Source organism: Haemaphysalis longicornis, unplaced genomic scaffold (assembly GCF_048455015.1).
Source record: "Haemaphysalis longicornis isolate Haplotype H1 unplaced genomic scaffold, Haemaphysalis longicornis Haplotype H1 scaffold_3, whole genome shotgun sequence".
Lineage (NCBI taxonomy): Eukaryota > Metazoa > Arthropoda > Arachnida > Ixodida > Ixodidae > Haemaphysalis > Haemaphysalis longicornis.
In genome coordinates this window covers 78997372-79068725 of record NW_027526335.1, presented here as the reverse complement: position 1 = coordinate 79068725, position 71354 = coordinate 78997372, and the positions used below count along the sequence as shown (strand labels likewise).

The window sequence follows — 71354 nt, the reverse complement described above, 5'->3', positions numbered from 1 at the left end:
AGTGAAACTTCCGTTGTAAACAAAACGGTGATGGTGATGGCATAGAGTAACATAGGGCTATCTAGTGGTGACGAATCGCACCCGCGTGCGGCTTCATGCAGTCAGTTCCGTAGCCAAGCCTGGCCAAGGCTCGTCAAACGTCAAAATGGCAATCCGCGCATGTTTCCCGGCGAGTTCGAAGTGTCAGATTGCGACGAATGATCCCGGAACGTACTCCGAGCCACGACGTAACAGTGAGGATTTTAATACATGGGACTCTATGTGGGCTGCGCCGGGACTAGAGAGAAACAACGTAGCAGCCGGGAAAACGCAGCACTGAGGAACGTTAGAGCGGGGTTCTACTGTATAAACAAAACACAGGTTAAACATGCTTCAGCGAGTAACACGAGCGTGACCGCGAAAGTATTGCAATCGATCTTGGTGTGATGATGACTCCGGGTAGTGAACCCATTTTCCGAGTGGGTTGACGGATGGAACGCTCAGGAAGGAAGCAGAGCGCTGTGTCTCGTGCATGAATACTAGTTCTGTGTTAAGATGCTGTATCTCTCTCTCTCTCTCTCTCTCTCTCTCTCTCTCTCTCTCTCTCTCTCTCTCTCTCTCTCTCTCTCTCTCTCTCTCTCTCTCTCTCTCTCTCTCTCTCTCTCTCTCTCTCTCTCTCTCTCTCTCTCCTCCCACATCATCTGCATACTATCCCGCATTTGTTGCCATGCTTAATCTAGCAAGGCAGCCGTATCTATAAATTTAATGCGCCTACTCTTAGTTAAACAAAATGAATCCAAGCTTGTCGTTAGAGATGTTCCTTTCGAGTATGGCCTTAGTCACAGTTTGAAAACGAGATTTTCTTTCATGGATACGTTTTGCGGATGTGCTCATACTTGGCACGGGGCCTCGGGAGGCCCAAGGTAATGCTAAACTACTGCTGGTCGGGCCATAATACAGTCACTCCTCGTTATAACGAACTCCTCGGGACGAAAAGCTGGCTTTGTTGTAAGCCACGGGGTGATTCGGTGTGAAGCGGGAGTGGTTTGCTGTCTGTGCGCTGCGGTGGTCGCCACAAACAATTCGAACAAAGCGAAATTTAAAATAAAACGAGTTCGCTTTAATGATTTGGTTTACTCTATGTCGTCCTTGACTCAAAGCGAGTCCAAATAACAACCCCATCCGCTGGCAGGGATCAGCCTCATTATAGTTGCGGGGCTATGCACGAAACATGCTGTTACCCATTGCCTCTGCCACGACAGTGTCCGAAAGGGGCAGCGTTGCGGAAGAATAGAAGGAAAATGAGCGGAGGCACCAAAGAATACCCATCATTAGCTAGAGGAACTGATTGAAAATATCTTTATTTGAAAGAACAAAAGCACTGGCCATTACTATACTCCCCAATGCGAAATCTGTACGCAGTGCGAACTGAAGCCTTCTCAGCCACGGCGAATAGCTGCTGCGTCTCAGGATGTGATCGCGTGATCAGCGAACGCACGGCGGCTCTGCCGTTATTTCCCAGTGCGCTGCCGAGCATGTTGTTGCAAATCGTGTTTGAACGTCGCGTGCAAATGTCACATGGTTCGGATGAGCCAAGAACGGAGGGGGAGCGGCTGGCGAAAGTGTGAGAGGGAGGCAGTGAGAGAGCTCACGCCGTAGCAGCGCGTACCGTTTTCCCCTCACACTTTCGCGAGACGCTTCGACGAGCGTCTCGTGCGAGCTCAGCATAAACTGCCCTCCCCCTCAGCCTTTCGCCACACTTTTCTCCTCTGTTTTCTTTCTGTCTTCGCTCGCTCGGTTACAGCGCCGTCGCCACCGCCAAACCACAGTAGCGGCCACCAAAGCGCTGCGCACTGAGAGGGATGAAAGAAGACGGCTGTCCTAACTCCAGGGTCCTACTGGCCTCCACCGCCGCTGTCGCTCTCTCTATACCTTGATTTTGATTGTAGAGTTTTAACGCGCCCACGCAACGCAGGCGATGAGGCGCGCCGTAGTGGAGGGCTCCGGATTAATTTTGACCCCTTGGGATCTTTAACGTGCGCCGAAATCTATCTCGTACACATGGGCGTTTTTGCTTATCGCCTCCATCTGAAAAGGGGCCGCCGCGGCCGGGAATCGAAACAACGACCTTGTGCTCAGCAGCGCAACGCCTTAGCCACTGAGCCACCGCGGCGGGCCTCTCTCTATACCAGCCATGCTGGCAGGCAGGGTCATCGCCACGCAGGGTGGCCTCCCACTGCTCCCTTGACGTGTTTGTGATTGTATGTATAGTTGGTGTGTACTGGCATACCCATACCGTGTGGTTATCGTCCCCCATCTTCCGGCAGCGCGGGCTAAAAGGAGAATATAACGTGGGGGTACCAGGTGTGTAGTTTAGCCAGTGTGGGTATAGGGTGTCTTTCTGTAGTCTTTTGGGCATGTGCTCTTCTTCTTTAGTGAGGCTTTTATCCTTTGGTGGATAAAAATGTTCGAATAAAGACCGTTCTCAGCATAGCCGCGCCTCAGGATCTGGTCTTCAAATTTTGGAGCCATAAAACCCGAGAGAAGTTTCCCATTGGGCTCTACATGACGAAGTGCGACTTCGGGATTCTCAAGGCCTGGGAAACCCCATGATCCTGCTATCTCAGAGGCCTTGCCCTTGAGAACCCCGCCAGCTGCGCCTGGCTGCTCAACGCATCGAACCGTCGCCATGGAAGTAGGAGGCGCCCAACAGCAGCGAGGTTTTTGCTGCTTGGAGAGTTTGCTCTCTAATCCAAGACGTTCGTTTCCTATTTCTAAGCGTTATTCCTAACACTTTCCTTTCCGCGGCTTGTTTCGCCCACCTAAGTTTTTTTTTTCCCGAGGTTTTTGAGTGACGCCTGGCAAGCTTCAAGTTCTGCTAACCAGCACGTAACCCTATTTAGTAGAAGAAAAAAAACGTAAGCAACATATAGGGTGTGACGAGAAAGAACTCGTGATACAGCAACAATAAAACTACCGTGAATTCAGAGGACTTCCACGATGCGTATGGTGTGGGTAATGGATATAATAACAGTCTGAGAAAGCGAAGGACGCCTCTTGTTGGCGGATTTGCTTGAACGGCTCTGCGCATTTCCGGATCAACCCTGCGGGGCTATCAAGTTTTAGAACTCTCGTATGAACTGGCAGTGGGCCAACATGCACGCCAAATTAAACCGTATAACTGCTTCCTGTGATACGAACGTCAGAGCACTCTAATTTGCTGTAGTCTACGCTGTGCGTTTGGTCGACCTTCGCTTTGGCAACGACCGCTACGGACCAAAATCACTCGCGGTCAAAGGGCAGCTGCGTTATCCCACGTGGTTTGTAATTGTTGTCGTAGGCACGTAGCTTCGTAGGCACGTAGGCACGTACGCTCGTAGGCACGTAGGCTCGTAGGCTCGTAGCTTGGAAGCCTTTTAAGAGAATTCTCATGGGCTCAAAGTACGTTCGAAACCGCAAAAGTCGCGCTTTATGCCATGAACACTCGTAAAGCGAAATTTTAGGCTGCGCTTTGTGTGTGTCCGCCCCCTCCCCCCCCCCCCCCCCCCCCCCCCCCTACAAAAATGCATTTTTGTATTTTTTTTCTTAAACGGTATAGTCGGCACCGAATAAACATTGTCCTACCCGTATCGTTTTCAAGATACTTGGTAATTCTCTAATGAATCAATTCTTGGGGCTTGATTTATCCGGTTCTGCCTTTAGGACAATTTCCTCGCAATGTAAGCAGCTCCTCCTCCCCACATTACAAGCAGCTCTATAGGTCATGAGGAAGCCATCTTGCTTGTAGGTGTTTAACTTGTTTTTATCTGGATTACGTACATGTTTTTACGTATGTTTGAGTGCAGCAAGGTACTGGGGAGAAAAACAAACGCCCGAAATTCGTGGGCACCTACAAGAATTTGCTCAGGGAGGTAACAACTTGACTTAAATAAACTTTTATTGAAGACCTTACCAGCCTTCTTGAGCGTTGGTTACAAAGGAGGACGGGGCAAATTGTTCCTGTGGGCAGCCAGTAAGAATGGAGGGACCTGTGCGGACTCGCCGAAAGTAAATAACTCAAAAGCAAATAATTCACACTAAGCGAATGACTCTAAAATAATAAAACAAAGTCTTCTGGATACACCAAGCGTACCCTACGTAACTTTCCGATTTTTCTTCATATTTTTTCTTCTTCAGGGGCACTGCAAAACAGCTAATCGTCGCGGTGAGAGAGAGAGAGAGAGGGATAGATAGATAGATAGATAGACGAACAGACAAATATATATATATATATATATATATATATATATATCTATATATATATATATATATATATATATATATATATATATATATATATATATATATATATATATATATATATATATATATATATATACAGAAAGATAGGTCGGCAGTCTACAACGCCAAAGGAGGCATAGGGGTGTGGTTAGGCTCATTTTTTACTGCGGTTAATGACGTTAACACTTTTTTTAAGTATACGGAAGAAAGAAAGAAAGAAAAACACGCACCCAGAGTGGGGACCGAACCCACGCCTTTCGATTAGATCTCGAATGCCTTACCAATTCGGCTATCTGGGCGACTGTGTTCTCCTTCGCTTTCTGGGCTATTTATATTTACTAGAAGTGTATCTGACGCTTGAGGGTGGTAGCCAGCGCCACTCTGACTACACGGGGAGAAGGGGACCTTCTTTTCAACCCCCGGGGCGTGACTCGGACGTCTACAGCCTGTCATGAGCGGGTAACTGGCGGGAAGCCCTCTTATGCTACCTAGGCATCAAGGCTGCCAGAACCGAGACCCTCGCTAGGCTTTCGCAGAATAATATAGTAAGGGAATGAGGGGCTCGTTGAGGAAATACAGAAAGATAGGTCGGCAGTCTACAACGCCATAGGAGGCATAGGGGTGTGGTTAGGCTCATTTTTTACTACGGTTAATGACGTTAACACTTTTTTTTTAATATATGGAAGAAAGAAAGAAAGAAAAACACGCGCCCAGAGTGGGGACCGAACCCACGCCTTTCGATTAGATCTCGAATGCCTTACCAATTCGGCTATCTGGGCGACTGTGGTAAGGCATTCGAGATCTAATCGAAAGGCGTGGGTTCGGTCCCCACTCTGGGCGCGTGTTTTTCTTTCTTTCTTTCTTCCGTATATTTAAAAAAAAGTGTTAACGTCATTAACCGTAGTAAAAAATGAGCCTAACAACACCCCTATGCCTCCTTTGGCGTTGTAGACTGCCGACCTATCTTTCTGTATTTCCTCAACGAGCCCCTCATTCCCTTACTATATTATTCTGCGAAAGCCTAGCGAGGGTCTCGGTTCTGACAGCTAGCCTTGATGCCTAGGTAGCATAAGAGGGCTTCCCGCCAGTTACCCGCTCATGACAGGCTGTAGACGCCCGAGTCACGCCCCGGGGGTTGAAAAGAAGGTCCCCTTCTCCCCGTGTAGTCAGAGTGGCGCTGGCTACCACCCTCAAGCGTCAGATACACTTCTAGTAAATATAAATAGCCCAGAAAGCGAAGGAGAACACAGTCGCCCAGATAGCCGAATTGGTAAGGCATTCGAGATCTAATCGAAAGGCGTGGGTTCGGTCCCCACTCTGGGCGCGTGTTTTTCTTTCTTTCTTTCTTCCGTATATTTAAAAAAAAAAGTGTTAACATCATTAACCGTAGTAAAAAATGAGCCTAACCACACCCCTATGCCTCCTTTGGCGTTGTAGACTGCCGACCTATCTTTCTGTATTTCCTCAACGAGCCCCTCATTCCCTTACTATATATATATATATATATATATATATATATATATATATATATATATATATATATATATATATATATATAGAGAGAGAGAGAGAGAGAGAGAGAGAACGTTTATTATCAGCAGAGTATTTATGGTGTTCCAGGAGTGGTTCCTTGTTGATGAGAATCCATGAGCTGCCTTAGCACCGGCTGCCCTCTCGGTGAGCAGGAGCATGGTCCGAGAGGCAGGGGCAGGATTTGGGATGAGGAAAAGGGGTGATGGGTGCTTGTTTTTTCTACACTCAAGGATAATATGTCTGAGTGTACCAGGTTCTTGGCAGTATTTGCATTCTGCTGTGTATTTGGTTGGTGGATATCCGGTGTAGCGTAGTTGGATGCGGGAAGGCGTTGGTGTGTAGGAGTCCAAGTGTTTTTTCTTGAGGTTTCGGGAGGTTCGGGGAGGTATAGCGGGAAGGTTCGTCGATTAAGCTTGTAATGTTGTGTTATTTCGTGGTATGTTACAAGAGGAATAGGTTTCTCCAAATCCTCCGAGGCCTGGTGGGCAAATTCGTGGCCCTCCATGGAAGCATGTGCAGGCGTCCAAACAATCCTTGAAGTAGTCTTCGACGCCGCGTAAGCTTGTTGTATTTTCACGTGCAGTTAAAAGTGTGCTGCCGCACGGCTCACTGCCATGGTTGCAATTGAGCCTTCCTTTTGGCGGGACACGTGTGGCTGGTAGACCTAAAAATTCCGATTTCAAGAGTTCTAGGGCACCACAAGAAAAACCGTTTCAGATCAAGGTGTTTTAAGTGATGCGATACGGAATAAAGATAATATACCGACAAAGAACGGTTGTCTGTCCCTCTGACGTATGATTCAACAACTAAAATCCCCCTGTCACACGGGCACTTTCAATCCGGATTGAAGCGAAGCGCGATTGACTTTTCGAGCGCGCTAGACGCACTGCCGCTGCATCACGGCACGTTTCAACCCCGAGTGAGAAGTTGCACCGGTTGCACTCCCGTACGTTATACGGCGCCAAAAATATACTTCGCGGCCGGCGTCTGGTAACTTTGCCCGGTCGTAGGTATACGTAACTATATAAATGTTACCACACGCTTATTTTGGTCAAGTTATTCGACACGATTTTAGGCGTCAGATTAAGTTGTCAACATCTGTGCCATTAGTCAGCGGGGATGAGAGTACCACCTCTTTCGTGTGATCACGCTTGGAAACCTCAATCGCGCTTGAGAAACCAGGATTGAGTTCGATCCGGATCGGGCTCGATCGCGATTGAAACTGCCGTGTAGCAGCGCCCGATCCGGATTGAGTTCGATCCGGATCGACTCAATCGCGATTGAAAGTGCCCGTGTGACAGGGGTGTAAGATTGTCAGTTTTTTATCTACCCAATCAAAAGCCTGCGTGGCAGCTATCGAGGACACCATGATATTCTAAAAAGTGGATAAGTCGTCTATTGATCATCTTTTCAAAGAGCTTGCTCAAGCAGCTCGTCAAAGCAATTCGGCGGTAGCTTGTCGCAGAAGAGGCATCTTTTCCCTCTTTCAGTATTGCCAACACAGTTGAGTTTTTCCAAAAGCACGAGGAAAGTGCCCCGCACACCACATCTATAGAGGAGAGTATTGAGAGTGTCCACGTGGAGTCATTGTGTATGTCATTTCATCGGCCCCTAGCACTGAAACGCCGCATGCACTCAGGGCTATACCATAAGTTCCTGCAGAGAAAAAGGAGGTTTACACCCGCCATTAAATTTTTTGTTGTTATGGGCAGGCTTTCTTTCGGCAGACTGTTTGTATTGCAAACATGTCTTGGCGTAGTGGGAGGAGCTGGAAACGTATTCAAAGTGTTGTGTCAGGGTGTTTGCGCGGTCTTCAACTGTATCACCTGTGGTGCTGACAAGAGGTGTGACATGTGGTTGTTCACAGATGGCAGATTTCATTACGTTAGTGGCACAGTTATCACAGTGCTCATGTCCTGCGCACTTGGCTGGCGCATGTCGGTTTTCCGCGGCAGTTAGTAAAACCAGAGTCTTGAAGGACACTGGTACTGTTAAACCTGGATGTAACGAACCTCCATGTAACGAATTCCTGGATTTAACGAAGTTTTTCAATTCGCCATTGCCAACCCCATTGAAGCCCATGTGTTTGCGACCTCTATGTAACGAATTCGCCACGCTGATAAGTCCCTTTTTTTTTTTTGCACTTTTTCAGAAGAATCACCCGGAGAGATGCACCAATTTAGCAAATTTGACCCTCACCACAAACTACCGTGCGTTTTCACGTATGAGTGCGGGGTGCCGGTTTGGTGCTAGGCCTGCTTGTCAGCGGGTAGCCATGCGTCTCCCCCGCTATCTTTGGTGTCGGTTAGTCGGTTATGAGTTGTACTGCCAGATAACTTTTTTTTTTTTTGCCTTTTCAAGATAGGCTCGCAATTTTAAGCGCCGTCTCCACAGGCGAGAAAGAAGAACGTCGCTTGCCGGTGCAGTATCCCAGCTAGCTTACTCTCACCGATTTGAGTGCAGAAAAGAGCATCAAGTTCGCGCAAAGGCGCCCTTTTCAGATAAGTTCGGTCCTTGAAGGAAATTGAGGCAACGAAAAGTGCTAAAAGGCAAAAGTGATACTTAAGTTACGTTTTTAAATACGGGGGTGAGTGAGCTTGCTTATTTGAAAAGCCATGTGGTGGGAAAACAGCGGGCGCGAATCAGGCAGCTTTTCGCTGCGAACTAAATCCTTTGAGGGTGAGTTCACCGAGGTCACTGATGCCTAGTATTTTGGTTTCGTTTCTGCTGCATTCACGTGAGCCTTAACTCAAAACCTGCATGTAACGGAAACCTGAATGTAATGACAAATAGGGATTTTTGGTCAACTTCGTTACATCCAGGTTTAACTGTAGCACTGTGCCCATACCGCTGGAACTTGAAGCAGTGGCGTGAATCCGGTATGTAAGGTTGGACACTGCCTGCAGTGACAGACTCCGGTAGGACACTTCGGCCAAAAGTGAGAATCACATGTTTGGTTTTTACCTCCCCGCCATCGCGTTTGATAGTTATTCTTCTTACGGCAGTAATCCCCGGTCCCGCATGCCCTCGAGGAGGTCGGAGTCAGTTTCACTAAGCAGGTTCATCTCGAAAATAACGCCCTGCGAGCTGTTAGGGCTGCGATGTGTAGTTACAGTTATTTGAAGGCCATGTAATTTGGCTCAAGAGGCTGTCAGACTGTTGCTTAGTAAATAATTCAACGAGCACGTCCCCTGATGTGAACTTCTTTGCCTTGTAGTTTGGAGCAACTACACACTCAATGAACTTTTTAGCAATTAAGAAAACTGAATTTCATGTTATTGGGGATTCCTTGTTTTTTGATTATATCACCAAGAAACGAGGAAAGTCGCCCGGCGTGTTAAACTTCATGTTGGGCAGAGTTTTGAATATTACATCGGTGCCGGCCCTTTTTGGGTGCCGATAGTTTTGAAGAGAGTGTTTTGACAATACCCTGCGCCATAGTATAAAGAATAACACTGGGGTACTTTCTTCTTTGACGTTACCCTAATGGCCAAAGAGGTCCCGGAGCTCCCTGCCTGGTAGACAGACAGGGAGCGTGCACCGGCCAGGGCTTGACCAGGGCTACGACGGGCACCGTTTGAAGCTTCTGTCCCTCCGCCTTTCGGCTCATTGCCACGGTTGGCCACGGCGTGAGTGTGGGAGCTCGGGGTCCGCGGTGTCACCAATATCTTTACCTTGAATACACATGGTGCCCCGTGCTTGGCCAGCCGCACATCATTTTAAGACAATAGCCTTAAGTGGCCAATTGTGCGAAAAACTGGCATTCTTGTTGCCCGGCACAGACAATGGCCACCGCTGTAATGAGTAAATAAAAACACATTTGAGTTCGCACGGGAATTGAACCCGGGTCTTCACAGTATAAAACCAAGTGCCCCCCCCCACGCTACCTCATCACGTCGCCAGCGGCTGAACAGCGGCTAAGTCTAATGCGTGCCGTGCGACAGGTGAACACGAGGGCGCGTGAGTAGAACAGTAGTAGAGGGCACGCCATTCACGGAGAACTCTGATTATAGCGAAGCTGTGGCCTGAAGAGTTGCCAGTCTGTCTGTTGAAGTAATTCGCGCCACAAGACGAAAAAACGAAGGTGGACAAAGAGAAGCATATATAGTGTACCACTAAAGAAATCTGCTAAGTATCGCCGAGGGAAGCCATAATACTTTCGGTTTGAAAGCATGTAAGCAGACTTCGTGCCGCGAGGAATTTTCAGGGTCAATGGTTTTAGCCACCTGAAACCACTTGAAAACTTATGACGTTGCCTGGAAGCATAAGCCCTGACGTGCTGCTCGATCGACAGCTGTGAAAGAGCCGAACAAGATAGGTGAATTCACTGGCAGAAATTTCCATTCGCTTTGTGCGAAAACTCATAAAAAAGGGGTCTGTAAATGACGGGCTGATTGTGGTTTCCGGCATGTCCTGTGCCGTTCACTGCCCTCGACTTCCCTGCGGGAGGGATCAACCACCTATCAGCACGAAGCATTAGCCGCATAAGTTCATTACCATAGGCACAATAACTTCATTGCGACATTATCGTCATGCCATTAGCGCGGGCAGTTGCCTTTTTTTACTCAATTCCCTGAAACAGGACGCGAATAACTTCAGTTTGTTTTCCCTTTCTATTTCTGCGGCCTTTTTTCGCTCTCCCGCTTTCGCCGTAGAGTAACATGTCGGCGAGCGCATGGCGGCAAGCCGCTACGTTTTTCTCTGTAATAAATACCATCTCTCTCTCTTTCTCTCTCTCTCCAAACCACCATAGTGCCTGTAACAATACTGAACAAAAACTTTCATCTCATCCCCGCTGACGTAGGACATTCAACGGCAGTGAGCGTCGCGCCTTTTTGTCTGTGATCGCCTTTTTAGCATTGTTTTATTGCCGGGCTACGCGGGCGGTAGAAAATTTAGCGTAGAAAACAGTGGGGAGGGGAGAGGGGCACTAACCTGCCCGGCGCTGAAGCCCCACCGCCATCGCTGATGAATTTCAAATGATTGACGACGCCGAAATTAGGCGATACCCACGCAGACGCCTTTCGGTGCTGCGTTCGCGGCAACGGCCCACGTGGTGACGACTCCGGTGCGGGCTGCTGTTGTGGACACATTTACTAAGTCTCGCCCTGTCCCTCGCCTCGATCTTCGACTCCTCGGCATCGAGCTGATATATCACGCGAGCGTGCGTTCCCCATTTGCGTTCGCATGTGCCGGAACACCTGTGCGCGGAGTTAGTCCTCCGTCCACGCCGACCTGGGCTATGGTGGGGCCCCCCAAAGCTCCAGTTCGGCTGGTGCTCGCAAGCCGGCCAACCTGGAAATCAACGGGAAGATCGTAAGTGCGTGCAATTTCTAAGCTTCTCTGCTTGGGTACACGGCTCGGCAATAAAAGGAGAACTGTACGTCGTATTGCTTTTATTTAAGCATGCACTTGCAACGTCACTTTTTTTTCTACTAGTGACTTCGTAGCTCTGCAGACAGCGCTTTTATAATAGACCTTTGTAAAAAAAAAACGAGTATGTCGAGGAATCTATGTGGCTTATGGCGAATGTAATTGAAAGTGACTGAAAGCCTCCGCGCGAACGGATGTCTTGTGTTTACGGTTCAAAGCAGGTGTATGAATTTTTTAAATTAAATACCCTATACGTGCTCACTATATATATATATATATATATATATATATATATATATATATATATATATATATATCAAGAAACAGCATCTCAGCAATCAAGAAACTTGAGTCCCGTGACAGCATAGTCATTAAGCCTGCAGATAAGGGGGGCGCAGTCGTAGTGCTTAATAAAACAGACTATCTTAAAGAAGCGATGAGGCAACTTAACGATCAGTCATTTTATAAACGTTTAGATGAAGACCCAACTGAACATTTTAAGTCTGTCATAACAAGTGCGCTAACCGCGCTCACATCCGAAAAAAAGTTGGATAGCTCATTAATTAGGTCGCTTATTCCTCTAAGCCCCGTCGCAGGCCGTTTTTACCTCCTACCGAAGATACATAAACATGGAAATCCTGGCCGTCCAATCGTCTCGGGAATAGGAACTGTAACTGAATATATCTCCCGTTTTGTCGATACGGAAATCAACCACATTCCTGCAACGTTTGATTCATACGTTAAAGACACCAATCATTTCTTAACTGATATCACTTCTGTTGAGGTCCCCGAAGGCGCCCTCTTGGTTACCTTAGACGTGGCGTCTCTGTATACTAACATACCGCATACCGACGGCATCCGATCTGTACTACTAGCATACGAGATATCAGATATCAATAAGACCTTGGACAGCCAAACTTTAGCTACTCTTTTGCGCCTGATATTAGAGCTAAACAATTTTGAATTCAATGGAATCCATTACGTTCAGGTTAGTGGCACATCAATGGGCACCGCCATTGGTCCTAACTACGCTAATATCTTCATGGGCTTGCTTGAGAACGAATTTCTAGCCAGTTGTGCTCTTAAACCTCTGTACTATAAACGCTTCATTGACGACATCTTCCTAATTTGGACACACGGCGAGGCCGCTCTTTTGTCTTTCATTAATGATTTTAATCAGGCTCACCCTTCTATTTCATTTTCCCATTCTTTTTCCCAGTCAACCATCAATTTTCTTGACGTTACTTTGACTGTAGATAACGGTGAAATCGGGACTAAAATTTACCGCAAGCCAACCGACAGGCAACAGTACCTCCATTTTGACAGTAGCCACCCTAAGCATTGCAAAACTAGTATCCCGTATAGTCAAGCCATCCGTTTCAAAAGAGTTTGTTCTAAGCAATCTGACTTCGAGTCCAACTGCCTACAACTTCGCGACGCCCTCACTAAACAAAAGTACCCTGCCGAAATTCTTGACGATGCATTTAGGCGCGCCGATGCTCTTGACCGCAATGACCTCCTCGATATTCAAGCCCGGCCTTCACCCCCCGAAAAAACGAACCTCGTGGTTACGTACAACGCGTCAATGCCTAACATTAGGAACATTTTAAGTAAACACTACAATATTCTCAAGCAGAGTGATCGGCTGCAAGAAATTTTTCCCGAACCGCCACGAGTAGTATACCGCAGAGCTAGAAACCTTCGTGATATTTTAACTTCATCAAAAACCGCACATGTGGCTCCATCTGGGTGCCATCCTTGCAACAAGCCCCGTTGCAAGGTTTGCGCACACATGACTACTACCCGATCGGTTACCAGTTCAGCCTCGAAGTACTGCCTAAAAATAAATAGCGATCTTTGCTGTGACAGTGAAAACGTAATCTATATGTTAGAATGTTCTCTTTGCAACCTGCAATACATTGGTCAAACGGCGCTATCGTTTAGACTGCGTTTCAATAACCACAGGGCACATGTAACCTCCCTTCCGCATCTTCCGCTATCCAAACACGTGAACGTTACAGGCCATTCCTTTGATCATATAAAAGCCACCATCCTTCAATCTGGTTTTCGTACCCACCATGATAGAGAAGTGCGCGAGTCATTCCTAATTTACAAATTTAACACCTTAGTATCTGGTTTAAACGAAAGTCCGGGGAAATTAAGCTGCCTGAACACGCAGTAATGTTATAACACTGAGTTCAGCTGTTGAACTGAATATTCATAGGCAATTGTTCATGTTATCGCTGTTAAGGGTCGTTGCTCTGTTCTTGGTGTTTATAGAGACAACCTTGTAAAGATAGCCTTGCTTTTGTATAAGCACACACATCGTGCAGAAAACCTTTATTGATAATTCTGGGCACCATAGCGTCTATGTAATGCTTTAGACAAGCGCCTGTATCTCGTGTTTGCCTCTTTCCTTTTCTTCCCTTTCCTCATTCGACTGCTGTAGCTGATTTGTAGTTTTGAAACATATATAAGCTGTACGACAATGCCATCACTGTATCTGACGAAGGCCGGTCCCTCGGCCGAAACGTTATTAAATCTGTTCTCTTTTTTTACCGTGGTCGAAACCATTTTTTTGTGTATATTCTACCGGCGTCCAGGAAAACTTTGTTCCTGTATATATATATATATATATATATATATATATATATATATATATATATATATATATATATATATATATATATATATATATATATATATATATATATATATATATATATATATATATATATATATATATATATATATATATATATATATATATATATATATATATATATATATATATATATATATTTATTTATTTATTTATTTATTTATTTCTGTGCGCAAAGTCAATAATTAAAAAAACGCACCTTAAACGTAAATTTTCCCCGTACAACACCGATAACATGGCCGAAGCTGAAAGTTGGTAGCCACAACACTGGATAAACAAGCTACGCCCTCTGTAAAACATGCGGGAAGCGCTTATTAATTTTTGCTTTAGTAATTGTTTCCCATCGCCATATTTAGGTCACGCCTGCTAAAATTTGCTCCCGCATATGTCATCTTATGCCAGCTCTCCATCAAAATTGAACTGTTTGGAGCAGTTAAGCGCTTTCAAGAGAGAAGGCAAACGTGGCGTGCGCTTCGTACCAGATGATAAGGGGGGATAGTTGGTATGTGTTCATTGTGGCTTTTGCAAATGAAAATTGTACCGAAGCAACTTTCACTGCCTTGTGTAAATTGCTCTGTTGAACACAGAATGAACCCATACCGATTCGCCGAACTTGTTATCCTCTTGAACAAGGTGCCCCAGTTTAGTGGCTCCCACACTCGTTTATGTCAAGAGAAAAACCAACGCCGCCTGTATAAACATTGCCTAACGCGTGAGCGAAAAATGGCCAAACAGCCACTCTCCTGTTGCTCTCTCCTACCCTTCCCCGCTCCGTAGCCTTCCAGCGTGCTTTCGTGTCCGCCAGCCAGCGCCGCTTCTCGGAAACTATGCAAAATAGTGGAAAGTTCGTTTAGCGTTCCCGAGGCGGCGTTCCTACGCCTTCTTGTTTTTCACCATGCCTGTCTGTCTTGGTCTGTCACTGACAAAACTTCCTTTGTCACGAAGCAAAATCCCTTGCGCTGCCGCAGGCTGATGCCGGCTTTGCGCGCTTATCTACTCGGATCACAGGCCCTGAAATTTTCTGAGTGGGGCATCCCACCTCTATCCCCTCCGCATTTAGGTATTGTTTTGACCCTGCTGTTCGCACTCCGCATCGGTACGCACTTCTAAAATTGAGGACTGTACTGTAGAAGTGCCCGGACAGCGTGGAGGGATCCCAGCTGCTTATCCTTTTGTTTCCTATAATTTTCTGAAGTTTACAAGCACGTGATATTATTGGAAAGTAATGGTAGAAGTGAGCGCCTGAACCAAAAACGTGCACGCAATTTTTCTTCTCTAAATACTCCAGAAAGAAAAATATCAGTAGAATAATGGCTACCCCATCCGAAAATATCGTTTTTCTGTTAGCTATGTGTCTACCCGGCAATCAGTATGTTCTTACACTATTTCAGTCCGCCTCCGTCTTTATCTTTGGAAAAATGCAGCAAGTATGAAGCGAGCGACAGGTTGAACGAGATCCCCAGTGCGCCACAGAACTAGCGCCCCGTCGCGGCTAAGATGTAAGCGAAACGGCCCTTGAAGCGCAACAGGCAAGCTGACAGACACACGTCGTAGAAGTGGGTGCAGCGTTCGCGACTCGCGAGCAGTGACGGCAGGCGAGATGTCCGCCGGCACGCGCCACATAGCGGATCAGAGCCTGAACTAAGCGTCCCTACCCTTCCCATTGAAAAGCGCGCGACGCGTCAGGCAATATGTTAATACAGGCGGCGTTGGAAAAACTGACGTAACCTTTAAAAAACTAGCTCTATTTGCACGGAGAAAACTAACAAAGCTATTAAACAAACTGCGTGCGCGTCATACAAGTTACTCAGCTGCGTAGTTACAAAGTAGTTATATTATTGAGCACCTCTTCGAAAATACATTTTCCGTATATTGTAGAATGCTAGTATACTTTAAATGTAGTAAATTGCTTTCTAAATTACTTTCACTTGTAGTGTTGTTCATCGCATCTCCATGCAAACCTTTAATAAGTGGATGAATAAATGAATAAATGAATTTAGGAAAGGCGAGGTCAGCGGCTTCGTGTTAATAGAAAAGGGTGAGGACGAGATGATGCGAGGTCGTTTTGCGGAATACGTCGAGTCCTTTGGGTTGAAAAAATAATATTATTGGTTGGGTTAAAATAAAGTGTGAAAGTCTTTATTGGGACAGGAGGCCAGCGGCCCTGGCTGGGGTAACAGAAAACAAAGCAAGGATTTTTTAAAAAAAAGGTCACACTGCATTGGAGTTCGAACAGAGACTTCAAGCATGGAAGGGTCAGTGGAATGTCGTCAGTATAGTGCACGAAACACAATTCAAACAAGCAAGGTCACTGTAATGTGCGTATAGTAAAAGAGCACAGTGAATAATGTTGTGCGAAAAAAATCGGAGTTATGCAGACACGTTTGATTGATTGATTGATTGTAGGGTTTAACGCGCCGACGCAACGTGGGCGATGAGGCGCGCCGTAGTAGAAGGCTCCGGATTATATTTGACCACCTTGGGATCTTTAACGTGCGCCGAAACCTCGTACACACGGGCGTTTCCGCTTTTCGCCTCCATTTTCGCTATACAGGCACGTTTACTCACAGTAAAGCCGCTCATGCGTGTTAGAACTCCGTAACGACTGTTTGTGATGGCCTAAGAGACAGCGTTTTCGCAAAAGCAGTAGTCACCCGTTGAATTGTTGTAAGTGGCCGGATTTATTTTCCGTATAACATCGGTGTTGCCAGCACTGGGGGAAGGGTGAACATGACCATATTAAATGACGAAGTGCCGAGTGGTATTGTGGATATCTAGACTTGTGTGTGTGTGTGTGTGTGTGTGTGTGTGTGTGTGTGTGTGTGTGTGTGTGTGTGTGTGTGTGTGTGTGCGTGTGCGTGTGCGTGTGCGTGTGCGTGTGCGTGTGCGTGTGCGTGTGCGTGTGTGTGTGTGTGTGTGTGTGTGTGTGTGTGTGTGTGTGTGTGTGTGTGTGTGTGTGTGTGTGTGTGTGTGTGTGTGTAGGGGGTATGTTAATTTTGCGTGTTAAAGGGACACTGAAGTGATATGTAAACATTGCGGGATTACTACCGCAAATTGTAGTCCGGAGTCCCCAGGCCATGTTTCGACCACTCTAGGCGCGTTTACGCGATTTTATTTAGTAGAAAAACTAATTCGAAAATGCTGTCCTCCTCTCTTTACGCTCGCCCATTTTCTGTGGCGTTTTCGTGTGACGTCAGGAGGGGATGAGCTGGCAATTGGTTGCGCCACGGCTGCGCTACTGCACGGCTCCCCGGCCGACAGAGTCAGTCGGCCCAGCGTTTCGTCCGCTGGCTGCCGGCGGGTCGTCGCAATCAAGGAGGTTAAAAAAAAATTGCTTGGTCGCAATTCGTTCGCTTAGTTGAAACGAAGCCAGGACACGTTTGTCAATGGAAGAATGTGCCTTTCTTTACTTGGTTTGTTTGTACACTGTATCTAGCTCCAAGTCAAGGTCGCTTCACACAAGCGCTGCACAAGCGCACATGCGACGCTTCGCTGACTGGTACGCCAGTAGGAAAATATAAGGCCTCTTCAAGGCGGCAGAAGAGTCAGCGAAGTCAATATAGGTACTAAGAAAATAAAATCAACTGATATTTTTACCGTACAGCGTAAAACTAGGGCGCGGGAAACACTTTTTTGCGCTGGGCGAAGAAGCACAGTGGTCAGCAGCACGACTACGCATCTGCGAACGCTTTTCCGTCTACGAAATGCAATTGCTAGACGTGAGCTACTGCGGAAACTCGGGCGACGCTTACTACACGATCGCAGTACAACAAATAGTCACCTAAGCTGCTGGAAATGCCAAAACTAAATAAAAGTGTAAACCGGTTGTACAATATATACCCTATATTAGCAAGGCCTTCGAGTCCCGCTCCGTGGCTCAGTGGTTTGGGGCGCTAGTTTTGTCACCGCGAATGTTTTGCAAGTCACGAGTTCGAATTCCGCGCGGTAGGTGCTTTTTTTTTTTGTAAGTTAACTTTTTTGATTTCCGCCGATGTTTTCCATATTGAGTTCACTTTTTTTTGGGCCGCAACGTTCATGGCTGCACGAACTAGTTCACAAAACGCGCGCAGGCTGGCACTGGCGCGCTAGCGAGTTCTCGTTGGCGTGCTGTTGCCATAAGCACCGACTGCTTGCAGGCAGTGGGCACAGTCCAGAATGAACAGAACCTTGGCCTGGTGCGAACACGCTTTTTACGATACAGGCATGAGGGAGGCAAGCTCCAAATATGGGGGAAAAGCGCATGACATTTGCGCGTCTGCGGATACGCGGAGGGCGTTCATGCACTGCGTAGGTCTCGGCTAGTGAATGCTACGACTACAAGCCGTCCTGGGAGGCTTATCTTGTGCATTTTACAGCCGACAACATGGCAGAAGCGCGGTACGATGACTACTGAGATATTGAGAATGCCCATCCAACAACGCCATTGGTTATGTTTTACAGAACCGAAACCGACACCGAAACTTGTGTGATTGCTAACCTTGGGCATCGTCCAATCACGGCGCCCCTCCTCTCAACGTCACAGCCTTAGTTGGTACGGCCGCCGCAAACCGCGCATGGTAGTTTTTCTTCTTTCGCGCTTTGTAAAATAATTACCGATTTGTCAACCGGATAAACGATGAAAAGTGTGCTAATTTGAGCCAGTCTACGCAGTGCAAGCAAAAACGGGAGCTTGACAAATTCACTTCAGTGTCCCTTAAAATTTCTCCTTTATTTCATTTTCGTTGTTTGTTTTAAATTTTTAATTTTTATGCACCCCTTTTTTGTGGCGCTGCTTGAACTCATATATTTGGCACCACTTCGAGGTCAACGGACGCGAGTTGAGTTCAGACACGTTTTTCCTGTTACGAGCGTGACGCTAACCATCAATATCGGTCGACCACCCCCCTTCCCCGTACTTCACGAAATTGTAAAATACGACCGGCACAATAAAAAAAATCCAGTGCCGCTGAACGTATTTCCCCAGTTCCTTCATTCGTACTTCTTTAAAAGCGCAGTATTTCTTTTTGTTATTACTGCTATTAAAATTCAAATGATCTGTGCTGCTGAGCCCAAGGACCCGGGTTTGATCCCGTCCGCGGCAGCCGTTTTTCAGATGGTGGCGAAGATTGAGAACGCCGGTGTGCCGAAATTTCGGCGCCCGTTAATAAAGAACCCCACTGTGGTCAGATTTAATCGGCAGCTCTCGAGTACGGCACGCCTCGCAGCCGGGGTGTAGCTTCCACTATTATTTAAAATTTTAATGTTAAGCACCATCACTTACCGGTTGAAACTTTTGCTGACATAAGCTGTGATTGGGATGGGCTCCGCTCTCTCCAATTTTACCAGCAACCGATGGTTGGTATCGATAAAGCGGGCAGCGGATGCACTCCAGGAGTGCGCGGCTCGTCAGCGGAGTCTTAGTAGACGCAAGGCAAGTCACCAGTCGAGGAAGTCTTCCTGTTCGACGATGGGAAATGGCTGCATCCTCCTGATAACGATGTTTTCGAAGACCTCCTCGTACGAGCTCTGGGTTACAACTACGCAACCCGAATCTTCGGCTTTTTGGTTCTTTTTGAGCTCTCTCGAAGCTCTCTCGAGGAGTCAAGGCCTGCTGTTCGCTTGCGGAGGCCGCTGTCCACGTCGGGAGTGGACAGCGGGAGTGCTCCAAAGTGTGATACTGGGCCAAGTGTATGCGACCGCACAGGGGCTCTGTGTGGTTTTCTTGTCGCAGCAGCAAATACTAGTATAGTGTCTGGCCTGCTTTTTTGCCGGTTTTATTCAAAGTGGTTATGGAATTCGTTTATTGCTGCGCCTGAAAGGGAGCCGGCCAATAGCTGCGACGTGGCTTGACGCCTCTCAATCCCACAAAAAAATACCCTTACCAATAAAAAGCGGAAAACTTTTTTCTGGCGAGCTTCAAAGCTATGTGACAGGTGCAACGCAGTAATATTTGAATTAGGTACTTGTGTACTTCGTGACAACCTAATCTAACCACTAGGTGCTTTTGTGATTCCGTTCTAAGAGCGTCCAAAATTTTGAAAATAAAAAAAAAATTGCAAAGTTTTCTAGGGCCTTAGGCGCGCCGTTTGGCCTTAGGCGCGCATGGAAAAACAACTAACGAAGCAGTGCAAGGAGATATGGGCTGGGCGTCGTTTGAAGTTCGAGAAGCGCGGAGTAAAATATGTTTTGAACCCACCGCGGTGGCTCAGTGGCTAAGGCTTTGCGCTGCTGAGCCCGAGGTCGCGGGTTCGTTTCCCGGAAGCGGCAGCCGCTTTTCTGATGGAGGCGAAGAGCAAAAACGCCCGTGTGAACGAGATTTCGGCGCACGTTAAAGATCTCCAGGTGGTCGAAATTATTTCGGAGCCCTCCACTACGGCGCGCCTCATCGCCTGCGTTGCGTCGGCGCGTTAAACCCTACAATCAATCAAAATATGTTTAGAGAGGAGGTTGAGAGCAATGGATCAACTTAGGAGGGCAGCTAAGGTGTTTAGGTACCTATAGTTGAAAAGCGTGGACACGCAGTGGTTAAGGAAGACTAGAAGGCTAACGATGAAATAGGGAAAGAACAGTGGAGAATCCAAAACAGCCAAGGTAACCAAAAAAGAGGCAAGGCAGATAGAAACGGATAAATGGAGAGAAAAAATGGAAGCTAAGACGTCGTTAGAGATGTACAGGGCTGAGAAGTTGGAAATCACAAAGGAAAATTTCTACGATAATTCCCAGGGCAGTTCTTTGCTTTTTGAGCCTAGAGCAGGTTGTTTGGGAACTAAGAGCTTTATGGGGAAGTATTCACAAAATGATGGTGTATGCGTGGTCTGCGGAAAAGAAACAGAAATTATGCGGCACATGGTGTTAGAATGCGACGGTATCAATCCAAATCTACGTGAGGGAATGATAGGGATTCCCCAGGACTTGAAATGTTCGGCCACTGTTCGCCTGAAGTCGTTCCAGTGATTGGGGAAAACTTTAACAGTCGTCAGTCGGTGCGAATTGCAGCGCACTACGCGTGCCATCTGATCAGCGGTCTCATTGCCCTTGACGCCAACATGGGATGGAATCCATTGAAACCGTACATTAAAACCCTTGCTGCTGAGTTCTTGCACAAGCCGTAAGGAACGCTGACAGTCGTTTTTCGTGGGGATCCCACGCTGCAAAAGTTGTAGTACTGCTTTTGAGTCAGTCACAATTACAACTTCCTGCGGCTTATATGACTTAAGTTTTCTTAAAGCAGCTGCGATGGCAATGCACTCTGACTCGGAGGAGGACACCACATGATCCAGGCGGGCTGCCCAGGAAACCTGGGCATCAGGAATGACCTACGCCGCTGCACTAACCCCTCTGTACGGATCGACGGAGCCATTCGTAAAAGTTTGAAGCCTTGCGTCACAAAGGGACTTACAAGATCGGAGGCAACATTGCTGTACCGCATCCGAACGGGCTCAGCGAAGACCACAGCATGGATATTCAAGGTGCGCCTCGTGCGATCGCCTCTGTGTTCGTCATGTGCAGATACGGGATGTACACCACTACGTAATGTGTTGCCCAGAGCATGATGCCGAACGGACCGCAATGCTCTCAGCGATTCGAAAGTTGGAAGCCCCACGCAACACTCTGGACCTAATCGTCTTTCCAAGGGGACATTGGATGCTGCGCAGAGACGTGTCGCGCCTTCTGCTGAGCTTCCTTCAGGAGACGGAACTGGCAAACTCGTGGTGAAAGGGCACTACCATTGGCTAATTAGGAGGAGCTTGGGCGGAGCAATGGCCGGCATATCCAGCCAGGCTAACCCCGCCTGATCCCACACAACAACCACCACCACCACTACATGAGGGAAATATTCGGATTCCAGAAACCCTAGGATTTAAGGGTAGCACAGAGGAAGTTGACTTCAAGGCTGTCGAGGCGACGAAAAGAATATTAGAATGCTGGTGGACGAAAAGCAGAGGGGAATATTGCCTAGGACAGTTACCGCCTGTAACAGGAAAAAAAAGTATTTTGTGCCTAATAAGTTTTTTGTGCCTGCCATAAACAGCGCTAGTATTAAACCAAGAGTATAAAACATAGGTATATTAGTCCTTTTTGGTAAGATGACACGTCATCACCCCACTACAAAGGGAAAATCAATAGCAATCATCAGCATCATCATCGGGTGCCTTTAGCGTGCGCTATTCTTGGATACTAGATATCAATCTTCAATACCTGGGAAAGGCTACATAGCTACACGGGCACAGTAGTAGTACGCGTTATTCCCGGGGGTAAAGAAAGAAAGGGGTTACGTTAGCCGAAAAAGCCTGGTTTTGTTTTGGCCTCACGAGATCTAAGCGAAGTGTTCAAACCCCGAATCCCATCTTACCTGAGCAGTGTTTAGGGCCCGAGCAGTGTTTCGGACTCACGAGTGCTAAGCGAATTAAGTGTTTAAACCCTGAATCACCTCTTACCCGAGCAGTGTATCGGGCTCGAGCAGTGTTTCGGCCTCACGAGTGCTAAGCAAGTGTTTAAACCCTAAATCACCTTTTCCCCGAACAGTCTTTGACTCGGTTGCTTCGTGACGTAAAGTTCTAGTATTTCCTTTCAAAGCTACACAAAGCAAAGCAATTAGTGCAGGGGTGGAATAATATTGTCTACTATGGCAAATATTTAAGATGTAATTCCCTTTGCACCCGGGAGTGGCAACCATAATCACTCGCCAAAGGCCTCACCTGTTGCTGTTTGTTCCGTTTCTTTCCAGAAATTGGAACTCTATTTGTAGCATGCAGACAAACAATTTTAGATTGAATGGAGATGTCCATCTCAGCAACAATACAAATGAGGCTCCTGAGTTCGACCAGGGCAAACTAACGTATGGGGCTTCGGTGTCCGTGGTTAAATATTTGAGCTTTCGGTTGTTCGTCTTTTGTCAGCACACCGGGTCGCTTGCTTTCGTACCTATTTCAATTATCGGGAACCACTGCCCTGAATGGATTTATTTGAGGCCTTCACCTTTCTGCAACGAGCATTATTTTCATAGGCTGTCCGCAATCTGTACCATGTTTCTGAGCACGCTTCCATTCAATGATTAGTTTCTGTTTATTATGAATCTTGGAGATAACTAAGTGCGCTGCTTTCTGCTAAAGAACTAGCGTTTCTGACGTACATTTTTAAATCCCAGTGGAGCGCCCTTTATGAGGGCGCGGGCGCAATATTACCTACAAAGTCCACGTACTTGTATGTTTTTTCCCAATAATTGCAGTTGGAGATATCAGCGCTGCGTGTGACAGAAAGCATCATATGTGTTTCTTTCTTGTAGAGCCTTTTTTTTTTATTGCTTGACTTGCTAATGCTTCACTTGCTAATACTGAAAGCGGTGGCTCAAGCGGCACAACGTACTCGAATGGTAGTGATGGTGAGTGAGTATCGTACGTAAGCGGTGGGTTCAGTGTCTGTACCTATTTTTCTTTCGAATGCTCGCCAAATGAAACATTGTTCTTTGCATCCGTCTTTCGAGATACGCCCGCGAAAAAAGTGGAGAGGGGGGGTTGGGCGGAAATTCAGAATTTTCGTATGTAAGCACCCCATTTCTTTGGGCATCGCGATTATGGAAAAAAAAGAAGTGCTTAGAATCGAATAAATACGGTATATCCGATAGCCTTCTCACGTGGGCTTGATTCCTTCAGTTTCCCTGACCCGTTCATCTTTTGCATTCCATGCTGCGTTTCGTACAGTCATGGGCAGCCTAAGCTGAAACGATGGAACGTCGCCTATATAGAGATACTTTATATTGTCACGATGCAACGACGAAGTGGTCGTTTGAGCATACCGCTGTGATATTGAAGGATTATCGACGACGAAGATTTGTGTGGTGTGCAGCCTGCACTCGCTCTGTCATGGCCTCTTGTAAATATTGTAAATAGATCGTTGTAAATATTGTAAATAGATCGGTGACGGCGCTCTGCGAGTGGCAGAGCGCCGTCACCGTGTTGGCACTTTTGTCGGCGCTGTAAACGTATTTAGCCCAGCAAAGCTTCTTCCCCTAATGCCAAGTTGATCGCCGGATGAGATCAGATGCGTCGGGGATGGTCTGGTGACCATGTCGCAAAACAATTGGGAGCATTGAGCTCCTTTTGCTTCTGTCAACACGGGATCCTATGGAACCCGCGCAGCTTGGAACTATACTCGGTTACAACTCAAGAACGGCACCACCTCATGTAGTGTATCACTTCGCCAAAGCGCCGGACCCGTGACGTCAGTGCGCGCGCGTTTTGAAAGAAGCTTGCTAGGAATGCGTGATATCGCCTGCCTTGTCTCACGCAGTTTGTTTGTCGTCACTGGAGTCGTTTATAAGCATATTAAGTCCAAAAAATCACGGAACGTCTCAAGCCATGTTCAAAATATTTCCAGTAACGCCCTACTCGCGCCGCGCGGAGAAAAATCCGGCTGCGGTGATGAGGCACAGCCCAGAAGTACTGTCCGGAAGCCGTTTGCGCAGCGCCCCTGGGCAGCGCAGGAGGACCGGGATACATATCCCCAAGGTTGCCGTGCTAAAGTGAACTAGAATACTTGCCGTGCGACGTGTTGCTGCATGCTGCTGTGCTTTTCTTTCCTCCATGCTGCTGTGGCTTGCGCTTCCATTTTTGTTTTAACGCGAAGGCATTGAAAGGTGGCGCTCGCGTCAGCGATTTTGGCGGGAAAACGGAGTTTGAGCCGTTGGAGGCACCGGCCGAAGTAGGCGCTTTGTGCGTCGTGTCTGCCTGCATTCAAGTGTGTACTGTGCGGAATGATCGCTTCCTTGTGGTGAAAAGTGGCGAAGGAGGAGCAACTTGGCCCGCGTGGAGTGCTGCGCGGTAGGTGCGAGGACACCGAGTGTCGACTGCGGGCAATTTTCGCGCGATACGACGCCGTTCTTACAAATTCCACGTTTCCGGGCCGACGACGTTCTTACAGTGGGCTGTCAGCTGTCATGCACGGTCGCTTGGAATGTCCGGGTAAGCAAATTATTTCCTGATGTCTTTGCTCATTGTATATCGTAGAACTATTTTACGAATAACGATGTTTTTACTGTATTGTGCAGATGTTACTATTGACCTCGGAGCTTCGCATTAGGAGTGTCAGGCCTTGTTTTCCATGTAGTTTCTGTTTGACGCTGTTTGACACGGGTCATGTGGTCGACCGGGAAACATGAGAAGAATGAAGGAGTGCGTTTCTCGTTGTCATGGCTGTGAGTTGTTTTTCTCGTTCGCCGTCCGGTTTCCGCCGGTCTCGGCGCCTTGCTCTCGGCATCTTTGGCTCGTCGCGGTTCGCGTCGGTGGCCGTTCTCGGGCGAGGAGGCGCAACAGCGCCGCTGAAGGAGTTGTATACCTAAAGGAACCAGACGTCCCGATTTAGGCGGGACACGTCCCGGTTTTGCGGCTGAGGTCCCGCTGTCCCGCAGTCTGCTTGTGGGACGGTGTTTTGTCCCGCTTTCGGCCGGAAATATGGAAAACGGATATCTAGCTCAGTGTCAGTAATGAAAATCTGGAGGAATGAAAGAGCCGAAAGAAACCGTTTGAGGAACTTCAAGAAAAGAGTGCGCACGACGGAACTAAGCAGGCAAGTGTCGTGTGTTCCTTGCTTAGTCCGAATGTCTGAGCTGCTTTGTTTAAGTTGCAGTGTACCAACAACACGTTCAGCACACCCTTCTGTGTTTGACGAACGCTGAGTGGGCGTGCTTCAGCACTTACTTATTCAGCAAATAACGCATCACTGCTCGTCGAACAAGGACCGAGAGAGCTACGAAACGTATTATCTTCCACTTAAAACAAAATTTCACTGAGCCTAAGTCTCCCTTCAACATATTCTTACACCTTCCCTCCACTAACTCCCCCGTCCCGCTTTGGGGTCCGAGGAATATGGTCACTTTAAGTATACCGCAAATGCACACAGCCGACGCGAACATTACGAAGCGTTGAAAAAAAAAAAGTGTCCTATCGTACGGAGCTGCCGCTTTAAGGGCACAATAAGTATGTGTGGGTTTGTGCTGCACATCGCGGCAAAAGTTCGCGTGTTGTATGACAGAACTCATCAGTTTATAAATGTTATATTGAAGCCACTTTTTATCTGTGCCAGGTTTCACCCGTGGACATGTTTTGCCAGTGCACTGTATGATGCGACGTGGAGCAGCTGGTGTACGGCAGAACCCAGAGAATTCCTGAAGTTGCAAGCGGACATGCCACTGAAAAAAAAAAAGCCTTGGTGCTGTGTTTGTGTGTGTGCTACATAAAGGACGTTTAGTACCGTCCACTTTCGTGCAGTTGCTAGGATTCGTTCGGGTAGTAGTTACTGGTGATGGCATCGACGTGATCCCACGGACCCTCAAAATTTACGCCATTTGTTGATGAAACTACACTTCGACTGAGTTACATTCATAGCAAAGTTCACGTGCTGCTTTAAAGTGGCACCAGGAGTTCATCTGGAGCCTATTTTATAGTTCCTGTCTTTATCGGTTTTCCCTGTATGAAAGCATTCTTGTAAGGTATAGTGAATAAACTTTCAGTCAAATTTAAAATTTGTTTAAATTTATTGTCCCCGGCTTTGATTCACAATTTCAACCTAATTTTCTTCACAAACATAGGTAATGGCGCCGAAAGAATGCACATCACAGGTCTAATTGTATGGAATTCACTCGGTGCACTTATGCTTTATGAAAGCTTGAATTGCACTACTTTCTAAAGCGCGTGGGTTTATCACAAAGGCAATCCTACATCCCCTCATTCTGGTAACACTACTAAGTTTCCGGTCATGTTTAACGAAGAATTAACGCCGCAGTCGCAGCGTGAGGCTTGCCGATTCGTGATTGGCGACCTTCCTAACGCTTAGTGAAGGTGAAAAAGACCATTTGTACTTACCTGATGCGGCATCTCCGGCTGTGCATAAGACGTAATTCTGACCGTCAGAAGTCATTTAAAAAGAAATATGAAAGAAGATAATAATTGCTCTGCCGTGTTTATAGGTTTGATGCGGGCTCCAAGCTACCCAGGCCATAAATACAGCACAGCAACTATTGCCTTCTTTTGGCTTTCTTTTAAAATGATTTCTGACGGTCAGAGAGGCTAATAATTGTTATGCCCAGTTGGAGAACGCCGCATCAAATAAGTGCAAATGCTCTTTTTCACCTTCACTAAGCGTTAGAAAGGTCGCCAGTCACGGATGGCAAGCGTGAGCGCTTAGCGTGATAGTTCACCATGCCTAAAACAAGCGTGTAAAAAATAACCTTTATTCACGCTTCGCCAGCGTTACGCATTCCGCGAATCACGCTTAGGAAGCGTGATTTTTCAGCGTGAAAGCACATGTCAACAACTGTCAACAAACTTCGAAGGTACGGGATGGCATAATTTTGTTCTGGTTTTGTCTTCTCTGCCCGCTCTCTAAATAATAAAGTATCGCTTGGCCGCCGTTTCGCAGTTTAACTGCTCATGATTGCACATCTCATAAATATTTTTATTTCCTTGTTGCCGTTTGACCTGCTACATTTTCCCGCACATTTCTTCTTATTTGACGGTAAGAGTACATAGAGTCCTTTTTTCTTATGGGTACCGGGTGACGGCGTTAGACCCCCAAGACGTGACGTTAGGCCAAACGTCCACTGTTTAGGTTTAGCGTTAGATGACCTTCAAGTTGAGTTTTACGCAGTGCCAACTCATTGCACGTCGATCTGCTGACACCTGTTGGCAACGTTAGACCTCAAAAGCGTGACGTTACGCGTGACCGCGGGCATGCACACGCACGGCGCACCCTCCCTTTGCTGCGCATACTTTACGCAAGCGAGTTATAAACTGGAAAGTACGGGACACGCCACGATCAAGGCTTTATGAATGAGGCTTTAGTTCGTTCGCGCGAAATCCATGCACCGAGGTAGTCTAATAGCGCATTCATTCTAAAACAGGTCACTGTAAAAGGAACGCTCGAAGTATCCTGCGCCTTCTATTGTGTAATCAGAGTTTATAGTAATTAAGAGGCCGGATGAATATTTTTTGCGGACGTCTGCGCCGTCATAAAGGCTCATTTGAAAACGCGCAACATATCAGAGCGGCTTGAGGATTGCAGTGGTGCCGTCAGATGAGCTTCTCTGGGTTGTTCGTCGAGTATTCTTTGCTTTGATTTTTAATTCTGGACAAGGAAGTCATGGATGACGTTCGTTATCACGGGGAGAGCGGAACGTGAGCAACTGTATTTCATAACTTTACACTAATGAACTTCCTTTTTTTCCTGTACTCCGTATATGTTCAGATATGGCGTGGTTGCGAAATATGTGAATACGTACGTCAGTTCAGAGGCGTTATATATTCGCAAAAGCACTTACATGTACTCGCAAACCTAAGTTCCTACGTCAGAAATATTTTACATACGATAAGGGTCACGCGACAAGGGGATATTTGCATTTAGCGTCGCTTGGTTCCGAATTAGCATGCAATAAATGCAAATGCGTACTCAACAGCTATGTGTGTCTACAATTCGGGATTTCCACAAGGTTCGACGAAGGCAACTTATCTGGTCATCAGTGCGCGGTGGTTGCGCAGTTTGCGAATCGACATTTGTGCCAAGGATTTCACACATTGTTTTGCCGTAAGAACGGACTCCCGTGCATCTGTTCGTCGATGATAATACAGCGCCAGAGACGCGCATTTTGCCTTGCATAAGAGCCAGAGAGCTTTTATCGCGAATTTAGAACACAAATTTGATGACAAAAAGGAAGGGTGAGGCGCTATTTTTCTTGCGCGAAACTAAGAGCAGTTCCCGACCTTAGAGGACCCAAAAATAATATTTATTGGGACTACTTTTCATGATTTTAATAAAGGAGAAGAGGATCGCTGCCCCACGAAATACTCAATCACGAAATTTTCCTGGAGGACATGAGAGGGGTGGGGATCCTAAAGTAACGAGAGAGGGACAGAGTTCGAAAAAATACAGAAGTGAAAAAAATGCATAGAAAAACGAATGATAAATAGAAGTTCCCGGAATTCGCCAGAATCGATACGCTCGACCAGTGCCATGCAGAAGAACGAGAGAAGTTTCAAAACGTGAGATGGAAAGTTAGTGCTTTGAGGTGAAATCCTGAGCCGGGGGAAGCTCAAGCATTATAAGAGCACGTAAACGACAACCACCGTTCTCTGAACTGTTTAATGGACACGCAACGAAGATGTGGTGCGTGGTTTCCGGCACAGCCCATTTGCCGTCGACTGAAAGACCGCGAAGGTGGACTGCTCTAAGCGGGCAGCCGATGCGGGTGCGCAGAAACAAGGAAATGTCGGCTTTCGTGAATTTCTGCCCAAATGGACTGCCCGCAAGCCACGCAAAAAGGCGAGAATGCCTTTCAACGAGGGATTCCAGCGGCGGCGAGGTGGTTTCACGTGAGTGAAGCCACTTAGTGCAGCCACTTGGTGTTTCTGAACAGAGGCTAAATGGCTTTCCGGGTTTGGCGTTTCTTTTTCTTTTTGGTGACGAAATCTTACTTTTTTTGCGCAGTCTATCAGGGCTGGTTCCAATGTAAACAAAAGCTCCTCTTTAGCTCTCGCGTGCATTGTACTAGCCACTCGTGTACCAAGAGCTATTCACGCTATATCGCGTAAGTAAAAAAGCCCCCTCTCCTTAAAATGAAAGAACTTTTCCTGTTGAGTATTTTATGGAACGGAGCATTGTTTTGACGGCAGCGTGACTGCGCAGAATTGATTGCAACATGGTTGACCTGCCGGAAGAGGTGGCGTCGCTCCAGACTATGTGAATCGATGCCATCGTTTAACCAACGCGGCTTTCATTTGTTCCCATGCGTGGGAAGTGGCACTGGAGTGATAAGGTTGCTCCGAATTCTCACCGCCTGCTGAATATTTTCAAGCACCAGCGGGTTTTCGATGGCCCAATCAAGGAAAAAAAACGGACGGTTTCCTTCACAAGCTGAGCATCACCGCGCGTCAATTATGACGGCACACAGAGAACTATCCCGTCAGGCGAAACCATCTGTAGAGAAGGACAGGGAAAAAGAACAAAACGAGAAAACAGAATAGCTCGATCTGGCCTTGGAAGAGAAGCAATACAAACAATCTGTGACTTGTCGGCGTGAGAACGATTGCCGCCGTCCTCGCCGGTCACCCTTTCATTACGGGAGCATTTGCATAAATGCGGGGATTTTCCTCGCACAAGGCGTGCTAGTTCAAGGCACATGTACGGACATGTTTCGACGGCGATATATGTATATATATACAGTAGCCGTCCGATTTTTAGGACTCTAGAAATGACGACTTGCTGGATATTCCGGACTTTCCCGAGGAAGCGCCAGTTGCCCCATAAAGGTAAATAACCCACACATTTTTCGGACTGCTCTTTTATTCGAACTATTTTTCGTTCTCCCCTAGGTCCGAAAAATCTATATATATATATATATATATATATATATATATATATATATATATATATATATATATATATATATATATATATATATATATATATATATATATAAAGAAGGGAAGTCCTCTCCCTGAAACGTCAGTAAACTTAATTCTATTTTCTACGTCTTTCTCGTTTGTCTCTGTCTCTACTAACCTTATTGTTTTCGTGCTCTGTGTGAGTTTTTATCTTTTCAGACTATATATATATATATATATATATATATATATATATATATATATATATATATATATATATATATATATATATATATATATATAAGGGTTGGCAGTCAAGAAAACCTCCAAAAGCAAAGGGGAGGTTGTGGTGGGTCATAGAAACATGAAGAATTTTTTGAGTCAGCAAGAAAGTAGTGTTGGGGAAACAGCCCCGCCGGTAGCGTCTTTGTTTCTGACTCCAAAAATTCATCTGTTTCTACGACCCACCACAACCTCCCCTTTGCTTTCCGAGGTTTTCTTGACTGCCAACCCTTATTTTGTGTCTTATTTCACCGAGCCCCTCATTTCCCATTTTCTGATTCGCTATATATATATATATATATATATATATATATATATATATATATATATACGATATAGAAGTCATTCTAACGTGTCGACCGGGGATCGGGGATCGATCTTTTCAAAGACCGGTCGAAACGTTAGAATAAATGTTATGTTTTTCAGTTTGACTTCTCTATCGTACAGCTAACCTCCTACTCCTAGCCAGGAACCTTTTCTCCTAACTATATATATATATATATATATATATATATATATATATATATATATATATATATATATATATATATATATATATATATATATATATATATATATATATATATATATATATATATATATATACATATACATATATATATATATATATATATATATATATATATATATATATATATATCAGTGTGTCGAACGGAAATAAATACCGGTTCGGTTACGGTTCTGGTTCAAGCGAAATCATTTCGTTCCGGTTTTCCGATTCTCCGATTCGCGAACCGGTTCGATGAGTTGAATTATCATTGAAATAAGAAAAAAACATTTCGTAGTTTAAAACGACGGTCAAGTCAAAATACAAAAAAAAATTCCAAATGCTGCTGTTCCCCAAGGGCAGTGGCGCGATTGCAAAGCAAACATTAAACAATTACGAGGTATTAGAAAAACAAACAAGTGGCGACGATTTGCAACCTACTTTGTTGCCCAGACTTTATGTTGTCCTAGTGACTACTCATAAAGCCAACGCCAAGCGATATGGCGGTGGGATATACTTCCTGCCCTTTCCTTTTTTGTTGAAATCGCAATCGTCGCTATGGAATCGCCCATCACGCTAACCTTGAAGCCTTAAATTTAGGCCAGCGTACTGGCGCGTTCAAATACCAGCGCTTAATACCAATGGCGCACATTTTTGTATTTGAAACAAAACAGAAAAATCATACAACAGGCACATAAATACTACCAATGAAGTAGAATATTTGGTCACCCTGAATAATTTGTTAGCTGTCACCTTATCGACTGTGTTATTTTTGTTAAAAGTAAGCTTTAGTTAACGCTCAGTCACTGCATTATTGCTCTAACCACTGCACTTCCTTTTGCGATAGCTATACCGGATGTGTGCATTACAATGAGTATGTTATCGTACCGCCTGACCCCCGGCCATCGTTCCGTGTGCTACAGTGCGGAGTCTTATAACAGATTATGCTGTTACAAAATGAAAGGGAAATTTGACACGCGGGGCATGAGATGGGACTTTTTTGGGTAGACGCTCTTTAATTCGTCCACAGCAGTACTTCCCTCCGGAACGAGTAGCAGTAGAAGTAATGTAGCGAGTTGGGCAGTCAGTACAAGTGCATCTTCGAAAAAAAAGCAGATCTGAAAGAGAGAAAACTGCAGAACAAGCAGAAAAGATGATCGCTGGGCGAATGGGACAGTGTGAGGTACCAGCCTGCCTTTCTGCACGTGTGATCTACTTTATTACTGTTTCTGCTTCCAAGACAAGGCCGAGGGCTGCCGTTTCTTGCCAAGAGATTAAGTGCGCACCTTAACAGTTTTCCCTGATATATCTGTTGTTATTTGTGTCTGTAAAAAACGAAACTTGTTCACGGGACTGTCCTCAAAAACTGACCACGGAACTCACTTCCTTCGCATTGATGATACGTTTGGTTGTGAAAGGCCGGGCAAAGAAAAGTATAGAGCAATATCCCCGTTGTGGTGCTTTTTTTCACTTATTCAGTTTTACTTACTTTTTGCGTAATATTTTAAAACAACGTGATTCGCCTTTTCTTTTGTGTTGTTTTCCGTGTAAACACATAACTAAAAAAAACTGGCGCATTTGATGCCCCGTGCTATATGTCTGCTCCGAGGCGCAGCTCATGTTGCAGGCCGGCAGACTTATTTTAACCAGCTGGTGATATTAAACATGGATCAAAATCTCAATGCACGGACGTTCTCGATTTTCATCTACTTCAGAAAAACGGTCGTGGGGAAGGGAGATCGAGGCCACTTGTGGTCAGCAGCAAACGGCTTAGCCACTGAGCAGCTCCTGCGGTCACACTTGTCAATTATTAACAATTTGCAGGTGTCGGACCTTTTAAACAAATTATGAAATACAAAAAGTTCGCACACATCAGGTGAATGAATGAATTTATTGTCAAGAAAAAGGAAAGGAAAGACCACCAGCAGGCGTAAATTGCCACACCTAGGGGTGGACACCGGAACGCCTGCTGGTGTGGGGGTTGGGGCAGAGGATGACAGATTCAGAGAGAGGAGAGACAGATGATAGAGGTGACATGTTTACAGAACACAAGAGAGAGAGGGGCATATTTACAAGTTAACACTCACTCCCACACCCACACAAAGTCTGGAGCAAGAAAAAAAAAAAAAAGTTCGCACAGTCTCGTAAAAGTTCACACAGTCACTGTGCCAGAGAGTCAAGTGCCAGGCGGAGCCCTGAGGCATCCAGGTAGCCGCCCAGCGCCATCAGGTCTGGGCTTTCGCTTTTGCGCAGTGGAGCACTCCTGCAGCCTGATTGCTCCAATAAAGTCGCAGCTAGGGAAGGACAAAGTCGTTTTATATCCACTGCAAGCTGCCGAGAATGACATTTCGTTTGGTCAGCTTGCACTACGCTCGCACTCCCAGCAGCAACGGACCATCGCTACATTGGTGCTCATTCATTTCCCTTGTTGTTACATACAGCGTGATAGTGTTCAATTGTCTGGAGGTAAAAGTGCGCGAGCGGGTACGAAGTTTATGATACGCGAAAGAAAAAAAAAATGGGATCCGAACCCACCCGCAGGGCAGGACACAACCATATCCTGTGCAGTGGCGTTGCTTTGTAATGACGAGAAGGCCTTGTATTTCTCCTCTCAGCAATCCTACCCGAGCTAAAAAAAGAGGGGTTTCGCAATTCTAGATGTTGCGAATGTCTTAATTACCCGCAAGAGTACTCCCCTTGAACCGGATCTGTCTGCAAACCTCCCATATCGCGAGAGGTCTTCCTTCTACTGTGGAGATAAATAGGCTCATAATTTGTTTCACTCGGACTTCACGATTCCCACTTTCAGTGTTTTGTGCCATGGTGGGGAAAAAAAAAAGGGCATTCTGGTTACGCGAAACTCACGGGAGTGCACTGCGGCGGAGTAGGGTTCGCAGCGGTGAACGCTGATGAGTCATAAGTGAGTCGGCACTCTTTGCCCGTAGTTGGCCTCAGAGTCATAAACAAGTTGAACGCTATGAATGTTGTCACGGAAGGTAATGCGGCTCCTTGTAATGAACCTGAGCCATGAATTGAGGCGGTGTTCAGTCTGCATTGTACTAGGGACGTGCTTTTAGTCGTCCCCGCTAGTGTCACTCGATAAGATGCAGAGTACCGTCACTGCGGCACGCAAGTGAGCAACGGAGGCCATTTTGGTGTTTATCAGTGTTGCCAGATTGCCGCTTCTGCTGCATCACCGCTAACTTTGACGGTGTCATTTGTAAACAACACTGCCGAAGACGCAGCAACACGGCATCTTCGCACACACTTCTGCAGTTGAAATGCTGTGAAGCGCGTTTTCTTTGATTCACGTTTGGAACGACGCGCAGCCGCAGAGCAGGGAGGACGAGCTGACACTACCCCAGTTGACCGACAGAAAACGCATAAACAACAAAATGGCGGTGCCCATGAACCGTCACAGTGTAAACAGATGTCACGTGATGCGAACTGACCAATGATCACGGCGGTGGCACGGAACAATAGGAGAAAAGAGTGCCGATACTCTGTAGTGACACTAGTTCCCACAAGATCCGGCGCCAGTAAACCAAGCCCGATCGCATTACGGGTAGGAGCAGGCCATGGACAGGCCAACGCAAGGCTGACCGAACGGAGAGATAACGAGGGGCTCAAGCTATCTCTTCTGAGGCGTAAACAAACCGAGGTCCGTTGAATCCCCTCGCCCAAGCACAGCTATCGCTGTCTCGAGGACGGAAAGCTGAGGGGTTGAAGACTGGCGTTGTATTAACAGTTTGTGCAATGAATACACAAAGGCAATGGAGAGATGCACAATCCCAGTGCTGTGCACGTTTGTTTTTTCGCCTGACTTGACTTTGGGATGAGCCCACTCAAAAAAAAAAAAAAGAACTCTGCAGAAATTCAGAGAATTATCTTACTCCACTTGTCCTGAGCGTCAGTTTTTACAGACAGAGTTCTTGGTTCCTCTAAATCCTGTCAGTCCAATTATCTCAATTTGCGCTGTTATAATGGTTGGTAGTGGAACATTCGCGAAATGTGCATTATTGTGGAAATGCACGGAGTTATACGGAATCGGATTGCCATTTTCCCTAATTGGTTACTATTTTTCTTATTTTTCAGTTTTTCTACATTTTGTTCCACCAATTATCTCCATTTACGCTATTATACCGATTACGGGTGAACTTTCACGATATCTGCATTATTGTGGATATGCCATGCGTTATATGTTTTGACATTTTCCTTATTTTTTAAATATTTTTGTTATTTTGTAGTTTTCCAAAATTTAGTTCGACCAATTATCTCCATCTACGTTATTATAACGATTACCGGGGGAACTTGTGCGATATCTGCATTATTGAGGAAATGCTATGCGTTATATGTTCTGACATTTCCCGTAATTTTTAATATTTTTCTTTTTTTCTGGTTTTTCAAAGTTTTGATCGGCCAATTACCTCTATTTACGTTATTATAACGATTACATTTCGAACTTTCCCGAAATATGCATTATTGTGGGAATGCAGGGCGTTACACGGTTCACCAGTTTTCGTACTTATTTTACATTTTTCTTATTTTTTTGGTCTTTCAAAAATTCGTTCGACCAACGATTACAGGTAGAACTTTCACGGTATCTGCATTATTGTGGATGTGACATGCGTTATACGTTTCGTTATTTTCCGTAACTTTTTAGTATTTTTCTTATTTCTTAGTTTTTCAAAATTTCGTGCGACTTGAAAACTCTATTTACGCCTTTAATAGCGGTAACTGGTGAAACTTCAACGATATCTGAATTTTTGTGGAAATGCAGGGCGTTACACGGTCCTGGCTGTGGGGTTACTCGGCAAAGAATGCTACGCATTAAAAGACAAATGCACCCATTCCCTCCGTACAGATGGTTAGCCAGCGAAGTTGTAACCTACGGCCGGTGTTTGCCCATGGCCGACCCATTTCAAAGCAACGCGCGGCCGGTGCTTGCCTTTGTCACGTTGATGCTGTTCAACTCGCACCGCCGCCGCCCCTGCCTGCCATGCTTTGCTTCACGCTGTAGCTCGCTGCGCGTGCGCTTTGCTGCGAGTGAGATAACACAGCCAATCTCTCTCCCCTAACTCCTCTCCAATCTAGTTTTCTTGCACATGCGCATAGGGTTGCGCCGGAGGAGTCTTTTGCGTATACGTGAACATCGGAGTTTTCCATCACCTAGTCATGCGCAGCGTCGCTTAACTTCGCATTCAAGCATAAAATTGCCTTAGAACGGTATTTGTTTAAAACTCTACACAAATGGAGTAATAATCCGATATTGTTTAGATTTAAGCCTTGCTTTGTTGTGGTCGGAAGACAAAAAAAAAAAAGAGAGAGATAGTGGTAGAATTGACGGGATAATCTCGATCGGATGCATTTCTGCATTGAAAACTCGATGCTTGAACTGTCTTGCCCAACTTCGATTAAAGGGATACCTCTTCCGACACGTGCAGTCCGACATTACGGCGGCGGAGTCGCTGGCCCGCCGAAGTACATTCTAGCCGAAGCAACGAAACAATCGCAGTGAAGCTAGTGAGAGTTCGAGAGAGTACAAAGAAAGTTCAGAAATTTGCACCAACGGAGTAGAAAGAAACTGGTTGAAACGTCAGAGCGTTGAGTTTCAAAGTAGACAACAATCGGTGTCATGTAATCTCAACAAACGTGCTCCCAATACTTTTTAATGCGGAAACACTGTGCCCCATAAGGCGAAAAACCCGCCGCTGTGCGCAGCGGAGGGTACCAAAAAATTCGCGCGGCGTCATCTAACTAAAAAAGAAGGAGGGGTGAGGGAGAAACTCTGGAGGGGATGGAAATCAAACCCATTTTCTTCATTTCCCACTACCCGCAACAACAACAAAAAAATCCAGCACTTTAAGCCGACGACACACGAAACGCAGGTTTCGAGGTATATTTTCAATACAAACGAAAGGCTGCCAAGAGAAGAAATTAAACTCAAAACGAGTGTCCATCCTTCGTGACTCCATAGCGTGCCTAAGGAAGCCGTAATGATGATTTCACATTCAAAGCACGTAAGCAGACATAAGTGCCCCGAAGAATTGTCTTCCTTTGTTTTAGTGAGGGGGGAGGAAAGTGGGGAGCTTAAAGTGGCGTTCCTAGTAAATGGCACTGACCTGCTGCGGCTCCAAGGTGCACATGAGATTTCGGTGAGTGTGCCTAATAGTACGGGCATTTTATGGATCAATTTTCGTAACTGAATTACGCCGACGCGCTAAATGTAAATCAATTTTATTAGAAATAGAGTGAAGGAGCTCTCCTCCGGAACCCGTTCCCACGTCATCGCCCTCTTTCAACCCCCCCCCCCCCCCCTTCCCCATTCACCTTCGCTGAACTAATCCCCGTAGCGAAGGTCCCTGAAAAAACTAGATATACGCTCATGTTTGTCGAAAACATAACGGTCTCGTGACTGCATCTTTGCAATTTGGGCCCCGACCGCTCTTTATTTTTCTTTAATGTTTCCGTCTGAGAGCTTTAGCACGCAGTCAATTGAGACGGCATCCTTTCTGACAGTGAAAAGCCCCCCTTAACCGTTAGCGTAAGCACAAAATCACTGCACAAATCCGCGACCTCCTAAAGGAGTGTAGCCGTGAACGAAAGCGACAAAAAGAAAGCCTCACCCCGAACTTCTAATGGAACATCGAGTCGTGGGGGGAATCCTGGGAAAGGGGATCCGCACAGCAGGATCTGAAAGGTCTGGAAAAGCCGTGGGCTTCGCCTAAGAGGAGATTTGTGGCAACGGTGGCCCAACACCCCGAGTCCAAGAGAGAGAGATAGCCATGTTTTCGCCGCTACAACCCGCTAAGAAGCTGATGCCGAGGAAAGGCGACACTTATAGGGCACGCTCCGGGGAATCTGATCTTTTCGGCCTCCGACAGCGACTTATATACGCACTTGTTTTTTCTCCAAGAAGCCCATGCGGGCATATATGCCCGTTAGCACTTGCGGACTGAGCCTTTCCTTCGGCCCGATGTAAGCTGAATCAATCCGAATAAAAATTTTTAGTAAGTAGTCGGCACGACTCACAAGTCAGCAAAAGATGGAAATCTGTAATGAATATTTTTGCCTCAACAGGCCAAAAAATAATAGCAGTACTTTGAAAGAGTGTCTGGCGTATATTTCTTGTGGATTTGAGTGTCCGGTACGCCTAGTGTAAATTGTAGCACTCGCATCAAGTGCTACAATTGCTATGGAGCGTGCAGCGATCGATTTGGGCAGGCACATCCCATCATTACGCGCCACTGTACTCTCGCCCCGCACTGTAATTTTAGCGTGCCACCTGCAGTAGTCAAGAATGGTGAAGCAGTACTCCACCGTATTCGGTTGAATGTCGCCTAGACGCGATACTACCGTACTTGTGCTACAAAATCAACCAGTCCACCTCGCCACTGTGCCCACAGTGTGGTGTGCGTGAAGATCTGCAACACCTAACCTGTGCCTGTGCGCTATTTAGTTCGCTCTGCGCCGGCCGCTCTCTGTAGGACTAGAACTGAGGGACGTATTAAGTCCCTGGAATTCTTCCAAACGTGCCTGTCGTACTACAAAAGTTTTATTGGCCTATCTAAAAGCCACAAGTCTTGATCAAACTTTGTAAATAGTTGAAATCATATGAGTTGCTCTTCATCGGCATAATCATCATTGTCACCGCATTCATTTGGCGTAGAAAGCCAGGTGGCTCAGCTCGGCTCACGTCGCCAGACTTATTAAAGGTTGTTCTCAATCTCTCTCTAATTCAGTGAAATCAAAACCAAGATTACCAGAATTGGCTGGAAGCGATAATCCGCCTCTTTCACAACCCCACTGCGCATGCGCAATCCCCTAGCGGCCAAGTCCCTAAGCAGTCCAGAAGGGGCAGCAGACGACATTCCCCACAGCTCCCGCACAAGCGGGAAGGGGTCGTGGTTGTATTTACATCGTTTGATTTTTTGTGTGTGCTCGTTGTGCGCGGAACAATGCCCACAACTTCTGCTGCGTTCCGCTGTAACTCGGAGTGCCGAAAAGGGAACGGTGTCGGCTTGTATCGCTTCCCGTCGGCCGCACGCGATCGGCTACGGCGGCTTGCGTCGCTCGCGTCGGCTCGGGTGTTGGGAACATTAGGCTTAGCATCCTGGCGGATATTTGATCGCTGCTATCTGTGCAACTGCGAATAACAATCCGCAACACAACTTTTCACTACACTATCATCCCCTTTCTCGCATGTGGAACTCTATTTAAGTTATAACTGCCGTTTGAGCGATCGGTGACCAAGACATCTGCGTAGCCTGTTTCGATGCTCCCGCGCAGGTATCGCCATCTCTCGGCCGCTCGGCGCAACGCGCGCCGCGGCGACCGGTCAGCGTATATACGCTTGCATCGCGGCAGATATATCTGATCGCCGCTTTTAAAATAAGCCCTGACAACAATCCCTAGCACAATTTTTCGCCACACTAACGCCTACTTTCTCGCAAGTGGAACTTTTTAGCGATCAGATTGATTCAGAAGAGCAGCGACAAGCGCGGTTGCTACCGTGGTCTGCGCCGGTTCGAGCCGCTGAGTGCGCCGAGCTGGCAGGCGCGGCCGGCGTGTGCGCGGACTGTTTCCGAAGGCAGAAAACGCTTCACGATTGCTTGCTTTATCCATTTCTTGCGAACAAAAGCGCAGAATCTACAAATTCAGCTCAGCGATAATCGTAGTTGACCGTGGAGCAAAAACAGTGGGCGGAGCGACGCCGACGACGCATCTCATGCGCGCATCGGGCCGTCTCAAATTCACGCGTACGACTAGTCGTGGCGACAGTCGTAACGATCAGTCGCATGCGAATCGCGTGTACCAATCGTACATGTGTCCAGCGCTTAAAGGCATTTTGCGAACTGCGGGCCTTTGTTGAGCTGGCGATCGCACTTCATGCCAGGCGACTCCAAGTACTGCTCGCTCTGCTACTCGGACGGCACACAGGGCACACGGATCTGTCCGAGATTTCTTTGCCAGCCCTCATTCAGTGATAAGAAGCCGCCTGGTATTATGTGATGACCAGGGGCTGTCATCTTAAGGCGTTATAACACCAACACAGAAGAAAAACTTCGGCTGCTCCTCGCCGTAATGTGGGATTGCCGTGCATACAACGAGAACGCAGCCGGGGGAAACGCCGGCAAACCCTACGGCTTCAACTTCCGCTAGGCACGCTAGGTGGCAGCACACCGCAATGAAAGAGGCGGATTACTGATTTTGGAAGTGATAATTACTGATTTATGTTTATACGTATATGCCCATTCTAGGCACATCGAGAAGCTTTCTGCACGAACAATTATATCTCTCTTGGAGTTTCTTCGGAGCACAGAACTGGACAGAGTTTCGTGAATGAAATTTTTGGCGCATAAAATGACATCTTTTCATTCTTATAGTATTTTTTTTTACATGGAAGTGTTTTATGCCCGGGTACACCAAGATCTTATGAACGTCATATCCGTCACAGAAGTGACGTCGCCAGAAAAAGTGCTGTTGACGTGGCGGCGCCTAGATTCGAGCCCACGAACTCTCTCGCCACAACGGGAGGTACGAGACGCTCTGCAGACTGCGCTGTGAACTGAGATGTAGGCAGCTCTACGAACGCGCCTTATGTCCTTCGCTATGAGTCATTCAGATTGTGCTGCCGTCTAGCAGAGGCGAAGCGAAGTAGCGCATCATGACGCTAATGAGCGCCGACAGTTGGCTCCTCGATGCCAGTGCCTGGTGTACGGGGGACGCGCGTATATTGAGGCATCCTCCGCTGTCGCGTCATTCCCATGATCGTTATGTGTTTCAAGCTGCTGTTTCTGTGCATGTCGTTTTTGGTTTTGGTGTCCCGGAATAAACCGGTTATTTTTTGTTTCTTGCGGGCCTTCGTCACTTCGTCTGGCGGGGTCAGGCTCGCGAGCCCTTCGCCCATGAAGGGGGTTCCCTTAACATCCAAATGCTCCTGTGAAGGCAGGCACCTTTCACTTTCGTGTGTTACCGATTCCTATGAAATAGGGATCAACCACATTTTTTTTTCTTTTTTCTTTTGTTTTTGCTTTCTTTTTCTTCTATCATCTAACGTAGCAAGCCAGCGCAACGGCTCGGCTAACCTCGCCTGTCTTCATTAAAATTTCTCTCTCTCTCTCTAGATAAGTTAAAGTAATTTTAGACGTATTCGGTTCACGCGATATATCTTTCGTGACATGCTAGCTCTTTGGTTGACAGGCGGCGGAACATTTACGGGGGAAAATGACAGTGAAATAACAGCGCAAGTAAAATATAAATAGAAACCAAAGGCAGAAGCGCGCACATGCCGCCGCCGTCTTTCTGCTCCTGTCTTCACATTGCTTACAAAAATAATTTCAAGTAACTGCAGCCGATGGTCAGAGTTGTTTCACATTACGTGATCGTTTGAGAATTTCTCGGCTCTTCCTCGTCCTTTTGAGGTAGCGGGAAGCCTGTGAGTATCGAGTGATGGAATAATTCGTACAAAGGAGACATCCTTCGATGCGAAGTTATTCGAGAAAAAAAAAAAAACTGTTCGATTCCTTTGTCATCGGAATCGGTAAAGCACGAAAGTGAATGGGCAGCGAAACCTGCAGCTAAACGTAATTTGCGGGTCGGCGGCTGTCTTTTGGGTGTGCTTGACCAGCGACGTTCTTCTGGCGGGTTACTTCGGCGCAGGTGTACTGGCGTAATTTCCGTGACGGATATGACTTCAGTGAAATCTTCGTGTATCCCGGCATAAAACACTTTCATGCTAAAATATAAAACCCGAAAACGAACGACCCAAAGTGTAACGTACTCTTTAGTACTAATTAAAGGTTGCTTCCCCGCAAGATTACCTTTGCAGGGGTGCACCCTATACAGGCCGCTTAGTTTGTTGTACTGGCGTCATTTCCGTGACGGATATGACGTAAGTGAAACCTTCGTGAATCCCGGAATAAAACAATTTCGTGTTAAAAAAAAAAACTGGCACAGCTTGCAATAGTGGTGCAAGGCTGGAGAATCAGCAGAGCAGGCGGCCCCTCTCCATTCGTCGGAGACCCGGCTGTTGAACCTCACATGGATTTCCGAAATTGCGCTGAAAGCTCTCCATGACTGGCAAACCCGGATCGCTTCGTCCGCATCCTTTCACACCTCTCCCAAAGTGAACCGCTTCATCACGCAAGCGGCCAAGGGCAAAGCCAAAGCAGAACCCAAAGTAAATGCAGTGCACGCCGGTTTCAGTGCACGCCGGTTTCAAAGTAAATGCAACGCACGCCCGTAAATGCGCGCCGGCTTCACTAACGCGAGAGACCCAAGTTCGATTCCGACCGCGGGAAGCGTTTTTTTTTTCTTTCCAAATGGCTGTCCGTGTTACTGTTTCCCTCGCTGCTAACCTGTGGTCCAGTGGTTAGGTTGCCGGTTTCAGGGCGTTAAGGTCACGGTTTCGGTTCCCAGGACCTCCCTAACCACATTTTTTTCTTGAGGCGGACCCTCCCAACACCTGCTCGTGGGCCCCTTGCCTCCTCGCCCCTTTCCCTCACATTTCGAGGTTTTTTGGTGCGATGGGCGGATATTTCTCGGCCAAAACAGCTCCGCTGTTAGAAGTTACGGAGGCACCCGTGCTACCTGTTGTGATGTGGCGATGCGTGAACATCGCTGCTTGTTGAGTTGCTAAAGCACATGTGGAGATGAGCGTGTCGAAGTCGAAGTGTCGAGTTGGTCGTGAGCTTCTGATAGCAGCTGCCATCATCCCTGGCCAATCCACCTAAATGTGACACACAGACGTATCATTTCGGCCACCCCTACAAACTTCCTTGGTCAGTCCATTGCTGCTTTAAAAAATGACCGCACACTCACTGTAAACGGGGACACAACCACAACCCTCTGAATGCGCGCTCAAATGGCCGGTGTTGCCATTCTGCAGATTCCAACGGTGCTTAAGGAACCGTAGAGGCATCGTGAAGTCTGGCCGACGCATTGCTTTCCGCAAGAGACGAGAATGGCGGGCACCGCGCTGCCCACACAAGGCACGCACCTATACCTACGCTTGACCCGGTAGCGTTTCTTCCTCATGTTAGTGGAGTCATTTCCTTGCACAGTATCGACAATTTGGGGGGCGGGGGGGGGGGGGGTGACGGAAAATAGCCCTTTAACGTCGGCATTCCCCCTATTTGCTCAAGCCGGTAAGATACCCGGTGAATATAAGGGACAACGGCCTCCTTTACCGTCTTCTTCCATGTTGCGGTATTGCAGCGTGAGCTACACTGGCCGAGGTTGAGCAGTATCGCGTGGCTCCTAGGGAGCCGTGCTGCGCACGCGCGAGGAGCAGTGACGTCACACGGCGCACAGGACGTTGCCCGCGGCCCGGCGTCTCTCACACACACCACGCGCCCAGCGTCTTCGCCGACCTCCGTTCCGCACGTGGCGGCCCGGTCCACTTGATGATCATGCGAGGGATGGCCGGGTGTGCAACCGATGGCTCGTGCGTCGCAGCAACCTCGGCATGTGCCTGTGGAACCAGCTTAGCTCTGGGGCGATTTGTGACGCTGCGCCAGAGCCGCTTGCTAAATATACATGTGTCACATAATGCGTTTACCGTACATGGGTGTGTCATTGAAGCAGCAGTAAGCATGATAATCAAGCTAATCCTAGACAACCAGGAAAGTTAAGAATAACCAGCTGAACCTTAGCTCACGCTACGTATATCCTGGCATAGCCGAGCTCAGGCCACTGCTATTTTTTTTTTTTTTCGTTTTCGTCAGAACAAAAATTTACCATCTCAGCCTAAAGTAAGTTGAGAAAAGCGCGAAAGCTAAAAGTGCGTCCAACCTTCATTTGATAGTGCGTCCAATCGATTGTCAAACCTTCAAAGACCCAAATCGCAAACGAAGAACGAACCCATGCGACCATTTTTCGCGCACGAAGTAAACTCACCTAAGGAGGATCGTAAGGTATCGCGATATGTGGTTTGCGAGACAAAGGTGTACTACAGTACTCCTTCTTTATGATCGACGCGTCTTATAGAACCGTTCATTTCTCGCAATTTTCAAGTAACTGTTTTGGCACAATGGATGCCCGGCTCACGCACGCGCCGTGGGTCCATAGCTTTTTATCAAAGCTTTTCGGTCGACCAACCAGCCTATGGGTAATTGCATTAGTTTTTGTACAGAACGTCACCGGTCCAACTAAGAAAGCTTTCGCTATAAAATCGGTGCTTCATTTCCACAAACTTTGCGAGTTGCGATGAGTTCAGTGACCAATCCGTTCGGCGTATGCCTGTCTACTTTACATGAATTTACGGCATGACAGCCGCCATGTCATCTGCAGCCCATTCTGTTTATTTATTGAGAAGGCGCTAATGATAGCGCAGCTGACATATCGCCCCTTGGCAGGCTTTCCCGCTATCGCGGTCGGGTCCCCGGGGATGCGCTATCTTTAAACCGAACATTACGAAACGAAACTGGACGCCTCGGGTGAGAGAGACGTTTATCAGCCCGTTATTCTCTGTCGGCCACGCATGCGCATTCACATGTCCGCAAGCAATGCCTAGTTTTTGCTGGACGTTTCCCACCACGAGTTTGCAACCAAAGGAGTTCGAGTACTTTCGATCGTTGATACATGTTCTCACCGAAAGCGTGTTGCCCATACGTTATCCCCAATGCGTGATGTCGGCGTCGCAACAACTCTTAACCGTCCTTGTAGCTGTGCCTTTCCGTTCTTTCAAACACGCGAAATTTAAATGAGTGTACCGAAACAAAACAAAGGGTGTTACAAAACAAATCTCGGTGTTATGCGTCGCAAGCTGAAGCGGCGTACTGATTCGATGATGATGATGATTCACTGATTGTAGGGTTTAACGCGCCGACGCAACGCAGGCGATGAGGCGCGCCGTAGTGGAGGGCTCCGGATTAATTTTGACCTCCTGGGGATCTTTAACGTACTGATTCGACCGCGAATGATTGTTGTTGTTCACGCGTTTCGACGAAAGTAGGGCTAAGGGTCGACGAAAGAATACGGAAGTGGAATCGATGCTGTGATGAAGTGCTGAGGGTCTTCTCCAAATCAGGGGCGCAGCTTCTAGAAAGAGAGAGTGCCAGTAAAAATAAGAACGCGTGACACACGCCATAAGCTTCTACACCTCTTTTTCGGACTTACTGACACCAAGCCTAAACAATCCTCACTTCAAAATTTTGTGATAACGCCCTCGGAATCTAACCGCAACAGGAAGCGTGAACGCTGCGAGACGAATGCCATAAAGTTCGAGTTGCGCAGGCTGCTCTTTCCGTGGCCATCGGTGCGTCCTAGCGTCATCGTAGCATATTTAGTGACGCTAGTGCGTCCCGTCAGTGCAGACGGGCGGCAGAGAGCGATGACGACAGAGCACAAGACAAACTTCTTGTTTGGGGTGCACTCGGTGCGTCTAGCCACCCACCAATCAGTGACACTCGTTCCCCCTCCTGTGGAATCGCTCGACCACGGGCTTGGAGACGGGCGCCGGGGGGACAACACTGCGATATGCCTCTTCCCCGAACTCGCGTTCGCGCTGCCAGAGTACACCAGAAACACCACACAGTCGTAGTCAAAGCAAAGTAGTGGAATGACCTCGTCCGAGGGGTGGCGTGGATGTGTTTTGCGAGTGCGCTCGAAGTCGGGAATAATGAGCAAAATCAGGGGGGAGAGGGGGGACAGCCGGCGCATCACTGGCATCAGCGAGGCTCGCGACAGCGGCGTCAGGCGGAAGCGTCAGGTTACATGGCTTTCCGGCGCGGCTGCAGCAGCACCACGCGATGTGGCGAGGAGGAGGCGTTCTCGGCCGCAGCAACAGATGAGCTCAAGGGTCTCGCCGCCCTGACAGCGGCCCGCTGTTCTGTCTCCGACCCCGATCACCGCCCTTGCCAGCCAGTGCGGGGGCTTCCCTGGACCGGACCCCGCGCTCGCCTGGCCGGCTGCTTTCTCGAGTGGTGCCGACGGAGGCCGCGTCCGTGCGGGAGTGAAGTACGCCGTGCCTCCTCTGGAGTGCCTTCCTGGCCCGTAGTGCCCGGACCCGGGATTTCTTTTTTCGGGTGCCACAAGGGGGCCTTGGCTGAGGGGTGCCGCTCCTCTTTGCCGGCCCTGTTCCTCTCTGTCAGCTCGGGCCCGACGGCGGCGTACCAACGCTTCGACGAGACCCCGTCGCGCGCGAGGTAAGCGGTTTGCGGTTTATATCGCCAGGTGACAGGCGTTGGCCGGCAGCGCTAATGTTCGATTGTTTATGGTCGCTAGTCGAACCGCGCACTTAAGGACGCGCGAAGATTGTCCCGATGATACGAGCAACGACGGGATAACACCCGCTGCGATTGTGCATTGGTGTGCGCCTGCTACACACAAGGTCGAGGGTTCGGTTCCCGCCCGTGGAAGCCATACATCTGTTGGGGATAGAAAGCAAAGAAATTGTACAGAAATAGTTAATGATATTTCACTGCATAAGCACTCTTACGCTGATTCTCCGTTTCAAGAACGTTACGTTTCCCTGGTTGCATCTTAGTTAACTGAGGACGCTTGATTAGGTTGACCGTTGCGATTTGCTTACCTCAGTTTAAGACTTTTTTAACGCAGTGTTGGCTGTAAGTAGAGCAATGTGGCGACTTTTCGTTTCACTTGTTTATAAGTTTGTTTTGTTTTGTTTCTGATTGTTTTGCCTCTGCTCTGTTGTAACAGTTGACCGTCTTAATTCCCGAGTTATACATTTTTGGCTAAATTCAAGGCGTTACGCGGTTGGTGCATTTTACAATTTTTTTCGTCTTTCTGTTAGTTATTCCGGTTTCATTTTTATTTTTGTCTTCATAACGTGAGGGTTGCGGATTACGTAGACATTTGTGATTTGGTTTGTTAATTTTCAGTTTTTTTAGTTTTGTATTTTTGTCTTCCTTCCACGGCTATGCACTTACAGTGCAATAATGATCAACTGTCCAAACTTCGCTAATTGCCCATTCTTGTGCGCATACAAGCCATTACGCTTCTTAGCTCAGAGTACACGGCAAACAAAGCTTGCACATGAAAATCCGAACTCCCCGTGTAGGATAATTCGGTGCACGCGGGTGGTCTAAATCATTCGACTCATTCAACCCATCCATCCATGCGTGAATTAAGGGGCATGCTAGAAGGGGTCATGCAGACAAAATACAAGTTTGTTTTATTGGAAAGATTTCGTGCTTTATAGTGCCCACAGCACTTGCCCGACAGCAAACGATGCCGTATTCACTGAGAAATGAATCAATTTAGGTTGAAAATTTTGATTCTCCCGCCACATCGTGTGTTTTCGTCACAGGAGCTTGACGTGGGCGAGTTGGTTAAACATACTTACAAAACAATAGACGAAGGAACTCAGCAAACAAACGGGCGCTAACACGAAGGAACACTGCAAACAAAGCGCCCGTTTGTTTGCAGTGTTCCTTCATCCCGTCCTTTGCGCGATTGTTTCTTAAGTATGTTTCGGCTGTTAATCGACCTCAGCTGCGAGCACGGCTTCAAAAAGCGGCCAATGTGACGAGGGCATACCTCCGAAAGCAAGGACTCAGTATTTCTAGTGAAAAGTGCGCGGTCGTTGCGTTTACCCGCAAAACCATGTCCCGATATCCCATAACCATCAATGGAAAGTCGATACCTTACTCCAGAAATCACAAATTTCTTGGCGTGATCATCGACAGGGACCTGTCATGGAGCGCACATGTGTCTTTCTTAAAGAAGAAACTCGCCGCCATCGCCCACATTTTCAAATTTCTCGCTGGAAAGACGTGGGGCACATCGGTCAGAGGAATGCTGCAACTGTACCAGGCACTCTTCTTGGGAGGTTTGCGCTACAGCTTGCCAGCAATATCCGGTACATGCTCCTCTAACCTTCGGGTGATCCAGAGCATCCAAGCGCAGGCTCTCCGCACGTGTCTTGGTTTGCCGCGATGTGCTTCAACAGTGGGCACATTATACATTGCCCAAGACTATCCTACAGCAACTTATGTGACCACTGAGACGCTACGCCTACACATCAGGCTCCTCACGAGGCTACCATGTCACCACCTTGCGCAGCTTCCTCAGAGTCGACCACGCTCTTCCTTTGCAGCCATTGTCGCAGCGCACAGGGCTGACGTACCGTCAGACTACACGCCTGCGGTCACACCGTCCTCCCCGTTGTGGTGCCTGGAAGCACCGGACATTCGTCTGCATGTTCCGAGCATTGGAAAAAAGGGCGACTTACCACCACTGGCTCTCAGATAGTTTTCTATGCAGTTACTGTACGAACAACACAATGACCGGAAGCATGTATACACAGACGGTTCTGTGACGTCCTCGAGCTCGGCAGGTGCGGTGGTTATACCATCAGAATCAACCAAGATTCGATTCCGTGTCGCCCATGTGACGAGCTCGACGGCTACTGAACTTGCAGCCATCTGTGAAGCTCTTCAATACATCATGGAAGCTTCTCCCCAAAAATGGTCCATTTTTACCGACTCCAAAGGTGCCCTGTAAAGCTTCCGAGCAGCCCTGCGCTACGGTCCTTTGCACCAACTAGTGACAGAAATTCGGGAATTATTTCACCAGGCCGTCATAAAGGGCCATAATATTGTATTTCAGTGGCTGCCAAGTCAAGAGAGGAGTAGGAAAATTTTATTGATAGCCAAAAATAGATCTTCATATTCCGAAGGAAGAGGAGCGAGCCTCCTCTCCAGGGCTGATGTAACTTTGGCCGTCTCCTAGGCCCTCTCGACCAGTCTGCGCTGGTCTTCCAGGGCCGAGATGGACGACAACGACTTCCCACTGATCGGCCGCTGAATCGGCCTTCGTGGATTGGTCAGAGAGAGAGAGAGAGAGAGAGAGAGATACTTTTACTGAGCATTTAAAACAGGCCAAGGCGCCCATGGATGTGGTTCTTTCCTCACTGCAGCCCAGTGCTTGTTATCCCAGCCTAGCGTCTACCCACCGCCACTGTCTCACAAGCAGCGCGACGGGGGTCCCGTTCTTCAGTGCGCTCCACACCAGACTTGAGGCAGCGGGACAGTTATCTTCCTACTGTCCTCTGGAGGTCACGGTGACCGCTCGTCGTGGCCCACGTGCGTACCTAGCAATCTTATCGCGGAATACCACGAACGCCTGGCTGCACACCATATCTGTCCGTTCCTAGGTCGCGTAGGTCTCCGTATACATTGCGACATGTTCATGGCCGTACCCATGGCGTGCGCATTGATGACGTGGAGAGCATGGAGACGACTTTCACCACTGCTAACCACTTCGCTCCTTGCGTCGCTCTCCGCGCTGATGACTGAGGGATCAAGAGCCCTCACCGTATCGATTTCCATTGGAGGTCGTGATCTCTGCTGCAAGTGGCGGGTGACGCGGAAGAGTGAGGAGCTCTCTACCATGGGATGACTTCGAGATTAGCATGAGGTCGGGCTGCTGACTTCCTCTCTGCGATTCCTGGTTTTTCTTGGTTTAGCAAGAATGTAGTTTTGTTAAAGGCGGTTGTGCATTCGAGTTAGCAAATACATTCAACACGAAATCAAGTGTTGGACGGAAGCCCATCTGGTTGGGGAAACAAACGCATGACACAAATTAAAAACTGACACCGACCACGAGTGTTTATTAAAAAAAAAAAAAAGACGTTTCGGCTCCCGGGAGCCGTAACGTCTTTTCTCGTTTTATAAACACTCGTGGTCGGTGTCAGTTTACATTCAACACAGCACACAATTCGTAATAGCAACGATGGGAACCCATAGTAAGACGCATTCGTCGGCATTCCCTTAAAATTTTACCTTCCTTTATTGTGTTCGCTTTTAAGGTACGTGTAGCGTAAGCGTCGATTTCGGAAACAGTTGCGGCACTGTCGTTCTTTTTTTATTTTTTGTAGAGCCAGATTTTTACGCATACTCAACGCTTCGAATCAGCAGACCGAAAAGTTCGCCAACGGACCAGTTGGCGTGGCTCAAAATGTACAGAAAGGCTACTCAAGTGGGAACAGAACAGGGAACACTTAAGTGAAGTACAAAAAATAAGCGATGCAACCACGTAAGTGGAAAGCGAAGAGCAAAAATAAATGCAATAACTATTTTATCGCCTGCATAAATATGCAGAACGACAGAATGCCTGGAAAGTGCTAAAAATGCAAGAGTAACTCGAGCAAATAGAAGTAAGTGTGTGCACCTGAACTAAGACTTACCTCCAAGACATTACCTTTCGCATGCTTATTATATCAAAAAACAAATTGGCAGAGAGCGCATTAGAGATGTAAGGAATACAACGATTGGCAGATTAGGAGTCACTTGTTCGTGAACCGGCAGTCGGTCACAACCGGCAAAATCACAAATACTAATATGCGAAGTCCGAGGGACTAATTTGAACAATTAACAGTTAAGGGCTATCGCTGATGTGGTGGAAGACGAATAATTAAGTACTTGAGCAAAAAATGTGATTAAGGACGAAACTAAGGTTCTACGCGCCGACGCTACACCTAGGCATGCAGGGGCGTAGCCAGGGGGTGTTTCGGTGTCGGCACACCCCCGACATTTTCTAAAAGGTGGATTCCCCCATCTGCCCCGTCCGGATTTCTGTCTTTTTTTTTAAAGCGAAGCTTTGTACCTTTTTTTTTGCGCTACAAGGACGGGACGACAGAAGAGGACACACCACACAGCGCAGACTAACAAACTGTGTCGATTCCACGCGCATACATACTAATATCAAGTAGACACGTGGAACCAAGAAAAGTTTAAAATACACAAATAAAATCACGCACAAAAATTAAAAATAAAATATTTAAAACGCACACTTTCACCATGACACATGCTGTCTCAACCAGATTAAACACCATCAAGAAACGCGATTTCCTCGCCCAAATCGCGTTTCTTGATGGTGTCTAATCTGGTTGAGACAGCATGTGTCACGGTGAAAGTGTGCGTTATAAATATTTTATTTTTAATTTTTTTGTGTGATTTTAGTTGTCTATTTTAAACTTTTCTTGTTTCCACATATGCGCGTGAAATCAGCACAGTTTGTTGGCCTGCTCTGTGTGGTGTGTCCTCGTGTGTCATCCCGTCCTTGTAGCGCAAGTTTTATGTCAATTAAGTCAGACCAACTAGCCCGTCAGAATACTTTATTGCTTTTTTTGTACATTTACGAGAGAAGGGTTCTGTCGCGGCTGTTGGCGGCAAACAAAAACTCCAACAAATAAAAGAATTTGCTGGCACCGCCAAGAATCGAACCTGAACCGAGTAGAGAAACAGGGCGAGAGCCCGTTGTCTTACCAATTGAGCTATGAGTGGACTCGGAGGAAGGTGAGACAGGCGGTGTACTCACCGAGCACAGGTGCGGGTTCACCCCCTGCAGTGTTCTCATTGAATGCCACGTGATAGCGTCATGGGACCTCTCGCGCCTCTGTGCGCTCCGCCCACTGCACGTGTTGCGGCCGTGAAGCGCGTCAGTGGTTCGTCCATTTCGTCATCGAAAAGTTTGGACTCGTGTGCAACACAATAGACTACCGTCCGTGTAACGTGTTCTGATTTAAGTTCACGAGGAATGTAACTGCGGTGAAAACGCAAAGTCTGAATATCGCACCGATCATAAGGCCGTTCTGAACGTCGTGCTGAAGTGAAATAATTAAAAAAACGTGTTACACGTACAGTGTAGCGTGTGATTAACGCAGGCTTGCGTTAATACACCCCCTTTATACACCACCTACAACGGGTGACTATTATAGTCACCCGTTGTAGGTGGTACAAAACATCGCTTCCCAACCACCTCCACAGGGTGGATTGGCCCGCACTTTTTTCGTCCACGCTGTTCACACTTCGCATCGGTATATTGATACGTAAAAACAAAACAAAATTAGACAATAAAATGAAAATGAAGCCATGTTTTCGCGGAGGCTGTCTTTCCTTTTGGGCATTTTTTTTTTTCCGGTGGCGAGTAAGACCCCCCGAACAATATTTTTGGCTACGCCACTGCCTGGAGAGCTGCCTGTTAAGTTAGACCACTTTCTCTACGCACGGGCGTTTTCGTTTTTCGCTTCTATCCAAGAAAAAAAAAAAAGAAAAAACTCCGTCGCAGCCGAAATAGATCCTGCGTCCTTGGGGTCGGCAGTACAACGCCTCAGCTACTCACCCACCACGCCGTGTATTAGGACGAAATAACTGGCTTCATAAAAACAAAGGGGGATGAAGCCAAGCAATCAAACCAACGGAAAGGGAAGAGGAAACCGAGAAGCTGGCGGAGTAAGGAAATGATAGGCTCTCGACCAGCGGGAAAAAGGCGTCGAGAGAACGCAGCGAGGCAAGGAAAACAGTTATAAGGGCAAGATGAAATGAAGAAAAAGTGGGACAGCTACCGGGAGAAAAATGTAAATGCAGAAAATGATGCAATCGAAAATTAAAAAAAAAAAAAAGAAGCGACCAATGGATAACAGAAGTACGTAAGAGAACAGAAGCGCATCCAGCAAGATTTGGAACCTTGTAAAATCAGTGGTCTCCAAGAACGACTCCCATAGAAATTCTTGGTGCATGATTGAAGTAAAAATTTAAGTGAACAAGCATTGCTCAATATTCAACCAGGGATTATTTAATAGTTAATAAAGAAATGTAGGATGTGATGGCCATCGCGCCATCACATTCTGTGGCGCGATGGCCATGTCTGCCCATCGCGCCACAGAATCCTGCGGAAACAAATAAATTTGAGAAGCCTAGAGTGGGAATGAACAGATACGGTCCCCCCCCCCCCCCGCTCCCCCCTCCCCAAACAACTGTTGGTCTGGACAGAATACTAACTAGCTGATAAACCTGTTTGGGCCGAAATGTAAATGTAAGGCGTCATTGAACAGGGTATAAACTTTGATACAAACCAAACAGGTACCGAACCATTTGCTCTAGAACAGAGTTTAATATATAAAGGTAACAGAGGCAGTATTTGCAATGCATATAAATTCGCATTACAGGCAAGAAAATTAAGTTCAATCATGGATAGAAGTAAAATGAATTCATCGGGAAACCACAGAAGGACTTTAAACAGGGCAGGCGCTTTGATTAACCACGGCACTAACACGATGCATTGAAATTACGATGGCGTAGGGATAAACCATTATAAGCAGCACGAATGTTTAGAGGGGGCGTATGACAACGTAAACAGGGAATTTATGTTGAGTATTCTGACACTGCAGGGCTTAGATGGCAAGGTTATACAGTGCATTCAGGTAATTTAATTAGACCACAAGGTGCACTTGATATGGGATAGGCGTAAATGCACGCAGCCAGTCAACACTCGTAGTAATTTGATGCAAGGGTGCTCTTTGAGCCAAATACTGTTCAGCTGCTCTCAAATTTGTAGGGCCCGTCAAGTTGCATGATTGCAACTTTTTCCCTATTTGTCCTGGCCATACACTTGCTTGTGAAATAAACATTCATTCATTCATTCATTCATTCATTCATTCATTCATTCATTCATTCATTCATTCATTCATTCATTCATTCATTCATTCAAATATTTGTGGTCACAAGCCACAAAGTTCGGTTAACGTTTAGCACTGTAATAAAGTCGAGAATAATGCTTTTTAACCGCAGTAGACTTGGCGTGGTGCCTATCCAGCATAACGAAATACCCAGAGTCGCGGGATAAAATACTTGAGAGTCTCGGTGAATAAAAAAATGCTTAGTAACTAACTAGCAACGACTTAAATTTAACGGAAGGCGTAACGCGGCTGTAATGAAACAGGGCGCTGCAGAAGTACTATAACAAATACGAAGCAGTGCGAGGAGTTTCGAAATGCTTAATAGTTCTGGGCCTTACATTTTCGACTGCAGTACTCTGCTCAAAACCTTGAAGTAAACCAAAGAACGGTAGGCCGTTTGGCTTTAGAAGGTGCAACTAATCAAGAAAATACGCGCTGCGCGTCGTTTGTAGTTGAATTAAATTGAATTGAATTGATAGAATTGATTTATTCTCGCACGCAAAAAAAAAAAAAAACACGTTCGCGCCAAGGGGGCCGGGAAAAAAAGCCGTAAAATAGATTGACTATTCCCAGCCCCCCGGTGCGACAGGTGGCAAGCGGCACTGGCCAACATTAACAAAAATCAACACAAACGAAAACGCAACATATATAAAATATGTGCAGTGACTATAAACAGTACTCAAAATACATACTAAACAGGGTTTGGAAAAATAGAAACTTACAAATACAGTAGCGAGAAAAGGAAAATATTTATCCTTATAACAACATCATGAGTTAAGTATAAAGATGCTGCGCATATTGTTAATAGGAATGGTAGAAATTTCTTGAACATTATTTAGTAAAGACGGCAATCTGTATCGCAACATTTGTTCTCCATAATTGGTTCGGCATTTTTTTTTTTTACTTTCCAGGTTTCAGGATTGCGAGTAGAACATATGGAAAAGAGCTTTTCTAGACCAGCTAGATTAATTAGTGAGCCGTTATTTACTACTGCTTGTTTGTAACATCAGCTAAGTTTATAACTGTAAATATAATCCATGCGAATAACATTGTACTTTTGAAATAGTTCTCGTGTAGGAGAAAGATGCGAAACCTTGCTGACTGGACGAATAGCTCGTTTTTGTAAAACTGTTATTTTTCCTATATTTTCCCGAGTTGTGTTAGCCCACATTAATACGCCGTAGGTAAGCACAGAGCTCAAAATAGTTGTAAAGTACAAAGTTAACTGAAAGAAGTTTTGAGAAGCTCGTGAAGTTTAGAGCTGTGTTTCGAGGATAGGTTACGAACTCTTGATCCACGCAACTGGATTGCTAAAATCTTTTAGTATACGTGTGCACGCAGTTCCGAGAAAACTAGAAGATATGGGAATACAGTAAAGAGCAAGGAGTTGACAAGGAAGCCAAGACAACGAAAAAAGAGGCAAAGCCGACAGGAACGAGAAAGTGGAGAGAAAACATAAAATAGAAAACATCGTTAAAGATGTACAGGGCAAATAAATTTGTGATCCGAAATAAAATTTCTATGATAAATGCAAGGTCAGCGCTCTGCTTTTTCAAGCTAGGGTAGGTTGATTTAGAACGAAAAGCTTTGTGAAGAAGCATGCCGAAAATGAGGGGGATGTGTGGCCTGCGGAAAGAAAACAAACAACCCGACCCATCTTGCTGGAATATGATTATCCTGCCAATTCATGCGAGGAAAAAAAATCCGCCTTCCGTAGCCTTCGGCTTCAAAGGTAGCACACAGACAGTAAACCACAAGTCTGCAGAGGTGACCAAAAAGGTGATGAAGGAAGAGTAGATATATAATATAGCCTATAGGCTATATATAAGATTTATAATATAGTCTATATGTATAGATAATATAGCCTACAGGTGTAGAAGATATATAATATAGCCTATGGCAAATGACCTACAGGTCATCTGTCATGAGCAAAATTTAATTCGAGTCTGCCGCTAATAGTAGCGCAAAAATTTAGAGGAGTACAACATAAGATACACTAGCATCTTTTGTGAAATGACACATGCCGTCACACTTGGATACAAAGGGGATATAATAAAGGGTCAATCAATCAATAAAACCTTTGAGTCATAAAGGGTCAATCAATAAAACCGTTGAGTACCCGCCTGACATGCAGCGGCCAAGCATTATCCGTAAGTTATAACGTATACGTTATGGGTGACGGATTACGGTATACCAAGAGATTTATGCTTCATACAACATCGGCTTGTGTTTGCACAAGACACCCTCGATCATCGGTAGAGCAACGTTTCATCGCAATGACAAAGCGGAAGAGCAACCGGTTCCTAGAACATTTAAGCACTCAAGACAACGGTTACGTGCAGACGCTGAAGAGCTGTTTCGACGAGAAACGGCACGGGAATATGCCGCGTCTCAATCGGTGATGTAACGCAGAAATTGTGCAAGCAACGTGCCTGCATGGTCACGTACCTCACCGGCAATATTGACATTGTGAGTGACAATAAAAGACCTCGTGACTCGAATAGCCGTCAGTTTTCCCACTCTGCAACAGCGGCGAAGAAGCAACCATTTTTTTTTTTTTTTTTGTCGGAGTTTACGGGGGCGCAACCTGGCGCAACGGGGGTTTACCAGGACCCAACCTGCATTCCAACTTCTCTGCAAGTGTGAGCGTGTACGCGCGCGCAATGCATCCATGCACACGCCACATTGGCTTTGTCACCTACGTGACATTTCCAGGGCCGCATGATAATAGTCGTATAAGGACTGGTTACTACTCGTTGGGGAGAGTTCGTTTCGATGTCCGGTAACACTTCTGCGATGGCATTTCTTTCCCCCTTTGACATCTCAAGGCTGCCTTATAGAGGAAAGGGGGAAAGGAACTTCAGGACTCGTGTTTTCATTGATGGGTGCACGCGTGACTGCATAATGGACACACCTGTTAACTTTTCGAAGGCCGCAGGCAAGGCATAAAGTGTCCTCTCATGCTGAATCCAAGGTCGGGGCTCGGTGGCCCGTGTAGGAGTGTTGCGGGAACGATTGCATAAAACGTCATCGCGCGTGCCAGAAGACGACGGCTCCGATTGCGAGGTTACTTCCCGTAAATCGATTTTAATGTCAAAATGATGCACTGGTTTAGGGCGTGAAACACCGTCGGCGGTACTCAATCCATGTCCCATTTTTTATTGTGTGCGTGCATGCGCGCGTGGAAGCAACTGCCGTCGAACTTACTTGCTTTAGCCAGTTTGCGAATTATGCTGATTTAACCGTTTATCAGTTGCTTCCGAGGCAGGAACTATGACCCTAATTAGAGATACTTTTCTGATGAGGCGTAGCTGGATACTTTCGGTTTTTTAGGTCTATAAGGTGGAATGAAAATTCATTAGACGTGTATATTCCTGCGCCAATACATTAATCCCGATTTGAATGTGACGTCAAGGCACCCCCCTCCCTCCCCCCCCTTACACACACACGCACAATTTAACGTACCTACACAAGGGGATTTGCCAATGGCGATGACGGCTGCCGGCCGTGGCCCACGGCCGAGTCGCCAATCTCCCACTTGGCTGAAACGTCAACATATGCTTTCACACATAACACACGTAATATGTCCTAAGTGTCTCTAAATTCTTTAATGCCCTCGAGGACTTTCTCGAGGATAGCCCGCCGCAGTGGTTACTCGAGTAGCTACTGAGCCAAACGACGCGGCTTCGATCCCGGCCACGGTGGCTGCTTCTCGGGAGGCGAAAAGCGAAAATACCCCCGAGTCTAGATTTGGGCGCACGTTGAAGACCTCAAGGCGGTGAAAATTAATCCGTAGCACTCCACTTCGGCGCGTTAAACCCCACAATCAAGCAACTTATATAGGATAAGTAATCTACCTTTTTTTTCTAATTTTAAACACCAACTTCAAGCGAGGCAACAAAATGTTCGTGAACTTAAGTTGACGTAGCGACGCTTGTATTGGTCATATAAACAGGCCCGTTGCAATGAGTTGCCGAGTCTACGTTATTCAGCGTGGCTGTTGTTGTGAGCCGACGAGAAAGGCGACTGTTGCCTGAACAATTTTGTCCGTTTCCCCGTACTCGAAAATCGTACGGTGGAGCCGCCACACGTGTTAGCGCTTACCAACGGAGCGATTGCGCGCATCGCCTGGGGGACAAATACTCGCCACAGAAGAGATAATTGGCGGCGTGCGAAAGGGCAAAGGCGCGAGTTAATTGGGTGTAACGCGCCCGCTGACTGGACGTAAATTTTCCTCGTCATAATAAGCGAAGCCCGATATCGATCTTCGAACGGTCGACTGACGGGACTCAAACGGGGCTTGAGGGAGGAATACTGCACGCCTTCTTACGGGGCTTTGCCGCGAACGGCCTTGCGAGATGAACTGGGTGAACTGTTTGTTTTGACGCAAGGAGCCACACCTACAGGCGCGGGCGAAGATTGGCTGTTTTCAAAGTTACAAGGTCCCCTTGCAATAACTTCAGCGCGCACTCACCGCGGTGGCGTGCAATTATATAGCTCTGACGCGTGTCCGAGGTCACGGGTTCCGATCCGGAGGCCGTACGGGCAAAGAACAGAATTCCCCGTGCGTTCGAGATGTCTGTGTGAGTTAAGGATCCGTAGTTCTCCCCTTCGGCGCGCCTTTTAGTTGCGGTGTATCTTCGAAACGTTCAGTGCCAGTTTATACACACTTCGTGCTCTAACGCACGCAGACGCTGTTTATTTCTTAAACGTTTCAATGTAGGTGGCATTTTTGTCCTATGTTACGGCTGGCTTGACGTCACTGGGATGTAGTCAAAGGGGAACCATTACTAATGCAGTTTGGCTTTCACAGCTTCACGCTTAAGAAGTCACCTTTCAAAGCTACCTTTAGATCCTTCGTTATCTAGCACGTGCTAACATACTCGAAGCACTACTACACTTCTAGTTAACATTAATCTGTTCAGAGTTCCTATCTCTCTATGGGGAACGACGATGTTATCAATTCTTGTTTTTATCGTAGCAATTGTTTTGTAACTAGTTTTTCACGGTAACGACAGCCCGTTCGTTTTCGTATGTCTACTATTATTTGTGTTTAGGAGTCAGTACGCATGCGCATTGTGTTTTCTTTTTGCTTTGTATTGTAATGTTGCGTAGAAAATGTACCAGATCCCTCAGTAATGCGCAGGGCTACAAGGGTAGCTAAACAAAACAAACACATTTATGGAATTATAGGTGTTGATTGCGGGGCACCCGCTGGCAGGAGGGCCCTATTACGGGTTGGCTTGGCATCGGCTGGCTGCCCGTACGTTCCCTGTTCACCAGGTCTTGCTTGGTCACAGGGTCCGTGCTAGTCAGGTGAGCCATCCCAATGCTCGTAATAAGGGGAGGGTCCGGGGTGATTGGGCAGTCCCGTATTAAGTACTGTGCCAGCGGAAGGTTAGAATTTACATGTGGTGGGGCAAAGGCGGGTGGGCGTGGTGTAGGATGCTCAACATTCATTGCAGGCGGCTTCGTCTCTTGCTAGTCTTGGGTATGGGGTGGGGAAGGACTCTCGTTCTTGCCGGTAATGGGCCAGAATGTAGGTGCACTTGAGCAGTCGTTCCGTCTCGGGTGCATCAGGCAGTGTTTGTCCCGCGTGGTTAATGTCCCGTGATGTGTGCGCCGCATGCACCGCTTCATTACCAGCGAGGCGCTCGTGTCCGGATATCTAGATTAGCCCCACGTCGTGGTTGTCTTGAGTGTCTTTAGCGCTGTCAAGGGAGACGCATCCACGGAGGTGGTTGCGGCAAGCTGCTTTGTGAGTCCGTTAGTACCATAATGGTGTATCCGTCCGCCGCCAAAGCTATTTCCATTTTCTATGCACTTTCCTTGGATGGGGTTGGTATCGTCACAGGGATGACTTGCCCTCGGGTTGTTGTCACACGGGAGGCCCGAGCCGGTTTTCGCGGGTACGGGGATGCGTCGCCATGACTGGTGCTAAGGGTATGCCCGTGTTTTGCTGTGCGTGGCTCGCGGCCTGGCTGCAGCACGGCGGGCCTTGTTGTGGACCAGATGCACATTCGTTGGCATTGGATCAAGGCGGATGGCTCGCCTGAGCGGAGTAGTGTGCATTTGTGGTTTTGCCGTGGCGCTGTGGCGTAGCCTATAGTTTCCGAAGTTTGGCTGTGCCCGTCGAGGCTAACTTAAGGTTCTCTAGTTGGCCCAACTTGGCTTGTTTCATTTTTTTTCCCACGTGTTGCGCGTGCGAAATTGCAGCGAATTCTTCGTGGAGGTCTGAGGAGGTAAGCCAATGATATTTTTGTGTGCTTGTCGCAGTGCTACGCTAATTTCGTCATTTTCCCTCGACTTGAGGGCCTCACATGGCGTACCATTTGCGACTCGGTTGTTAAGGAGGACGCGAACGATGGGGGGTATGTCTTGCATGCCATACCTGCGGTGCGATACGTGTTGGGTGAAATGCGTGATTTTATTCGGTGTCCGCTGTAGCGTGGGGTGGTGTATAGGCCCGAGCCGTTTTAGACCAGTAAGCCACAGGATGCGAAGGATAGGGACGTTAGACCGCAATAGTCAGTGCTGGATTCAGGATGCTTTTCCTGCGACGTTTGACTGAACAGAGTGTAAGTAGGGTATATTCCGGGACACACTCGAGACCCCTGGCGCATATATGTGACGTGGCGCCTCGTCGATGACGCTTTGCACAATATCTTGTTTCCCATAGAACCGGTGGGGGTCCAGATTCTAAGGTCATCGGCATGTAGTTCGGTCCTAAGATTGCGCATGCTCTGCAACAGGGGCGACAGTCTACACCACCACTTGAGAAGTCTTCAACATGTGCCGTAATCTCTCACAGAGAGAAATGGTTTGCTTCTCCATAGCAAAAAGTGTCACGGCTTCGTTGGTATAGCAATGCGCGCTGTTATTCCGAAGGGCATAGTTAGAACGGCAAGGTAAAAATTGGCCCTGAAACTTTCTCGGCTTACAGCGTCACAACAGGCAAAACAAAATCACTGCAGACGAACGGATGTCCCACAGGTCGAGGCACGCGCACTTGAGGTTGATAAGCCGACTGGCGTAAGGGGTCAGTCGAAAGTGAAGAAAAGGAGAGTAAAGAGGTCTTACGGGTTATAACCTCAGCAGTTTAAAATAGCTCGGCCGATTGAGCAAGGCATCAAGAAAGCGAGATACCGAGTAAAGAGGCTGGTTGTGAAAAGCCGACGTGGGAATTCCCAGCGCCTGTTCGGGGTCGTTCCTCAGTATGTTATCTATATATATATATACTCAGTAGGTGCAACTTACAAGCTACCCAGAATCTAGAAAGATGCACGGTCCACACGTGGGGAACCACGTGCAAAAATAAAAAGCGTGGAGTGCGGCAACTCAGCGTTTCTTTTCACCATGCGGTGCTTCCAAAGACAACCTGCAGCGCACACGCCTCATTTGCACATGCAGGGCGTATCGACGGCTTCACCGAATAAACTGCAGTGAAAGTGGTGGCTGCATCGATAAGTACCGCGAGTGCGCAGGGAGAAGGGCAAATGACAAGCACATCGGGGGGCAGGAGCGTGCTGACGTCCAGTTGCCACATACCCGGCAAACTGTAGGGCGACCGGTAGGAAAAGCGGACACGCCTGAGAAAACGTGTGCATCGTCTCCGAAGCGGTCGTTAGCCGTCGCACTGGGCGATATCAACGTCCACGCGTGCCTCGTTAGATGACCTGCGGGGATTGCTACAAGGAAAGCATTGCCGTCGAATCAGGCGTGCCGTAACATCGAAACAAAACAAACTTTGACGTCGGTGTAGGCATTACGAGGGGAAATAAAGAGAAGATTGACGGATCTCACGCATCCGTTGGAATCGATGTAACGCGAAGCTTTCATCCTGCAGCATACCTTGGTTGAAATGAACTCGCGGGCAGCATTCTTATGAGACCGTTATTATGCTTAGCGTACGTAGTTGCGGATTTTTCAGAACGATAAGCTGTAGGAATCCGTCGAGGAATGCCAGGCGCAACGAGAAACTTTCAATGTATGAATCTTCCCGATGAAGACGATACCAGCTGTAAGCGCAGAGGCGTGATAGACGCATGAAGTGGGGCTCGATCACTTTTACTCAACTTTAGTTAGGGTTGTGTTTCCTGCATTTCATTGCTTGTCCTTTTGTTTATTTTTTTTTCTCTCTCACTGTTGTCTCCCCCAATCTCTAACATCCCCCTCATTGCATTGTAATCATCCCCATCTGGCGTAGCAAGCCAAGCTGATCGATAGCAAAGCTGATCGGTCCAGTCCACATGAAATAGCTCTCTCTCTCTCTCTCTCTCTCTCTCTCTCTCCTCTCTCTCTCTCTCTCTCTCTCTCTCTCTCTCTCTCTCTCTCTCTCCTCTCTCTCTCTCTCTCTCTCTCTCTCTCTCTCTCTCTCTCTCTCTCTCTCTCTCTCTCTCCATCACCCGGGTGGTTTGCCGCCAGTCGCTTCCCAGCCGTATGTAGTACAACTTCCCTGTACCTCCCTCCACCCCACCCCCCTTTCCACAGCGTGAGTCGCTTTACTGGTACTGCGGGAGCGATACGTGGTGACCAACGTCACCTGGTGTAAGATAAAACCCAGTGGCGCATTCGGCAAGGCTGCAACGCGCAAACTGGAAGGTTGTTCGGCGGCGGCGAATACGGGACGGCGTGCGTTATCTCGGCCCAGCGGCGCATCCAGTCAGAAAGCAGCAAGAGCAGCCCCCCCCCCCCCCCCCCCCCCCCCCCCCCCCCCCCCCCCGCGCCCGTGAAACCGAGGGGAGAGCCACGAGGCGGCTCCGTTTTAAAATATACGGCATGAAGCTCGCAAAACTATCAAGCATGACAAATAAGCAAAGCTACGGGCATTGTAACAAAATGTATGCCAAGGTGCTTCTTTGCGCCTCCAACTACTCCTCCCGCAACCGGCATGCTCTGCGTCATCCCTTTCCTTTATTACAATGAAACATCGGGGATTTCCGACAGAGGCAGAAAACAGTTTTAGGCGTCAGCTACGTGGAGATGTTCCCTAAGTTCTTTCTTACCTTTTTTTTTTTTTTTTCGCGGTTCAAAATGTTCGACCACATTCATGACGTTTGCAGTTTCCTGCTTCTGCCTAAACTGTGTGGCCGGGTCCTCACGAGAGCTGCCGATTGTCTGCACCAACAACTCTTTTCTCTTCTACCTGCCCCTTCCCCCGTTAATAAACCGCAACACGAAATATCGACACGTCCTATTTGGCGTGTACGGTACCATTCCCCCGCTGCCTCCCTGCAAGTGTTTCGAACAACGCCACTCGACAGCGGGCCCAAGCCACCGCGAGGATACTGCCCTACAAACGAACCGACTGGCTATCGCTCGCGAGTTTAACAAGGAGCGCCAACCGGAAAACCGCTCAACCGGACGCAGAAAGTTTCTTGTTTGAAACGCAGTATAAATACCCCCGTAATGGGGAAAAGAAACTAAAGAATAAGAAAAGAAGGGCGAGAACAACAATCCGGTATTATGGCAAAGCATTGCAAGTAAGTGCTATGCATTACCATTGAGGCAAATTGCACCCAGTACGGCAATCCCATACGCTTCAACGATTTCACGTGCGGTTCGGTTTCCAATCCGGTATATTTTTCCACGTGAAAGCGTTGAGGCGCGTGAGATTGCAAGACTGGATGCAAGGTTTCCATTGCAATGTAGCATTTCATTGCAACGTTTTGGGCCACCACGGGATTGTTTCTTACTACTTCATTGTTTCTTTATTTTTTCTCTCTCCATAACGTGGGTATTTATACCGCGTATGGAACAATAAACTTTCAGTTCTGAGTCAGCGCCGTGTTTGTTTCTACCATTCTCTCGCCGAGTTTGTGTCCGCCTTTCTCTCGTGCCTACAATTCTCTCGTGCAGTAACGTGCTGTTTGCCGGTTATGCCGTGGGATACCAACTCACCCAAACTTTCCGCCTTACAAGCTTTAGTAATATAAGTCGCACGCAGAAAGCGTGAACAATTAAGGAACAAACATTTGTCAGCATTGTGCCTACAGTCGGCGACAAATTAAGCGATTACACGAGAATATGCAGCGAAACGCGCAAATTGCTGGATTCATTTACGTGCAAATCAAATTATCGCATGGCTCAATTCCAAACGAACTCCGAACGCACCTAAGAACTTTTTATGAGTCGTTAATGCAAAAGCATTAATCATGATAAACAGCACAGAGAACGAGACGAGGAGCAGAAAGACACGGGAGGAGCAGAAAGACACGTGACCAGCGCTCGTCCCGTGTCTTTCTGCTCTTCATCCCGTGTCTTTCTGCTCATCGTCCCGTGTCTTTCTGCTCCTCGTCCCGTGTCTTTGCGCTCTTCGTCCCGTTCCCTGTGCTGTTTATCATGATTCAAACCAACTGGCCCAAATTTCCCTTTTACTGCAGAAAGCATTAAAATGAACGCCGCTGAGTGCTCATTGCAGTTTGGCGCTGGTACTGTGGCGCCGCTGTGTGAAGTCAGTGGAGCTCGTATATTGCCGAACACCGGCGAACACCTCAACTGCACCAACAACTGCAACTCTCGGATCCGCTTTCAACGTGACTCCTCTGCGCATCTCTGATAGCGCCGTGTTATACTTGTATTTATTATTGCGGACGAATCGCTGTTGCTATAGAACTCTTCGCGGTCGCGTGTCAGCTGTTTCTCGGCTTCCGACGCCAACGCCAGCCTTTTCGCCCAATAGACCATTAATTACATTCGCACAAAAATACGATAGTAGGATACGATACGATAATACGATAGGTACGATAATAGCGTTTTGTAAACGCACCGCAATTGACTGTAGGGTTTAACGCGCCGACGCAACGCAGGCGATCAGGCGCGCCGTAGTGGAGGGCTTCGGATTAATTTTGACCACCTGGGGATCTTCAACGTGCGCCGAAATTTCGTACACACGGGCGTTTTTGCTTTTCGCCTCAATCAGAAAAGCGGCCGCCGCAGCCGGGAATCGAACCCGCGTCCTCGTGCTCAGCAGCACAACGCCTTAGCCACTGAGAAATGCACCGCAATCACAGCATTATTCGAGCTCCGCGGTTCATAGTACAGAAGTTCGCGTTTTCCGGATCACGTTCTCACTCGTGCGCGCCGCACAGTTCTTCTTGTGGTTTGAACACGCAACATTAAACGCCACGTGCGTTCGCGTCTAAGCGGAGCTCGGTCAATGAATCGCCCACACCTGCAACATTATTCCTCGAAGCTACTTGACATGTCTGCAGGTAGCGTTGATAATCCCTTCAAAACGTGAGGCGCCATACTTGCGCCCCTCAACACGAGTAGCTTGGGAGCGGCTCTGCAGACTGCTGTGATTTTTGCCATATTTATTTTGGCAGCGCGTGAACGACCAGGGCGAGTTTCTGGGAAAGTTCCTTCCTCCTCTCCTTTCCTTGCGTTGGCCACCGTACGCCGGGGAGAGGGGCGCGCCTTAATAACGACGCCGTCGATGTTACCCTGGCAAGACGCCCGGCTTGCTGTTCGCAAGATGCTGGTGAAGATAACGACGAATGACGGGTGACGCACGCACGCGCATGGGCCTCTTTAAAGTACCTCGTTCGATTCTCCGCTGCTCAGGTACACGTGAGAAGTGCGTTCATCTCGCGCCACGCCGGTGCACGCGACATGTCCGAGGGCCCAGAACGCGGGTGGTGTCAGTCGTTACGTTTGCTGTGTCGCGAATACGCGCGGAAGATGGGGTGCTGGAAGCCTTCGCGGGCTTTACAAGGTCCTCAGAACGGTGAGTTTATCTGCTGAATTCTGAGTGGAAAGGGTTTATATATACAGTAGACGCGTGATAATTAAAACTCGTCGGTCGCATAATTCAGACGTTCAGACGCTTAATTCGAACAAATTTCAAAATTTGGTAGGACAGCTATGCTTTCAATGTATTTTAACGCCACTTAATTAAAACTGCTCCATTGTCCAAATTCGTACTTTTTGCTTTTCGTTGACGGGAAATATCTGTTGAGTTAGCTGCCCATTTGCATCCTTATATCACTAACAGTCACGGATTAAGCCATTTGTTTACCTGCGTACAGATCTTGACCAGGGCAGAAAATGCTCGTAATGAGCTGGCTGCCCTTCCAGGCGTCGAAAACTTTGTTTTGAACGCTTATGCAATCACAGAGCAGTCATCCATTCGTGTTTTCTTTTAATTGTGTGCGAGCGTTGTATTATTAAATATATGGGAATGTTTCGTTACAACACAAGCTGGTATGCTGCCCCTACTAATATTTATGAGAACTGGTAATCCAAACAAAATCATGTGGTCCCGTCGGTTTTCAATTGTCGCTGACGCTTTGGAGATAGCCGACGCCTTGGTAGCCGGTTGCAGAGGGATTTATTACCGTTCGGGTCGTCAACACGGAAGGGCCGAGAACAGGGTTAGAGGGCTCTGCTCACGCTCCAAGCGTCCTTCTGGGTCTTCTGACACCGATGCACTGCATGCCCGCATGGGCGAATGGCGCTGCGGTATGTCTACTTGTTCCGCGTGGCGGCCGCCCATACCCTTGACTACAATATATATAAAATCAGGGTGTCCAACCGGAACCGAACCAGTATTTCTGCCGGACAAAACGGTTCGACCATCCGTTGTTGATAACGGGTGGTCAGTGTCTTTCGGGGCTTTTTTCTTTCACGCACCATCAACTTTGCCTTCAGATGAAGCGCTATGATCGCTCGCGTCTACAACGTGGTGAAAGGGCTCCGCATGAATACTGAAATGGCATTTTGCAGCTTGTTGAGTAAGCAGGCTGCAAGGCTAGGCAAGAGAGATGTCAGCCTCCGCAGCATGCAGAGGATATGAACCACCGACTTTGCCGTTCCCTCGCTGAAACTGTGCAGGGGGCAATCAGGACGCGAGATTGCTGCACGTGCATAGGTTCGAACCATACGTGTGCCTACTTGTAGCACCTCAAATGTATTGAAATATTGTCTGGTCGGCTGGTACACAGTGGTAACAATGAGAACAGCGCGACGGTCGGGACACAGGAAGAAAGAAACGCCTACTTGCGCTGACAATAGAAACCACATGGTTTTATTGCATAGGGGCATTAGCTTTATGCAAGCGAAGCGAACGCCATGCAACAAGAAAGGGGGAAAAAGAAGGCGAAGCGGGGCCGAAAAAATAAGTTTCTAAAATACATTACAGAGGGAAAACTACATGTGCCAATGCAAGGTTTCGCGTGTAAATTCGAAATTGGAGAATATATATATATAAAGGACGACACATGTGTGTCGTCCTTCTGCGCAATTTTCATGGCTTTCCAAGTATCAAACCACCCTAGGTCGTCAACAAATCTTGCTGATCTTTCTTGACCTTGCCAGATATACTCCGCTTCTAGCGAACTGAGTTCAATTGAGTGTCCAGAGTTTAAAAAAAAAAGGCCGCGTATCTGCTCCTTTCGTTGCAAATTTCGACGAGAGACGATAGTTGACTGGCGCCCCTCCCATGTAAACGGCTCCCTTCTCTTTCCCGCTCACCTCTCCTGCTGTTCCTCTCCCGTCTCGTTCCTCCCAAGATAACATGCTAGAGGTTTGCTCAAGTCAATTCAAATTTACCGCGTTCTACTGCCCCAGGCCGGGTGTTTCGATGCCAGCGCTGCCGTACGGCGTAGACGCGCGTGATTCGAGGCACCCTACTACAGTACTTATAAAAACACGTTGCCATGGTCCAAGTGCATTCTAAGCGGAACGTGGAACCTATCTAATGAAACCTTTTGTTGCTGTTGCCGTTTGATTTCTTAAAATTCCGCCAGCAGCTTTAGGGGCGCGAGCAACAGCAGGCGACGATTTTCTGCAGTTCATGTAGTATTTCGTTTGATATCGCAAAAACCAAGCATCCATGAATTTTTTAATAAAGTAACACTGCAAATATCACTCATGTATTGATTTTGTGCCTCACATTTGCGTAATGTTCTAAGTTTTATTCAACAATGTTGACAAGTATGAACATTGACAACGGACTTAGACGTTTATGTTTGGTTGTGCGGGATATGACTATTGCACAGATTCAGTTTCACTTTGGCCGGGTGGCTGAATCGAGTCACAGACAGACAGACAGACCAACATTTCTGCGTTTAAGTACGTAGCCCAAGAAAGACTATCGTCTTTAAAAAAGTCCCAGGCAATGTCTAAGGGAACTATTCCAGGCACTCAACGGCCTTCCGATGAAATGATGACGATGGCGAAGAAAATATTTGGGAGACGGGTGGGCAAAACCTTGTATCGTGGGTGATAAAAGTGGCATCATTACAGTGGCATGAGTTAGGCCCGAAAACTGTTAGTCGAGCCTTACCCTCGGTTCACTTAACCGGATTCTGGCATGACTGTCCGTTTCCCGTTGAATTACTTTTCCCTTGTCTTTAATGATGGAAAAGCTGCGGGATGGTGTTCTCGACGATTTTTCCGCCTCCGTGTTGAACCATGCATGTTCTGCATTCTAGTCAGCGTAAACTCTCCCAGTAGGTGTTCGGTCATGTTTAGCGAAAACTATTTCCGAACCTGGGTTTTTCTTTAAATTTTTTGGGAGGAAAGAGAATTGTGGAACGAAGTTGCTGTGAAACGCCGGAAAACACCGCCGTGTTGGCGACGCGGCGATCGCATTCCCACCGTTGCTCCAAGCGTCGTTCCTATAGGCCTACCAACGTGCGGTCCACTGCGAGAGCGTTCTGTCCCTTGTGGCTCGCCAAACGTCACAAACACGTGACCCGGGCGCGTTTCGCCGAGAGAGACCCCATGTTTGCCTTCATTTTGTTGCTTGGCATCGATCCCTCGCACTTGGTTTCTATCACGCACAAGCATTCCGTGCCTCGGAGGGTTTTCTGCTCACTTACACGCTGACTGTTTGTCAAATTCATAGACAGCCTCGCTGTAAAAAAAGGGAGACCCAGCATCTTGCAGTTAGGACCCCCATACACATAATAATTAAGACACACGGTGTTCTTGAAAGCGTGCCAAATTTTACCACACAAAATCGTTCCTGTCTTTTGCCCTCGCCAGAAAAACGTCCTCCACGGTCTGCACGCGCACCTGCGACATCGCGGCTTTGTTTGTTCCCATGCAGACAAAAGGGCCAATGGATAGGTAATATTGATTGTTAATTGGCCGATTGATTGATTGATTGATTGATTGATTGATTGATTGATTGATTGATTGATTGATTGATTGATTGATTGATTGATTGATTGTGAGGTTAACGCGCCGACGTCTCAGTGGCTAAGGCGTTGGGCTGCTGAGCCCAAGGACGCGGGTTCGGTTCACAGACGCCGTGACCGGGAATCGAACCCCCATTTTTATAGGTAACACTAACGTTTATGACACACGTTGTTCTTTTTGTTCCAGTAAATATTTGGCGCGCTCGGTTGATATTGGTAGTATTGCATATTCCGTGTTCTTTGGTCCTTCTACGTAAGTCCCCCTGAATTACCGCTGAAGCTCTAAAACTCGTGGAGTTTCGAGCTCCTGAAGTTTTGCGTAACAAGAGCCTAAGTGTAGAATTCCAGTTCACTTTATCAGCAATCTCTTGCGTTCGTCTGCGAAGGTAATACATTTCGCTCCGGGTTGTTCTACGAAGTGGATGACGGAATGGTCTTTCCGTACTTTCGTCTTTTCGAAATTCAGGCGAGTTCCAATTATGTTCACTTTTAAACCTCTTTTTTAACGTTCCCCTTATTCGGTAAATAATTCACGTTGCGCGCGCGGATGCGTGCAAAAGAGAGAGAGAGAGATAGAGAGAGAGAGAAACGGCCTTTCTGAGATGGTGTTCTCGCGGCGGATAAGATATTCATCGGCGCTCACAAGAACAAGTCACGTTTCGTACTCTCTGTGCGCCGAGGCACAGCGTTCCGTCATTAAACTGCTAGCCCACGTATGTTCGTTTCCTGTGGTTCATATTTAAATTGGAACATTTTTATGACCCGCACCATAGTTGGCCCACAAATTAACTTTAGCTGCCTGGAGACTTTTGTATACGTGCGTCAAAACCCCGACCCGTGGTATTCAAGGACAAATTGCTTTTTTTTTTTTTGCGCTCAGAAACTAGGACTGCATAGGTTATGACCACTGATCTCCACTAGAGTTGCTGGATGGCGCTTCGAGCTCTCCGGCGCGCGGCCGCCGGAAGTTCGAGCGCTCGTCCCGGAAGACGGGCAAATGGCCGCCGTTCCAGCATTGCGCATGCTACGTATGGGCTGGTTTCGCGCGCATTACGCCAAAAATACCTGCTTGTTGCGTCGTCAACTGCACAAGCAGACCAGAGAGGTCGTCTGGGAAGACGTTCCACTTGGAAGTATTACAATATTCTGTACGACGTGCGTGATACGCAGCGAAACGTAAATGTCATATCAGTGTCGTTTTTAAGCTGTGGCTCTTGTTACGTAGATTCCCTCGCTCTTACACCGGCGTTGGGTGGTTATACCCTAGTTACACGGCGAAAGTAACCGCAGTTAAGTTTAACCGTGGTTACTAAACTTTAACCGCGGTTATCGCAAGCTGCGGTTTTGGCTGTTACACGCGAAATTGCAAGTTTGGTGACCAAGGTCACTTGATTGTGAGCGTAACAAAAATAAATTACCACACTTTTAACTCCACGATAAAAAACAAAAGAGAAGCAGTGTAGGCAAAAAAACAATATCGTTAAAGCAGTCCATTCTGACCCAAACGCAACGCACTCGCGCGCAGGGAGGAGAGCGGCTTCCCCAACAGCTCGCAACCGGCTTGGTTTGCTTAGGTCTGTTCGGTGTTGGGAACTTTCGGCTTAGCATCGCGGCAGATATTTGACCGCCGCTATCTCTACAGCTGCGAATTACAATCCATAGCACAATTTTTCACCGCACTAACATCCACTTTCTCGCATGTGGAAGTTTTTTCCGCGATCAGATTGATATCAAAGAGCGGCGACAAGCTGTTGCTGCCGTGGTGTGGGCCGGTTCGAACCGCTTGCAGTGCCGTGCGGGCAGGCGGGCGGCGTATTTGCAGGCACGGCCGACGCGCGCGTCGATCGTTTCCGAGTGCTGAAAACGCTTCAGGATTGCCTGCTATATCCATTTTTGGCGGACGACGCGCGGAATTTACAAATTTAGCACGGCTTTTGTCGTAGTTGATCGGGCGGATAGGGAAACGAGCCGCTGCTGACGGGCAGTCGCGCTGATTGAGAGAGCGATGCAAAGAACGCAAGCGCGTCTTGGAGACAGCTTTGGGGCGCCCGCTATTTGAGAACCTTCGTCTCTTCCGAACGCCAGGTTATTTTTTTTTCACCTCCGCTGATGCGCCGCCTCTTGCGTCCGAACTGACTTGTGCGAGTTTGAGCACTGCGGCTGCGGAAACTGCGGTTAGCGTGACCGAACTGAGGTGGACAAGCTGTTTGCGTTAACCATGGTTAGCGACGTAACCGCAGTTTCGTCTGTCGTGTAACGCAGCAAACTGCGGTTTTGTCTAACCGCGGTTCGCTTAACCATGGTTAACTGTGCTCGTGTAACTAGGGCATTAAGAAGGGACAAATGGGCTCCATCCCCAGGCAGCAGGCTCTGCAGTGACCACTTTACTGACAACTGTTTTGACCGAAAACGGACGCACGAACTCGGCTACAGCCTAAAGTCGTGCCCACGTTGTTTTCTTTCTAGCATAAATCCCTAGAATAAATTTCTAGCATAAATCCCGTTGGAGCTGCGTCGTATCCTCTCAAACCAAGACCCACGTGACATTTTCGTTCTCCTTCGCAGTTAAATTCTGCTTCATATTAACGTCGCATGTTTCGGTATAGCAAAAGTTGCGATCTGAACGCGATGTGTATAGCCAAAATGCAATAAAGTGAGAACAAAATGCCAAAATGCGCCAAAGGGGACGCTTATCAGCGGTTGAGAAGCGTAGCAGACGCCCGACTTCCGGGACGAGCCGCTGAACTTCCGGTGGCCGTGCGCGCGCCCGGCCGCGACAGCGGCGAAGCGCCATCCAGCTACTAAGTGGAGA

The 71354-nt window shown here is 47.4% G+C and overlaps 1 long non-coding RNA gene across 1 annotated transcript; it reads right to left on the bottom strand.

Moving 5' to 3' along the window:
* Positions 1 to 10829: 10829 nt before the first annotated feature.
* On the bottom strand, positions 10830 to 46078 carry LOC144174702 (uncharacterized). The gene is made up of 3 exons (XR_013323512.1): positions 45369 to 46078; positions 44910 to 45013; positions 10830 to 11088 (listed from the first exon to the last, which is right to left on the bottom strand). It is a non-coding gene; the product is annotated as an uncharacterized LOC144174702 (long non-coding RNA).
* Between the last annotated feature and the right edge of the window lie 25276 nt (positions 46079 to 71354).